We start from the raw sequence: 60,948 nt of genomic DNA, 5'->3' as shown, positions 1-60,948 counted from the left end.
TATATTTTTTTAGACCAGTACATGGATTTCGATCTAATTCAGAGTCCCTTATTGCAGAACCGAATTCAGAAAAAAAAAAAATACATTTAAATGTCTGTGGTGTTACAGTATTTTGGGCGTTTTGGTATTTTAGAATAACAGCAGTATTTTTTGTAAAACTTCAGTACAAACCATTTTTAGCTATGCAAGATTAAAAAGAGCATTTTGAGCCTTACACAAGGTGCCACAAGATATTGATAATCTCCAGATCTGCATCATTCATATTTATTGTCGTAACTAAGGTTATATGAGCCCCAGTGCAAACAAATGAATGTTTCTCAAGTTCAAACTTTACCTGCAACTAATGAAAACCTATTTTGCTGACAATTTTGACTACATCTCAACCAAATGCTTCAAGATTGTTTAATGTATTTAAAGTTATTTGTGAGTTAAGTAAATTAGTGAGTACAGTACTCACTAATATACTTTTTACTTGAATACTTTTACCTGAATATGGGTTAACTAAACTTCTGAGTGGGCTGTAAAAATGCTAAGTATAAAAATGGAGCAATGTACTGGCAACAAATTCTCTAGTTATTTACTGTACATTTACAATATACATAATTTGTTGTATCCACTATGGAAAGAACTAGTAATCTGAAATACAAAACCTTTTCATGATTAGAATAAAATGCAAACAAAAATAACAGAATTCATTAAGTTATATTTTTGAGGTTCTAAATGTCTAGAAAATGCAAGAAACACTTGGAAGCGTCGTCCCATCATTACACCATTGAGAGACATGCTAGACAGCATTGCACCAACCACTGGTGCTTGGCCAGTAATACCTAAAAATACTGCACAGTCTGACATTTAGCCATCTTTGACATTAAAATTAATTTTTAAAACCTCTCAAAAATCTGCTGTTTTGCCAATATTAGCTGGAATATGAATTCCCACTGCTTGCATACAGTGCATATTAGCATGTTTTGTAGCTAGCTAGGGGTTGTGAGATCTAAATTACATAGGGTTTCATAAAGCCAATAAGGAGTCACCATGGTCCCAACTCTGATTGTCCCCACTACTGCCATTATTTGCACCTGCACTCAGTTAGTTAATAATATAAATCACTCCCACAAAACTGAATTATATGATATGAAAGGTTTCCCCAGCTATAGTCTTATCTGAATCTCTCCTACTTTCCTCTATCACATGTGAACCTTGAACTCAGACTCAAATAATTGTTATTCCGACTAAAGCGCTGCTCAGTCAGTGAATCGCCAGCCTTAGCCTTCACCAGCGGGAGGTCGTCTGCGTGTGCTCGGCGGCTGTGAGCATTTCTAAAGCATAAATCAAGCCTGGGCTCCTACAGAACACTACAATTTGCAAGATGCAAATGAGCTTGTTGATTCATAAGCTGCCACATTTATCGTAAATATGAAAGAGGTAAATAAATCCGCTGAATTCGATTGCGTAAGCTGGTTTTAGCGTCTTTTGTGTGTTTATGTGCGTCAAGCTGTGAGCTATTCAAGCTGTTAAAAAAGCTTGTCTCGTGGGTTATTTTTAACCAGGATGTGTCTTATGAGATTCCCCTACAGTCATACAATATCCTACTTCTGTTTTCAGTATAGATGTAGAGGAAAACCCCCCAGGGAGCCCTCTGAAATCTAAAGAAACATGGTTCTTATGTAAAGTCTTAAGTTTTTAGTAATATGGCTTGTAATTAAATCTCTTTTTATATGATAATCAGGATTTATTAAAAAATATACACAAAATATAGAGTAATGTTTTATAGGACCCCTTAAGACCACATATGTTTCCAAGCCCAGTCAATTTTAATAGCTAATTTTAATAACTTAATAACTAATTTACCAGAACAACATTGTTTTTCTTAGAATGACTGTATAACTGATAGATGAAGCTAAAGCTAATATATATATATATATATATATATATATATATATATATATATATATATATATATATATATGAAAAGATTTGTCAACAAAACATGTTGCATGTATGTGTATTTCAGTCTCTTTGTAGCTTGGCCTCCCTGTTTTACCCCTTTGCCCCTCACATGTGTTAACTCTTGAAAGTTCTCAGGTTCTCCCAGTTCTCCCAGGTGTATATCCCTTGTGTTTGCTTGGCTTTGTCATTTTGCTGCTGTTTGGGCTGACTTTGTTTCTTGCTCCTCTGTCATTTCATGTTATTCCAATTATTTTTTTCATGATTGAAAATGTGTTTTTCCCAAATGCTCACCATTCAGCATTTTTAACTAAAACAAAACAAAATAAGATCAAATTTTTAAGTGAATTTGACGGTTTTATTTTTATTTTTAGGTCATTGCTACTGATATAAATCTAATTTTTAAAAATGTAGAAATTTTAAAACAAGTCACTAAACAAAAGCAAAATGTCAGGGTCAGCAGATTTCTTTCTTAAAGTCCATTACCCAAACAAAGCAAAGAAAAGAAATAAAACCATTAAAAGTAAACCAAATCAAAGAAATCACAATACAAAAACACACGGTTTTGATATGGCAAAAATACAGCAGATCTCAAAACTTCTTTTCCTTTTTAAAGCCCATTACCCCCAACAATCAGGGAGCAAAGAAAATCAAATTAAAGAAAACAAACGAAATAATTAGATTTTAGCTTAGTGTTTATTCTGTCTGCAAATTTATGTCTGCAAATGACCTGAAAAAACAACACCATTGTCATATGAAAGCTGTGATTGTCTTAAATATATTGAAATAGACTTTAAAATGACTTGTGTCGAACAGCAGATTGGACTCGAATTCCTTTTGTAAAGCCCAATTTAGATTCAGTTCTTGCTACGTTTTCTAAAAAAAAAAAAGAGGCTTGAAGACACTTCCCTCTCTTTTTATTCCTCCCACTGTGTACATATAGCAATTGTCTTTGTCTTTTCTTGACTTTATTGCTCACGCTGCTGTCAAAAATATTTTCTTTAGTTTTCTTTTACTTTTAGTCTCATGTTTGCTGATAGTCTCTCTTTTGTGTTTAGTAGACTAACTGAGCTTTGCCTGGTTGTTTGTTTGGTAAACTAGACACGCTAGCTTATTATTATGCAGATAAAATTAATATCTAATATTTAGTAATACACTAAAATTGGCTCAGTGCATTTAGGCAATATCATATCATATATAAGCTATGAACTTAGACTAAGCTGAGCCCCCTCTCACTTCTTGCACACTCACACACACATACTAGATACACACTCACGTACACATTTCTATTGATGCTCTAACCATGTGCCTACCGGCACCCCTATCGGGTTACTGCTGCTAAATACTGTATACATAAGAACTGGTCTCTTCTTCCTCAGCAGTGACTGCAGTGTTCATGTATGCTATAAGCTGACTGTGTATCGCTATACCTCTGAGTATTGAGTGCTTTGTCCTCTCTGGTTGCTCTATCTCATGTATGTTGTATTGATGATATTTATTGTATCGTTCTGATTTCATGTTGCACCATGAAGGTGCTGGAGTCATTTGGCTCCACTGTGTACTCGTACTCAGATGGAGTGACAATGAAAGCCTCTTGACTTGACTAATTAGCCCACTGGCTAGGTTATTGCTATGATACGGTCACTAACCCAACCGCTGGGCTCCAGAAAAAACACCAGAGCTCCCCCCATGAAGCCTTTTCAGGAACAATTACAAACATATTATATTATATACATATAATATTTTTAGATTTACTTTATATTAAACACCTTTCTTGATGTTTTTAATGTTTTTTTTAATACTAATATAAATATATTATAATATGTGGAGGTGTACTTGCCAATTCCTGAGAGCCACACTAGCAAACAGATTCTGTTCTAATCAGCCTCCTGGGGTACTGCTAATGAATGCTGTCAATTGGCCCATTGGCTAGGTTGTTGCAATGACCCAGTTACTAACCCAGTGGCTTGGCTACATCAAACAACCCAGCAGTTTTTCCACCTAGAGTGTGTTAAGGAATGCTGTACCAAATTAGGGTTTCAGGAAATGCTAAAAACAAGCTTAATATGCCAGCTTTTGCTGACCTTAAGCCTTTTTCATAAGTTAGTATTATTTTCCTTCCTTTTTTGGCTCTAATTTTTTTATTTATTTATTTTTTGCCATGTAGGCTGTGCCGGCTCTCTTCCGTACCGAGTGTTTCTTAATCATCTAGGGTTATTTACACATCTGTGTTCAGGTGTGCTGTTAAGAATTTGAATAATCGCTATAATCACTGACCTAATATTCATGCCGGCTAGCGTAAATCTGATGAAACTCCCAGAAGCCCCCGGTCTCCTCCAGGCATCTCTCTCATTTCCCACATTCTCCAGGCCGCATCCTTATTAGGGCCGCCACATGCTCGAGCGAGTTGAAAATAATGAGGATTAAGAGATGAAAGAGCCCCCAAAAATAATGGCGCTTTATCAGCAGCGGGATATGATTTTGTGCCACTCGCACACTTTCGCTTGTTTAACACAGATTAATGAGAGACTCTGTCCAAAGCACTATTTAATTGTGGGCAATCAGGATCACAATCATGACACCTTGCTGCTATTTCCTTGCACTTGCCGTGGCTCTGCTTTAGACACACTAAAGAACCTCAAGCAACAACATTTCAGGTTGCTTCAGGTGAAGCTTCTTCCAAGACCGGTGAAGCTCCACCACATCTTTTGAACATGCACATGCTTGGAGGTGAACACTAACTGCCAATTGTGTTGCCAATTGGAGGCATGTCATGTAGGCTCAGATTGGTTCAGAGCTCCAATATAATTGGACTAAAGTTGATTCTGTAGAATATGATGTGTGTCACCTTTTTAATGCATTAACTTTTATCAACAGTCTAATCAACCACTGCTCAGCTCATTTACCCTGTAGATGCATGAAATTTGAACATTTAAGGAACCTTTGAGGGGTGTAATGGTTGTACACCACTTTAAGGGTTCTTCCTAGAACATGTATGTTAGGTGGAGTTTTTTAAACATGCTCTTCACACTCAAAGTCCATTTGATCAAAGAGGTCCACTTACCAATTCCTAGAGGTCCACTTACCACGTATGTCAAAAAATGGTTCTTCTCTGGTATGAATCCTAGAGGTCCACTGACCAAGCGTCCATAGAAAAATTAGTAAAGGAATCGACTAATGGGAAAAGTGTCAACAGAAATATTGCAGTTTGGTTGGATAAATGGCATCTTCATTCAGTTAAATGCTGATTCACAGGTGTTTGTTGAGGCAAACGTGGTACGAATGTGACTGGCCATGTTCTGGAAGACCATTTGCTCCATTGACCATCTTTGTCCAGAAAGTTGACTTAAGGTGACTGTGACCTCCTTGAAGAGCAAGCCTTTCTTTGAGCTCAATCAATTCAGCTTGCAGAGAGGCAATGTTGGTTTGTGGGCAGAACTTCTGCACCTCCAATAAGACATCTGTAACATTTTTGTATTACATTTCTGTGAAGTAGTGGGTTTTTTCAATGCACAGTAGGACTTTCTTTTCCAGGGGTCTTCCAATTTTTAATCCGTCTCTGGAGAAATTCATCATTATTCCCTTGGCTTGATCAAAAAATTCTGGGAAGTGGACCATGCCCTCTTCTATATCAGTTCTGAACATCTCCAGGTTCCTCTGGAATGCATGCACTGCTGACATGAGGTCACAGAGCAAATTACTTATTCCTAGGAGTTTGACATTTAAGTCAGTGAGGTGAGATCTGATAGTACCTTAGCTAAAAATGAAATGGCTTCAGCTTTCTCGCATTGGATCGCAAGAACCTGAACGAGTTTAGATGGACTGCAAAAGTTTTCTTCTCTCCTAGGATGTCGGTCTATAATAAAAAAGCATTTAGGTCTAGGTATGATATTGTATTTTGATCTGACAACAAATTATCTATCTATCTATCCATCTATCTATCCATCTAACCAGACCAAACTATTGTCTATTGAGCAATTATAGGAACCCACATAAAGCGAAAAGGACCCAGTCTAACATGTTATTTAGGGTTTAAGTACATATCTACCTTTATGCCATATCTCTTCAGGAGTCGGTTTGCCTCTAAGGGTGGCACAAGTGCACTTTTACCAGGTTGTTGATGGATTTGGCAGAAACATATTTCTCCCTTGAGGAACAATTGATTTCTTTGCTAACTTCCCTTTGCTTCACTATTGATTGGGGCAGTTTAGCTTGAGGGCATCTCAATAGGAACTTTATGGCACAGCCTTTCTCCAGAGAATGTTTTATTTAGACATAGTCTCTCACAATAAACATTAATGCTGCTTAAGAGTCTTGGTGGCTTTTTAATGCACCTTTTGGAGATTGATATATGAAATTATTCGGGAAAAGAATGGTGCTCATTTTCTAGCCAGCCTTAAAAACAAAACTATGACGCATCATAGCTTGATATTCTATAACTTAATTGACAACATGAAGATGAAGTGGAGAACGTGAATGAGTTTTTACATATTTTGAATGTTGGTTTGAGGTTTGAGGTTCCTTGCCTTTTATTTTTAGTCTACTAACCCAATCTTGTCCTCAGTCGCTCTGTAAAAACATCTGTAACTTTATAGGTCTTTGATTAATTGTTGTTGGACCTTTTCTCATAATGCTTAGTTTGTCCTAGATGATCAAGAGCAAGAATATTTGCACTGATATTTCCTCTTATGTAAGCCTTTGCTTGAGTAGAAAATGCACTGGGTAATTTTTCATGAGTCATGAAAAAGAGTAATAAGACTGATACTGGTCCTACCTTTGACTGTTCATTGTAAACCATACAGTTTTATGAGAAAACCATTGAGCCTAATGATGAAAGGTTAGAACGAGCTGTAAAGTTTGCTATGCAAATAGAAATAAAGACAAAGGAAGATATTGTTGTCTTGGTGTAATTCTGGCCACCTGTCAGAAAATTTCAGAAAAGTTGGAAGTAGACATCAGTCTAAATACAGACACATACCTTGTACATTAACATGTACAAAACATTAATTTACCTTAAATGTAAAAGATTAAAAAAAAAGATTTTCTCTTTAAACCGTGTCCCAACCATCAGCAGCCATGGACTCCTCTCAGCAGCTGCCTAGCACTCTGAACATTAAAATAACTGGTGCTCACATAAAAAGAAGACTTTAAGAAGACAGCAAGGCATTCTCAGGTAGCAGTTTCCTCCATTTCTTAATGTGGTTAAGAAATGTCAGTTCAGAAATGGTGGTGGTCAAGTTGCGGCCTGGAAGGCCAAGACAACATTATGGAAACACGTCCTATGGACTGATTAAGTATAAAATGGAAATTTTGGCAGCTATGAACAAATATGTTTGAAGGATAAAGAAAAGGGTGCAGCATTCCTCTACAACTGTTAAGCCCAGAGGTGGTGCAAAGCTGTGGGCTTGTGTTGCAGCCAGTGACACAGGGAAAGCATCACTGGTAGAGGGAAGAATGGATACAATTTCTCAATTACCAGCAAATTCTGGAAGCAAACAATTAATTTTTAATTACCCAACCCATACGTAAACCCCCCACCCCATCGCACGCAATGCCCCCAACACCAGTCAGGACGGACTAGCACACGCCCCCCCACACACACTTTTCGAGCTTCCGCCGATGCAACCTTGCTGGGCAACTGACGCGCCTGGAAGCAAGCACCATATACCCTGTTTTGATGCACCAACCTGCAGATTCCAGTGACGGCCAGCACCACACTGAAGCGATGTGTGGTGAGAGTGCCATCTACCCACCCTGAGGAGAGCAAGGTCCACAGTGCTCTCTCAGGGCCTCGGCTGACGATAGCTAGCAGCATGACCAGGATTCGAACCAACGATCCTCTGATCATAGTGAACATAGCCTCTGTTCGCTGGACCACCTGGGACCAAATACATAATCAGACAAACTGGAGGTGGAAAAGAGAAGGTTGTGATTTATTAGATTAAATAAAGCCTCATATATCCGAGCATGGGATCTCTGGAATGGTTTATTTAATTTAATTGTGTTTAATTGAAGCCCTTTTTTGTGAGAGAGATCAGGTAAATTCAGACCTATTTTCCCCCAGTTACTTCATACTATAGCCCTTCTGTCTGATCTCTAAGCATTTATGTAAAAAAAAAGGTGTTATCCACAGATGCATCCACACCTATGTGGTGACCTAAGTTCAAGCTGGAGCACACACTCTGTCGCACACCATCACGTCACCAGCGCCCTGCAACATAAGGTTTTCTAGCAGGGGGTTATGCTCAAAATCAGCGGAAAACACAGGTGCTGTCAGAGGGCACCCCAAAACAGCCAAGTCAGGCTTCCTTTTCTGGATGATTCATCCAGTTCCAGTCCACTATGTAAAAGATGACCAGATGTACCCATTTTTGGAAGTATTTCACCTTCTTTTTTTATAAAATTGTAATCCTCAATTTTGCATTTGTACCTGCTATTAAATGAACCATTGACTTGGTTTGTCTCGATTGGACTGGTCGTATGTGGGGGTTTTTTTAGTGTTTCCATTACCTTGAGCATTGTCCAAAGGCTGGAATACTGTTGGGCCTCATTCACCAACGTCTTAATTTAAGAATTTTCAAAAATTTGTTTCTGAGAAAATTCAAAAACAAACAAAATGTCTACGTCCGAGTCATGATGTGTTTTTTTAACCACACAGCTCTGCTCTGAGCAGTGGGTTTGAAGAAGAAATATCTTCTTGAGAAGATTGGAAAATGAAGCCTACGGTTTGTACAAGAGGCAGGGATTCAACCATTCAGACTCAGCCTTAAATGACTCATGACTCTCAAGATTAAGACTCTTCAAATGTAGTTAATTTTTAAACCTTTTTACCGATACCGAAGATTTATGGCTATAAGTGGGTTATAATATTGGTTCTCGTCATGTGTAAATCGAGCAACCGCTCCCATCTCAGTCATTTATGCCTGTTGTGAATTGGCCATATAAATTTTATACTGAAGGGCTTTAGTCGCAAATTGCCTTGCTTTCTAACTTGCATAAAAATCTGCTAGACAAAATAAAGTCTAAAGTCTTGATGTGGCCATTCGGATATCCTTACGCAAGACTTCCATGCTTCCTTTAAAGTGATGTTGAAAGCCCTTGGGACCATACAAATGTGTTGGTACCCCTTGGTTAATGAAAGAAAAACCCATAATGGTCACAGAAATAACTTGAATCTGGAAAAAGTAATAATAAATAGAAATTCTATGAAAATGAACAAATGGAAATCTGACATTGATTTTAAACCCTGCTTCAACAGAATTATTCAAAACAATAAGCTTATAAAACAGGATGGACAGAAATGAAGGTACCCTTAACTAAATATTTTGTTGTATAAACTTTTGAGGCAATCCTCTTAGCCATTGTTGGATGTTTTTAGCTGTGTGTTTTGGGTCATTATCCTGTTGCAAGACCCATGCCTTGCGACTGAGACCAAGCTTTCTGACACTGGGCAGCAAATTTCTCTGTTGAATCCCTTGATAGTCTTAAGATTTCATTGTACCCTGCACAGATTCAAGACACCCTGTGCCAAATGCAGCAAAGCAGCCCCAGAACATAACAGAGCCTCCTCCATGTTTCACAGTAGGGACAGTGTTCTTTTCTTGATATGTTTCATTTTTCCATCTGAGAACATAGAGCTGATGTGCCTTGGCATAATGTTTCATCTGTTCATAGGACATTCTTTTAGAAGCTTTGGGGCTTGTCAACATGTAGTTTGGCAAATTCCAGTCTGGCTTTTTTATGATTTGTTTTCAACAACAGTGGTTTCAACAGTGGTTGGTGTGGCGCAACAGATAACACAGCTAACTACCACACCATGTGGGAGACTGGGGTTTGATTCCCGGTCTGGGTGACTATGCTGCGCTACACCAATAAGAGTCCTTGGGCAAGATTCCTAACACTAGGTTGGCCCACCTCTGTAATACGAATAACCTTGTAAGTCGCTCTGGATAAGAGCATCAGCTAAATACCATAAATGTAAATGTAAGTGTAAACAATGGTATCCTCCTTGGTCGTCTCTCATGAAATCCACTTTAGCTCAAACAATGATGGATGGTGCGATCTGACAGCTTAAAGTTCACCTTTAATCTCTTTAGAAGTTTTTCTTGTCTCTTTTGCTACCATTTGTATTATCCGTTCTTTAATTTGTAATCAATTTTCCTTCTGTGGCCACGTCCAGGGGGGTTGGCTACAGTCCCATGGATCTTAAATTTCTGAATAATTTGTGCAACTGTAGTCACAGGAATGTCAAGCTGCTTGGAGATGGTCTTATAACCTTTACCTTTAACATGCTTGTCTCTAATTTTCTTTCTAATCTCCTGAGACTACTCTTTCCTTCGCTTCCTCTGGTCCATGTTGAGTGGGGTACACACTGTCACCATACAGCACAGTGACTACCTGCAGGCCTATATATAGGCCCACTGACTGATTACAAGATTGTAGACACATGTAATGCTAATTAGTAGACACATCTTGATTTAACATGTCCCTTTGCACGGTTCTAGTTCTGTCTGCATGTGACTAAACCTTTCTGAAAGCTTCAAGAAGTTCTGGAGAGAGCGAGGAAAAGAGGCCTGTGCCATAGGCGACTCAGCTTTATTGGAATGCAAGGCCGGTGAGAAAAAGTGTCATGTGGATTTTACCCTGCCTTAATCCTTGCACTGATCTGTGCCAGGCGGAGGCACACCTGGAGTTTACCCGATTCTGCTGCGTTAATGTTTAAATATGGAGACTGTCTGTGGCTCCCCTGGCTGTGTAAGAATCAAGTGGTCTAATGAGAAGTGAGAGCAGTTCTCTTTGATTTCTGCCTGTCTGATTCCCCGCTGCACTCCAGGTCTCGTCCTCTTCTTCTTCACTCCTTTCTACTGCCTGCTGACTGTCAACACTGCTGCAGTCACTTACCTGAGACAGTTCACGCTGGTAGAGCCCGAATAGTGCTGGGATGCTATTTGTGGGCGGGGGGGAAGTGAAAGATACTGGCTTGCTGGTTGGTTGTACTTGCTATGCTACTTGACTGCCTAATCCGGTGCAAACGTCATATAATGGTAGGTGCAGGTTTACAATAGCTGAACATGGGCCACCTGTTGCTGCATAATCTAAGGCTTGAAAATCCTCTTCCAGACAAAGCACTGGAGCCTTCAAAGGTTCACACTTTTGTGTATTGGTGTGCATTCAGGTGCATTCTGGTAAGACCTGAACTAAAGTGCAGTGGCACTGGGCTCAGTACGTATCCCACAGTTGGTGCTACTGGTGATGTTCTACCTCACTGTTTCCTAAATATCACAGAAGAATGCAAACATCATTAGAACATTAGCAATCTACATACTTAAGCAAAGTGCAAGTGTAGATTTTTGGGCAGGCCAGAAACCAGCAATGGTCCTACTGTGGTCTCTTTCCACTGAAGTACAGCTGACAAATTCTGCTGCAGTAGATCAACCTGGCCCCAGAGTTTACGCATAGTTCACATATTTACGGTCAGAACTTTGGGAAGACCTTTTGGGATTCCAAAAGCTTAATGTTGGCCTGCTTTATCCATGCCACAACTAGCTTTGGTGTATGTCTGGGCTCAGGCTCACGGTCCTGTTGGAACACCTAATTGTTCCCCAAAAGTCTTTGTCTTCTGACCTTGCTTTAATCTCAGTCTTTCTTTTATTGGTTATTTATTTCCTTGTCAGCTTAATTTGGCTTTGACATGCCTGTCACAATATCTTGTATCTTCTTTAGCTCCTCAGACCACCTGATGAAATATGAAATCCACTTTCCGTCTGTTCAGGTGGATGCAGATGATTTCAGGCTTTAGAAGAGGAGGAGTGTCCAGTTAAAGCATCTAATTGTGTCCAAGTTTCAGTCGTCTAGCTAATTAGTTGTGGATATGCTGGAGAATTCTGAGGATGTCCTCCTTCTTCTTGTGCAATCTAGCATTTCCAATGGCATCAAGATAGACCCAGAGCACGATGCTGCTAATACCATAATACCATAATAATACCAAAATACCATAATGGGATTCTTGGGGTGGAATGCCAGCCCTCTTAATATTTGTGTTTCATCTGACCATTCTCCAGACCTTTTTCTAGGCCTTGATGAGTGACCAAGATGAGTGTACTCAAACGGACCACAGCTGAACCTCTTAAACCTGGCAACTACATGGAACAAATACACAGATGATATTATGGCCCATATCTTCAGAATCCAGAGAGGTGCAAGTGTAAAATCTTTCTGGAACTCCTTAAACGACATAGCCCAAAGCTGGCTCTTAAATTTCCACTCCTATAGACTTTATTGCAACTGCTTGATGATTAACAGTAATGTGACCACAATATCCATTTTATTAGAACCTTTGTACCTTGTGCCTTGTACATTTTGTTCTCTGGCCCCTTTTTTAAGTTCTTTATGAGGATCATGGTCTCTGCTAGGCTGAGAGTAGGTCCACTATCCAAAACTATGCAGTCAAGCATGGTTCTGTGGTCAGAAACTCCCTACTGGTGAAGGTGTAGGAATAACCCCTTTCTTCTTTCCTGCTTTCTCTTTCCCATGTATTGAAATGACCTGCTCCAACGGATCCATCCTGGTACTGCCAGACCGGACTCTCCAATCCCCTCCTGCCTGCTGTAAAGCTGTCTTGCTCTGGGTCCTCATATTGATTCTTTCTCCCCTCACTGCATGGCACTGATGCCAGATCTAGGTTACTTAACCTAGGCATGTCCCCACAGCCTCTAATCACCATAAAAAGTAACTGTTTATCTACTTCATTAATGTTCAACTGAGTACCGGCCATGGTGACACTTAGTGAGTTGCCTGTGGCCTCACAACCACCTGCAAGTGCTTTGTAGAGCAGGGTATAGTTGAAACAGCCAGTCTAATGCACTCAGTAAGGGGACATCTGGTATCACACTAAGTTATGTAGATCCAAAAAAGACCACCTTTCATCAAGGGCGCATGATGAAAGGCCTGGGAATATCTCACAATTCACCAAGTCCCCAAAAGTCCTTGTCTCTCCTTGTTTTTTCTGGGTTAATTATTTCCATGTCCACTCCATTTGGCATTTCAAATACCTGTTGCAATTTTGCTGACGGATCCTCATTCTCCTTGGAAAAGGCTTTGAGATGGACGTCACAATGTCTTGTATCTTCTTAAGCTCCTCAGACCACCGTTCAGGTGGATGCAGAAGTTTCCAGGCTTATGAGAGTCCTTCTTTGAGAGGTTTAGCATTTTGTTCACATTCTGTAAGTGAGTTAGGTCCTATAGAGGACATTAGGTCTGTCAGAAAGACAGCTCGAGCAGCCATGTGTCCTATGCAAGCTCCCTGTATTCTTCGTTCCATGAAAGTCATAAGTTGGATTAAACCTTTGATGAGGTTTTTGAAAGTAAAAATACTAATTACACTCTACGAAATAAAAGTGCTAGGTTCTTTGAGCACTGCCATAGAAGAACCACTTTTGGTTCCATAAAGAACCATGCCTGACCTGGCTCTCCACTACCCTCCTGTCTGCTGTACTGCTCTGGGACCTTGCGTTGATTCATCCTCACCTCACTGCAAAAAAAAAAAACGCTATAGAAATACATTTTATTTTTTGTCATAGACCATTTTGTAAATGGCCATTCAATAGATAAAGAACTTTTGCAACTTGAGAGAAGGTGTTCTGAACATATTTATGACATATTTATGGAACCAAAAGTGGTTCTTCTATGCCATCCCACAAAGAACCATTTGCAGCATGTTTATTTTTAAGAGTGTAGAATAAACTAAATGCTGAAAAAGCATACACTGTTTGGCTAACATGAATATTAGCGGATATCTGACCCAGCAGACCCAGGCAGAGGGTTGGGTACTTTCCAGAAGTGCTCAGAGGCTTCACAGTATTCCTGGAGAGTCCAAGCCCAGGGTCCACATCCCAGGAAGGTGAGTGATTGCGATGCCAGATGCTCCTAATTTCACCAAACACCACAGAGGCTCAACTGGGGTGAAATAATATTCTTAACCTTGAAACCCAGGTCTTTAGATCTTCTCTGTGTCTCTCTTGAAAGTGATGAATTTAATGCTTAGTTGGTTAATGTTAGCTGTAAGTAACTAGTTAAAATATATGATGTAATATTAAAATGGCAAAAATCATTTTTCCATTTATACATTTCTATTAACTTGATTTATATTTATGTAGAATTTCCAATCTTCACAATCCTGCCGATACACTGGTGGAAATGTTTTTTGAGTTCATTAGCTATAGAATAAAAAGCTACATAATTAAAAGCAGAATTGTGAAGCCTGAATTATCCGGGGCGAGCGTGGTCCTGAACGTTAGGGCTCAGCACTGTATATATAAAATACCTGGCTAAGCCAATAGGTGTCCTTTACCTTGGGCATGTGCATTGTGGTGTAATGGTGCTCCAAGTTACCACGTTTGTGGCAAATGGTTTCGTCCTTAGCTGTTGCGAACCAACTGTTGTTGAAAACTGGACATCTTTGCATCTTCCTCAGTTTCCCTTTCCCAGGCATTGTTTTTGCTGAGGCATCTGAGACAAGTAAGTTAAAACCTGCTTAATGATGCAGCTGTTTGCTAGAACGTGAGCTCTGAAGCAGCCATAAGGTTTATAGAAAGAGACAAAACACAGAGCCCCAAGAGCAATGGTGTAGATGGCTGCTGTGCAAACCCTATGTATTGTGAACTATCTATCTTTGTGGGAACCATATCTTCCCCCACAGCAAAGAAAAGATCTATATATCTGTATATACATTCTTGCGCTCTACAGTTCTGCAGTTATGGTTAGGTTAGGACCCTAAAGATTTTAAAGATCATAAAATTGCATGTCATAGTGGCCTCAATATTATTCAAAACAAATGTGTGTAAAATGCAGAATTTTTTAGTGTTTTATACAGCTAAAACAATCTGGGCTCAATTTGACTCCAAAGAACACGGATGCGTACAACATGTGTACAGGACATAGAAAACATATTATCATGTTCATGTTATTTTTGCTCAGTTGTCCCCATTAACCTAGTGAGAAGTCATTAAATATGAAGCAAGAAAAAAGATGTCAATCATCTTTTTTCTTTAAGACGATAAACATCGAATGGGGTCAAATTGACCCCAAAGATAATAGGAGGGTTAAACTTTGAAAACTAAAGCTGAAGAATATCCAAAAGTTAGGCAGGGGTTGTGTAGAGCACAAATCACTAGGGTATGAGATCTTTGTGGGTTCAATGCTCTACTGCGAGATTTCCTGCCTTGTCACTCAGTAGGTTTGGTGGGAAATAAGGATGCCATGTGGTGGGATGGCCTCAACTGTCCTGTCACTGTGGTTGACAGCTCCATGATTCTACACTGCCAGGAGGGAAGGCTGTTCCGTACCCAGTTTTGCTTCCTGCGGGACAGGGTTGAGGAGGAGGTCTTTAAATAAAAGATTTCCTCAAGGGACAGCAGGGTCTGTTCACAGCCCTGGCAGTGGCAGGGAAAAGTTTCCATGGAGAGAAAAGCAGCTTAACTTCAGACTCTAATCAATTGCGTAAGAGAGGAAGGAAGAAGGATGGTAAACAGGGTTGGGCTCTCATCACTGATGTTGGGAGCAAGCTTAAAACTGCATTTATCCCATCTGTGGTACTGAACACACACACACACACTACACACTAGTGACTAGGGGCAGTAGACATACACATATGGAGTGGTGGGCAACCGCCTCAGGGAGTGTTCGGGGAGCAATTAATGATCCGGTGTCTCAGGCTCAAAGCCGTAAATATTGAGGGAGGCGAGAGTGTTGTTCCTTCACTATCCCTGACCACACCTCTATCCAGGCCAGGGAATCAAGCTAATGACCTTCTGTCCCAAGCAATTTTTGAAACCTGTAGGCTGTATGAATTTGATATTGATTAATATAATAATTGAGAAGGATACTTTAAGACACACTAAATGTTGAACAAGATGAAAGTATAGACTATAGAGCTAGCCGTAAGTCAGGTGAGTGCAGATGGTGAAGGACAAGGTGACCTCTTGTTCCATTCTTTGAGGCTGTAAACAAACCTGGGCCAACTGGGGCCACCCCCAGATCTCCCAGAACTCCTGAGGGCAGTCCAGGCCTGCTTATAACCCATGGCATGATTCTTGTCTGTATGAAAGTTCTCGTGTGTAAGCGCTTAGTTCTCAAAGCCCGACCCAAAAGTCTCCTCTTTTATTTATTTTATACGTTATCATCATTCCTAACCTTTTAATTCCCCCTCGTTTATTCCAAAGCCTTTTCTTCCGTTCACGCAGAGAATGCCATTGATAAGCAGATCCTATCTTCCATCTTCCTGTGAAAACACACAGGGCTGTCATGTGCTTTATAAATGTCACTGGATGGGGATGTTGATGGAGTTAACAGATCACCGAGCCATTCATCACCAGCCTGCTGTTACAGATCACTGAAGGGAATGCCACTACAGGACCCATCATCATGCAGTGCCGTTTCCGTTCACGAGACACGAGTAGGGAGTATGGCTGCATTGAGACATGTTTTAAGGTGTCAACAGCTAACAGATGTTTGTCTGACCAGCATCACACTAGGAGTGATGTGGGGAATAGGAAGTGCTCAACCACCATCAACAGCTTGCCATACTGGGATGCTGGGCTTGCAACCACATTGCAACCAATTGTTTGTCTTGCATGGTTTGTGGATCCCAAGGGGTGGCATTGACTTTTAGCTACCTTACGTGCCAGTAGTTAGCTCTAGTGTCATGTACGGTTTCTTTCTTCAGAGGATTTTGAGGGGAATGTGCAAAACAGTTGAGGATTAGTGTTGAGGTGGACTTGAGGCCTCCAGACTTTTTTAAACGTGTCACTCTTGGCACTGCCCATGAGTTTACATGTCGTCTTAACACAGTGGTTAAATATTTGCCCATGTCTGCAACTTGATGGAAAGCAGACAGAATAATGAGTGGATTGAGCTTTATTAGTAAATGTCGCTTGGGCATTTATTGGGCCACTGAACAGAAACTTGCCACTAAGGGACTTGCTCCTGCTCTAGCAACTGGGCAAAAACCTTAGCACAATTGCTGTGCTTGAAGCATCTGTTCCAAAACCAGACACAAATTATATCTTATATCTTATGATATAGAGTGAAGAACATAGAGTTCAGGGTGTGGGCCATCTCCCAAAATAAAGCTGATTTACCCAACTGGAATTGTAATAATGTATTGCATGTGCTGCTCAGGTAAACTCCTTTAAACCCAGATCATTATATAGTTATTGCTGGAATGGAAAATGGTCTCCACAAACAAGCATTTGCTAAAAAAACGGAGCTCCCATTGCTGACAGCAATACTTCAGAGAACTGTATGAGGTGGCTCATAAACATCAAATCGAAACCATTTCTGAATCTGAACATTTGAACAAATGGAGATGATCTAAAACAAAGTGGGTCATAATGGAGGATCTGCTAGCGGCTGAGGATCCAGCTGAGAGGCCAGACTGCATGCTTCTTTATTTTTTTTTACTGACCATTGATTTTCAATTCAAATACCTTCTCAGAGATGCAAAATACACAAATGCAAAAGATAGGATCTCAGAGAAGGGAGCCAGTACCAAGGCTGATTTGTCATTGTGTGTGTGTGAACATGTAAACTTAAATATATACCATTTCCTTTTGTTTATATATTAAATGACAAATGCTGGCAAGCCAATGGCTTTATTAGTTGTGTCAGGTGTGCTTGAGATAAATCACAGATCAAATACCTGGACTGTCTCGGGGTTCGTTCACTATCATATTTGACAGCATGTTAGAAATACGGTGAAGTCAAGAGAGTTGTCCAAAAGATTGCTATTATTATCAAGAGTAGGGATGCACCGATCCGATACTAGGATCGGATATCGGTCCTGATTCTTCCAAAATTAGCTAGATCGGCTAATCGGATCGGATAATTATTTTGATCCAAGGGACTGTTCCATTTTTACAAAACCCAATTCTCGCACTCGCTTTATAACTCAGGATCAGAGTAACTTACAGATGTGATACACATGTCATAGCAAACAGCAAGTGTAGTGCCCTTATCCAGTCATCATCTCTCAGCGAGTAATCCAGCTCGTCTTCCGTATAAGGAGAACGGCTGCTAGCTCCTCTTTAGTCTCACAGACTTCAAATTTCAGAATATAAAAAAGTCCTGAGCCCAGGGTCCAGCACAATTATATGGTTATATGGTTATATTATATTTATATTTTAGTGAACAATAAACAGGAATTGGGTTTATTTATATCTTTGTATTTGGGTTTATTTATAAACATTTGTTATAGTTTGTTTTACAACGTTAGTAAAGTAATGAGCAAGTAAATTCTGATGCCTGAAGTCTCTCTTACATAGTGAGATATATGATTTATAAATTCAATAATAATATCGTATCAATATCGGGTATAGGCCAATACACAAAGTTTATTTATCGGTATCCTTTTGCCAACCCTGTAATGCAGTCTTTTCAGGGTTTTTTGCCATTAGTTTAGCCTTCATTCGGTTAAATCCATTGTTATACAGATCCAGGTTGGGTTAAGAACAGCCTTTTCTTGCCCCTGAAAGTCAATCAGTTGAGAGACGTGATTCTTCTTCTTTCACAGGGAACAATTGATTTGGACAAACTTAATTGTTTGGCTCTGTTTCGGGCTGATTCGTTCTGGATTTCCACCTCCTGGAGTCGACACGTCTTTGGTCCTTCTAAGGTCTCCAGGCATAAAGACCGCAGATAGCACCAACTCTAGGTCTTTTCCTGGGTGTTGCTAAGCATGACTTTGTGAAGCAATACTGCACAAATGCTCAAGAAACCGCTGAACAGACAAAAAAAAACAGCAACTTTCCTTCTCTAAAGAACCTTTCCATTGATTTTTTTTAAATCATTGGGAAATTATTTGAAAAAAGAAACCTGGTTCAGCCCAGAATCATTTCAGAAGTTTTTAAGGAACTTTATTTTTAAGTTATTTAAAAAAAGACAACACCATTTTTCCTTCGTCCAGGTTATTTAGACACCCATGCAGAAAAAACCTTGAGATCAATTTGTGAAGGCAAGCAACTGCCAAAATCCCCTACGAGTGCACTCATGAAGGTGGAGCCGTGCGACACCCTGGCAACTGTGGCCGAGGAACAGGTTTAGGCATTGTGAATAGTATCTCTTTGCACTGTACATATTACCAATCCAACACCAGCCCAGTAATCGCATGATAAAGTGACACATATGCAGCGGATATTGTCTTAGAAATTCCCAACAAATTCATGAACAATAAATGAGATTATGACAATTAATATTAGCCCTTAAACTAAAGTTCTAGATATTTGATAAATTTTTACAGCTGTAATGATGCACAGTCATCCCCATATACTGTTACACGTAAGACTTAATATCCCAACCAATCACCTTGCACGGCCTCTCTGCTGCTTTCAGAGGCTTTCAGACGTCTTGTCTTTCCCATCCTTCCTCCCCACCGCCTCAAGGTTGGTCCTGGTTGCAGGGGGTGGGGAGTGTAGGCTCCACCCTTGCCATCCATGGACAGCAGGATCTGGGTGAGTCCAGATTTTGCAAACGCTGGGCCGATGATGATGCCTTTGCTAAAGACTAACTTGCATTTACTGAATTATTAAATTATTCAATTTTCTTGAGATTAACATTTTCCCTTTTGCATGCTCCTCTCCGGAGTCTATCTGGTAAAACTCTGCTTTTACTTTATTGGAAGTCCAACTGCAGGAGAATGAAGCTTCATAACTGTGTTAAAGGTGGAAAAAATTTCCTTTGCATTCGTGGTTTAAGAGTATGTTGGTACAAAATTACTTACTTCATAAAAATCTGATGTTATCTTCAATAAAGTGACACAAGATGTTTATAAATATTCAAGTGGTACATCATTCAGTTGCTGTTGCATAAAAAAACTAAATAGATTTTGGACAATTTTCACTTTTTGACATGTAATGTAAATTTGCCCGGTGTTCTTTAGATTTCATTTCAATTCCATGATAAATAGACCAATAGAAATGCTTCAAAATAAAAAAAAAGTGTTTTACATTGACTTCCATTGAAAGTAAAGTAAAATTTACATTTTTGTCTGACAGAGATGATAAGTTGTGATAAGTTGGTGCAGGTAATTCCATTGTTAACCATGGAATACTTTTTTGGTCTTTTTAAAAATTCAAATGTAATGTTATGGCTTATTTTATCACAAGTACAACTTTATTTACATTATAATGTCTCAGTATTGCAAAAAAGGGGCTTCTTAAAAAATGGTTTAAATTTATTTGAATTTGAATTTGTCTTATGAAAAAAACCAATTGTAGATATCGTGAGCTTGCTTGTACTCTTTGTGTATTCCGATGTATTCACAGGCATGGCAAATATATGTGATGAACTCTTGATTCCAAATGGTTAGATGACGATTTGCAGAGACATGTTTTCTCCAGTCAAAGTAGTGTCTGTAGGCCTCGTCATCCTTGTCTAGTCGAAGAAGATGCTGTGCCAAGAGCTCTGCACTGGGGAAGTCGTTTACATGAATGAATGAATCTCCTGGTGCAAACTGTTCATAGTTTTCTCTCGGGGGTCCCAACACGACAGGTACAGTCCCCACTGCAAGTGGGCCGTTTAACTTCTCAGTGATGTAGTCTTTGTGGATGGAATTCTCAAAGGACAGGTAGAACTTACAGCTGGCCATGGTAGGGAAGTAGTCTTCACTCTTCATGCGTGATCCAGACAGGCTTCCGAAGATCTTCACATTGATGTGTTTCTTAAGCTCCTCATAGTACTTCATCCTGGTCCCTGTTCCGGTACTGGGGTTGTTGTTGGACACAAACCAACACAACAGCTTGTCCTTCTTAGGAAGCTCAAACTCCTTGTTTGGGGTTTTGCTGACAGTGAGGGGATATCGCACAGAGATGTCTGCGCTGCGCCTGTAACTAAGGGTGAGGTTGAAGAGGTTCTCCAAACCTGGAATTTTGGGGGTATTAGTTGGCGATTCGACATGAAACCAAATCCATCTCTGGAAAGGAGGACGAGGAGATGGAGGAAGGTTAGATAGATCCCATTTGATAGCTTTGTGGAAGATGAGGACCGCGTCCGCCTGGTTGTACAGATTACGGTCGTCCGTCAAGTGACAGCCATCGATGTTGTAGATGGTTTTACAGTCGCTGAAGTCAAACCTGTAGTTTTCAGGCCAGACCCACAGCAGCAGGATGGGTTTTTCTTGCTGAGCAGGTGGAGGGTGAGTGCTTTTGTTGTCATTCGAGCTTTCTATGATTAAACTTTGTTCTGGTATTGAGGCAAAGGTAAAAGATTCACAGTTTTTTGAATACTGGAAGAACAGCAAACATGTGACAAATCCAGCAAGCCAGCATGTGACTATCACGACACCATGATGCATTCTTGCTGAAGCAAACATTGCTGATTCTGGAAAAAAACAAAAAAAAACTAAAAAGGATTATTTAAGTCTTTTTCATATTCATCCAAGTCAAAATTATAAGCAAGAAGCGAAAAATGAGCACACCAAGACATTTCAGCTGTCCAATAAATTTTATCAAAGACCTGAATTAGGTTGTTAGGGCTATGGCATGTTCACAATCACAGTTAGGAGAGACCAGGTGATGCAAAAGGTCAAAGCTTTATAAATCACTACTAAGGTCAAATTTGGACATCTTGGCCACAGTGAGCGAAGGTTGCAGAATTTCATGAAAAGAACACCCTTCCAACTGTTAAGCTTGGGGGTGGAGCATTAATGCGTTGGGCCTGTGTTGCAGCCAGTGACATGGGGAACAGTTCGCTCATAGAGGGAAGAGTGGATTCAGTTAAATACGAGCAAATTCTGAAAACAAGCAAGCAAACAAACAAACAAACAGAAACCAACATGAAAGACAAGATCATGATCCTAAACACACCTAGAGGTGAAAGCTGGATGTTTTAACCATGGCCCTTACAAAGCGCAAGATTCTATCAGAAATAGAAGAATGACTTCCTTGTAAAAGCTTCCACGAAAAGAATGGAGGTACTGTTACTAAAGTTCCCTTCTTACTGCAAAATTTGTCATGATGCTCAAAATGTATCTTTTCATATATTAGATTATTACCTGAGTGGGTGCATAACTGCAGGAAAGGTAATTCAGTACACCTGGCTTACTTGTGGGTACATGTGCTGTCAGATTAGCTCAGGTATATGAATAATTCTGCTATAGGAACTATGCAAATATAAGAAAAATGTATGAGTGACTGTCATCACATAAATGGTAAAACAGGGTGGTAATTCTGGTTTATGAATGGTTCCCACATTTTGAATTTTTTTAAAGGGCAGTGCAAGCTGGTATCAGTTACAGAACACAGGCTTGTATTTCCTGACAAGAACAAAAACAAGGGCTGCAAAAATACCAAAAAAAGAAACTGGTGAGAAACTGGTGTGAAGAATGTAAAACTGCTAGATTCGATGATGTGAATCAGTTGAAATCTTTTAGGTTAATGTTAAGGTTAGGGTTAAGATTGGGGTTAGGATAAGCTGTAGGGTTACATTCAGCAGACAGTCATTTACATTCAGCTTAGAGGGTTTTTTTTGTAGCAGTTTGTAACATAATCTGTAAAGTGCAGCATAAAAGGCTATCTTAACTGGCTGAACACATTTTTAATTTTCAATTTTTCAGTAAAAAAACAAAACAAAAAAAAACAGGATAAAGTTAAAAAAATTCAACAGACAAGAGTTAAAAGTGACTGTCACGCCCGCGCCGCCATGCCCGCCCCAGGGGCGGTCTCGGTCCGCGGCTCACAGGCAATCTAGAACTCCCCCTTCAAAGTCTTGTCATGTTCATGTCATGTTTAGTTATGTTCTGGACTTGTTGAAAAGGACTCTTGTGTTGACACCCATCGTTGCCATCTTGGTTTTAGGTTGTGTTTGTCATGTGTCTGTTCATTGTTTGGTTTATGTGTTACACCTGTGGGCTGGTGTATTTAAGGAGGGCTAGTGTCAGCTGCCGGTTGCCGAGAATTACTTTTAGTGCACCTCATGCACCCAGGTTATTGAGTTCATGGTAGAGACTCAGGATTCATCGGTCTAGTCTGTAGAGTCCATCCTCGTACAGAGGACTCTTTCAACCTAGCTAGCTTAGCAGGGAAAGCTAACTAGCTAGGCAGCTCTCGTCTCAGGGTCCTTTAGGGAGCTACTGCAGGTCTGCGGCGATCTCTCGCCAAGCTTCATAGGTTTAGCGAGCTGGGGTCCTGGAGCTCCAGGAGTGAGCAACTCTCCAGCTCGTTTCAGCAGGTAGCTCTCCTCACCGTCGGACCGGATCAGTCGTCTAGGTTTGGCGGCTGACTCCTCACGCTCTCAAGTCTAGTAAGTTCAATGCGCCTGACTAGCGCTACTCTTTATGTCCTAGTTTTTAGGTTTCCCAAGCTCGGCTTGGAAGTTTATGTTTCTGAGTAGCGGTATTGGCTCAGCCCCGGCAGCTAGCACAGCCCTAGTGCCTCACCAGCCCCAGGTGTGTTCTTTTGGTTTGCCCAGTATTGGTTGTCACGGCTGTTGTTTATGTTCCTCCTTATCCCTGGTAATCATTGCTGCATTTCTGTTTTGTTTACGGTTTATTGCCATCAATAAACTCTCTCACCTTGGTCCATCCCCTGCGAGTGTTCTCCCGTCATTGTCAGACCGTGTGGATCATGACAGTGACAACCAGGAAGTAAACCCCCCTTGGAAAATAACTGCTGTGTGACATCGGAAAGCCATTGTTTTCCACGTGTAAATAACTTTAGTTTTTGTTAAAAAAAAGTTGAATTAGTAGAATTAAACTTTTTCCACTAAGACAAAATCATTGCCAAGTGTGAGGCTGTCATAAGGTTGAGAAAATAGAATGAGAAACTATTAAAAAAATACAAATATATATACATATACTACCTTATATACATTTACTATCTTATATACCATTACTCTTGAATTACTCTAATACCTTTAATCTTAAAGAGTAAAGGTAAGGGAAAAGGGCTCATCTAACAATGATTTTTTTTGTAAAGACACTTTTGTAAATCTGGCACGTGAATCTACAGAATTCTGTTCAGATGTTTTCTGCAACCTAGCTTCCAACAAAGTTCTAACAACCTTAAACGGATATATAAAAAATGTAGGGGCTACCTTAAGGACTGGTTGTAGAGCCACTGCTGTAGAGTCAACCAAACTAGTTCCTCTAAAATGGATTCTCAAGTAAGACGTGTATTAGTTAAAATACAGTGTTTGATGTTTCTGTTTTTCTGAACAATCTCTAATCTCTCTTTAAAGTTCACATAAAAACATACATAAACTATGTAAATCTATCAAACACAACCATAGTCCTAGTTGACATTTTCATCCATTGTGACGTTCCACAGCTTCAATATTAATGATAAAACCCAGAGTGTGAAAAACTGTAGTCAGCAAGATAGAACCAGGTGGAAACAAACCCTCCAGACTTTTTAACAGTGCAGTGAAAATCCTTTGAGCATTTCAATTTGAGACATCAGAGCTTCAAATAAGGTGGATAAATGAATAAGGCAACATTTTCTGTCTGCCTACCTGGTGCTACAGTCTCAACACACACACACTCTAAACAGATTCTGAGAAGTCCAAAAATTTTTCATATGATTTGCCTCAACAACGTTAAGAAGGTGTTTGTAAAAGGATAACTTGACCTGTGCCTTGATGACAATCGACAACGAACTATCCTGAAGCCATAAAATATTTTCTGGTCAAACACAGCCTTGAGGTTCACAGAGGTTCCACCGTAGAAGGTGCCAAAGTACATTTAGCTGCTGTAAAATGTTTTTCAGAGAAACCTACCTTAAATCCTTTACTCATGAATTCCCTCTGAACGGAGTGTACAAAGCAAAGCTGCCCAGAGGAATCAGCTGTAAAAAAAAAAACACTCGGCTCATATTCAGTTACACCTGGCTCCACCTACTGAGGCTGTACACGGTTGACTGTTCAGACTGCTCTCAGGTGTCGACGCCAAACCTCAGGGGTTCAAGTATGGAAGGTATTGGATTACTACTGTTGAAACAAGGAAATCTAAAGTGGGGAGGAGCACATTTAAGAATGCATGTGCATACTGAATTGTGTAGCTTGCCCTCATTTGAATATTTGTACTTTGTACTTAGTAGTGGCACTGTCCCTATTTAAAAAGCAAGTGTATGTCATGGACTGTAAATGTGATCTAAGATAATAATGTTCACACACCTCCATGTGGTGAAAAAAATTTGCTTTGCTAGTCAGCTGGGTAGTTTCTTTTGTAATGTCTACAAAGGGATGGCTCAAATTTCCCCTGGTTTCAGATTCATAAAGGGACAGTTCAACTGAAATGGTTAATGTCATTAATAAAATATGGTCAATAATACAGGGGACGTCGGCTTTATGACAATTTTTTTTAAGAATGGTGGTAAATGGAACCAGTTGTTGTCATGACTACTAAAAAAATATATATATATTTTTATTATTATTACTCAAATCCTCTAGTGAACATTGCACATACATCATTTGTCCAAATGTTTGTGGACACACCTTCTAAAGAACTCATACAGGGGAAGTCGGCTTAATGGCAATGTTGTTGACAATGACAAGGAACCAGTTGTTGCCATGACTACACCACACACAAAAAATAAAATTAAATAATAATTAATATATATATTTAAATGATTACTCAGATCCTCTAGTGAACATTGCACATACATCATTTGTCCAAATGTTTGTGGACATGCCTTCTAAAGAACTCATTCAGCTGCTTTAAGTCACACCCAGTTTGTTTAGTCCCTGTAGAGAAGTGCTGCCAATAGAATAGGACTCCCTAGAGCAGATCAACATTAACCTATTGGCACCATACTGCCTAATGCCAGGCGGGGGCTAGAGGGGTATAAAGCCCCCCAGCATTGAGCTGTGGAGCCGTGGAAGAACTGTGTTCTCTGGAATGATGGATGGTGGAGCTCCCATCCAGTACTTTTATGGATGAACCTGGGAGTTGGGAATGATGTGGGGTGGTGATCATCATCCAACACCCAACACTCTTGTTGCTGAATGCAATCTTCAGATCCTCACAGCAGCGCTCCTCTTCCTCTGAAATCTAGTAAAAAGCCTTCTTCCCTGGACAGTAGAGACTGCTACTCTAACATAAGCAGAAGAAGCTATTTTGTAATAGCATTGATTTTAAAAATGGCAATAAAAGAGGTGTCCCAATACTTTATTTAATTTATCTGAATAGTTTTCTTTGGGGATTGTTTGTCCTATAACGCCCTGCATATATCCCTCTAACATAAATGAAGTTAGGGATACTTTGAGAGATATTTTCACATTTTCACATATTTCAATTCTTTACACATCTGTAAACAATTATGCTTCTTGACTATCTCATTTTGAAGACATTCTGAGCTATAGACACCATTCCCAACCCAGCCTATTGTAAAAACTCAACAGCCCTGTAAATTGTACTATGACCTTTGATCAGTTTGGTCTTCTGATCAACACATGTGATGTATCTATGTGTTATTTAAATAGGCATATCTGAGCATTTTTAATGCCAACCAAAGTTACACACTTACTATTTTTTTCATCAAAAACAACATAAAATAATTCTATATATACACTATGTACACTCTAAAAAACACAGAAAAAAAGGGAAAGTCAAGCAGCCTAAAAATGTAAAAATAAATAATTGCATAATTGTATTTATTTTATGTTTTAAGCAAACTTAATGTAGTTTAGTCAAAAGTTGTCCTAACTCAAATTTTTAGGTCTTACATCCCAGTTTAGTTGGCAGCACATATTAAGTTGATACTCAAATTCTGTAAATAAAATTCTTGGTTACTTTTTCATTTTAAATTGACCTAACTTTATGACTTTTACAGTGTAGCAAGCTTAACACTTTATAATAACCTACCCCAATAACAAACCACTTAAGCATTATGAAATAGTTATAACAACCTAATTATAATATTATAATAATATATGATAACGTTATTATAATAGTTGGGAATAGATAGTTATTTAATTATTTAATACTTATTTTAATATATGTTGATACACATACGTTGATACAAGTAGCTATCTGTGATTACTCTGAATGGTTTGTATGCAACAATTTAAACACTTAAGCATACAACCTTTAGCATCAAAATATTTAACTTTAAGCACTAGTTTTACAATGTACAATTATATATATACACACACACACACATACACTACATTACCAAAAGTATTTGCTTTTACCTTGGGATATGAACTTGAGTGACATCCCATTTTTAATCCTTAGGGTTTAATAGGATGTCGGACCACCCTTTGCAGTCAAGTACTTCTACACCAATACTCATCCTTGTCTTTGATAATAATTAGAAAGTTCAGAATAAGAAAGTTATTAATGGGTACTTCTGTATACAAATACAATACATGCAATCCTTTATTTAGTGATATTTAAGTGTCACACAAACATCATATCTCCAAAAAAACATGAACAAAAAAAATGCAACAAAAAAAAAAACACAACATGTTGGCATTTATTTTGTTTAAATAAAAATAAATAAATATATGTCTTTTTTTTTCTTCACATAATCACCAGTGTTAAGTTTAAGTTGAAAATTAGTTTAAAATGCATCCACTGAGCCATTTGTTTCAACATTTCAAGCCAGTCTTGTGGAACAGACTATGATGGCAGGTGTTATTTCAATTACTAGCATGGCAACAGGTTTAAGCAGCTCTGTGTTGAATCTGTGTTCATGGCAACAAAGGAAGGCGGAGTCTGCTGGCTCCCTGCTAAGAAGGAGGACCTGACACCACTTGTCTCCCTGGGTCACCGGTTATGTGAGCGCAGAGTCTGGAATTTTTTCCTACTTTTGTCTCCTCAGATGACATGCAAAACCAGTGGCTTGGGTGATGGACCAGATGCTCCAACACTGAAGTGGTCTACAACACCAGCAGTTCAAGAGAAATCTCCAAGCATTAAGCATGCGATATTGACCTACCAGAAAATGCTAGGTGTTAATAGACCTATTGGGCTCACTTTCTTATATGAAAATTTCCCTGACAAAATTTCCCAGGCCTGACCCAGCTTTTAAACACTGCCATGGCATTATGTTTGCTAGGAGATTATGTGACCACTTCCCAGATGCAATCTTCCAAGGCAATATCCCCTGGTCCTGCTCTCCAGGTATGAGGCAACGGACAGATAAGCCTACATCTCAAGACTGTAGGCGGACCTCTGCTCAATGCTTCAATTAGATCAGGCCCACAGTTCAGTCTATCACCCTTGTAGATTGACCAAACCCTAGGAAAGATGCCCCAAAGGATGAAATGAAAGCAGTAACCTGACTGGGAACTCTTATTTCCTTACATTGCGATTGCCCAGGCCTCAACTGAGGATATATAAATGACCTGTACAGTTTCACGTATCCTAAAGCCAGAGATTGTGTCCTGCTTCTTGTCTCCTTGAATACCTGCAGGTCATTGGCAACTTTGTGGTTTTCTTACATTGTAATGAAGAAAGTGAACCCTCTAAGGTGTCACTTGGGGCAGCCAGGGTGATGATATTTCATAGTAATTTGAACAGAACCTCAGCCCTTGTTGTCAGCTCTTACAAATGTCAATGACCCTCCAGCCTAGACTTAAACTTGTTGTAGGAGGATGGCCTCAGTGCACTCAATACTTGATAAGCTTACAAGTTCTTGGGATCCATTCTAGACCTCAGTTGAACCCATCCAGCACCATCTTTATATATATATATAAAGGTCTACAGAGAAGCCCACAAAGATGAAGAAGTTATAAAATGCAGAAAATTATAAGTCAATTAAAGTCACTGAGCTTACACTTGGTCCTGTCCCCTAAAGCGAGTATTGAGTATTACCACCTTGATAATGACGATAAAATTGAAGTGATCAACTTTCAATTTTAAGGATAACTGACTTAATAAACTCCCCAGACAAAAAAAATAAATCACAGTGCAGATGATGTTGCACAAGGATGATGGGGCTATAAATACATGCGAGTTGTGCAACTGGACTCATACTGAGAAGAGTGCAGTAACTATCTTGTTGGATGTGTGGAAAATAAGTCATCTGCCATGATCTGCCATCAGTCCCTGTCTGTTAGTTTCGTACACTTGAACACACCTGCAAATGTAGCTACTTCCTTTATACTGTGGCCTTCAGCACTGCACTTACTTAGCTCAGTCTATGAATACCATTGCACACCCCAAAGTGTTTATAGTCCGTGCATCCTTGTGCATTGCCATCTGCAGGAGCCTACTACCACCTTGCTATCAGAAGGTGACTCATTTTTTGTGGCGTTTATATTTTTTAAGACTGGCTGTGTACACATTACAACAAGCCAATAAATATTAGATTTTAACTGGTGGAACTCCATCTGTTGGTGGAGGTTTTCATTATTTAATTATTAGTCATTTACATTATTAAAACTTTTATTTTTTAATGTTGGTTTATATTAATGTTCAATCTCATTTACACCTTACGAAAGTGACTTAGGACAACTGGAGAAAATATTCTTCATGGACTATGTTTTCATCTTACAGTAAAGTGAATACCTTATATAGAACAAAACAAAGAAAAGGAAGCAACTGGGCTTTAACTGAAGAGATGAATGAGCTGACTATTGTCTCCCATGAGACAGATCAATGTTGGCCTTTTTATTTGTTCTATAACCGCTTATTAATAGTTTGTAAGGTGGTTAATCAATAAAAATCAATAACGAAATTTAACTTAAATTTTAAAAAGTTTTAAAAGTGCATCAAACAGAGGTTATTGCACTGTATAACAGTAAGATCAATATAATCAAGAGAAATACCACTTGAAAAGATCATGCACTTCTTTATATTCTCTTTGCCTTGCGATATAATCACAGGCTTGACAGATAGGCAATATAAACTCCTCGTTCCAAACAGAATAATGAGGAATCGTAGAGATGTGTTTTCTCCAGTCAAAGTAGTGTCTGTAGGCCTCGTCATCCTTGTCCAGACGAAAAAGGTGCTGAGCCAAGAGCTCTGCACTGGGGAAGTCGTTTACATGAATGAATGAATCTCCTGGTGCAAACTGTTCATAGTTTTCTCTTGAGGTCCCCAACACAATAGGTACGGTCCCCACTGCAAGTGGGCCGTTGAACTTCTCAGTGATGTAGTCCTTGTGGATGGAATTCTCAAAGGACAGGTAGAACTTACAGCTGGCCATGGTAGGGTAGTAGTCTTCATCCTTCAAGCGTGATCCAGCCATGTTTCCAAAGATGCTCACATTGATGTGTTTTCTGAGATCCTCGTAGTACTTGATCCTGGCCCAAGCTCCGGTACCGGGGTTGGTGTTTGACACAAACCAGCAGACCAGCTTGTCCTTCTTGGGAATCACAATATTCTCATATTTGCGTTTTCTGACAGTCAGGTCATATCGCACAGAGATGTCAGAATCCCGTCTGTATGTTAGCGTCAGGTTGAAGAGGTTCTCCAGACCAGCTTTTTTCCGAGTGTTAGTTGGCGATTCGAGGTTAAACCAAATCCATCTCTGGAAGGAAGGACGAGGAGTCTGGGGAAGGCTCGACAGGTCATTTTTAATACTCTTGTGGTAGATGAGAACCGCATCTGAAAGGGTGTACAGATTTCTGTCGTCCGTCAGGTTACAGCTGTCAGTGCCAAACCTGTTTTTACACTCGATTGGGTCAAATTTGAAATTGTCGGTTTCAGGCCACGCCCACACCAGCAGGATGGGTTTTTCTGGCTGAGAGACCTCTTGGAGAGAGGAACTGTTGGTCTTTGGGTAGAAATGAGGTGTCAGATGAGAAGGAACACTTTGAAATAAACAGTCTGGCAAGGTGTACTGGAAAAATAGCAGGCATGTCCCAAATCCCCCGAGCCAGCTAGTGATTATCACCAAGAACTGCTGCATTCTCCAAAAGGACATCAGGGTGATACCTGAAGACAAAAAAAAACAACACCACAAGTTGGTTGTAATGTGTATGGTTATGATTATGATATTCCTTCTGTCACATTTGCTTTTATAGCTAATTAGGATCTAGGTCAGTGTTGGGAAACTGCTAGCCGAAGATTAGCACAGTTTGATGATCACCCTGTTCTGACACCCCAGCTAACATGTCCACATGTCCACATAAAACCTTCACTCTCCTAATGCAAGACCATTGTTCTATGTATTAAAGACAAGTTCAATAGAGCTTTTGCTAGCTCGGACCCTGTCTTCCACTTGATGATTTGGGAGAAGACTATAAGGAGGAGGGGTGGAGTTTGGGTGGCTTCTGCTTTGTGATAGGAAGCTAGTCTTCCCTCTGATATGGGGAGCCTGGAATGATGGATGATTGGGTTAAAATGGAGTTGACTGGGTGGTGGAGGGTCGCACAGACTTGTCAATCAAGACACGTGAAGCAGGTAGAGATGGCATTTATCGGTAGAGATCGGATTTATCGTAGATTAGGAAGGATGGGCTCCAGACTTTTTAACAGTGCAGTGAAAATCCTTTGAGCATTTCAATTTGAGACATCAGAGCTTCAAATAAGGTGGATAAATGAATAAGGCAACATTTTCTGTCTGCCTACCTGGTGCTACAGTCTCAACACACACACACTCTAAACAGATTCTGAGAAGTCCAAAAATTTTTCATATGATTTGCCTCAACAACGTTAAGAAGGTGTTTGTAAAAGGATAACTTGACCTGTGCCTTGATGACAATCGACAACGAACTATCCTGAAGCCATAAAATATTTTCTGGTCAAACACAGCCTTGAGGTTCACAGAGGTTCCACCGTAGAAGGTGCCAAAGTACATTTAGCTGCTGTAAAATGTTTTTCAGAGAAACCTACCTTAAATCCTTTACTCATGAATTCCCTCTGAACGGAGTGTACAAAGCAAAGCTGCCCAGAGGAATCAGCTGTAAAAAAAAAAACACTCGGCTCATATTCAGTTACACCTGGCTCCACCTACTGAGGCTGTACACGGTTGACTGTTCAGACTGCTCTCAGGTGTCGACGCCAAACCTCAGGGGTTCAAGTATGGAAGGTATTGGATTACTACTGTTGAAACAAGGAAATCTAAAGTGGGGAGGAGCACATTTAAGAATGCATGTGCATACTGAATTGTGTAGCTTGCCCTCATTTGAATATTTGTACTTTGTACTTAGTAGTGGCACTGTCCCTATTTAAAAAGCAAGTGTATGTCATGGACTGTAAATGTGATCTAAGATAATAATGTTCACACACCTCCATGTGGTGAAAAAAATTTGCTTTGCTAGTCAGCTGGGTAGTTTCTTTTGTAATGTCTACAAAGGGATGGCTCAAATTTCCCCTGGTTTCAGATTCATAAAGGGACAGTTCAACTGAAATGGTTAATGTCATTAATAAAATATGGTCAATAATACAGGGGACGTCGGCTTTATGACAATTTTTTTTAAGAATGGTGGTAAATGGAACCAGTTGTTGTCATGACTACTAAAAAAATATATATATATTTTTATTATTATTACTCAAATCCTCTAGTGAACATTGCACATACATCATTTGTCCAAATGTTTGTGGACACACCTTCTAAAGAACTCATACAGGGGAAGTCGGCTTAATGGCAATGTTGTTGACAATGACAAGGAACCAGTTGTTGCCATGACTACACCACACACAAAAAATAAAATTAAATAATAATTAATATATATATTTAAATGATTACTCAGATCCTCTAGTGAACATTGCACATACATCATTTGTCCAAATGTTTGTGGACATGCCTTCTAAAGAACTCATTCAGCTGCTTTAAGTCACACCCAGTTTGTTTAGTCCCTGTAGAGAAGTGCTGCCAATAGAATAGGACTCCCTAGAGCAGATCAACATTAACCTATTGGCACCATACTGCCTAATGCCAGGCGGGGGCTAGAGGGGTATAAAGCCCCCCAGCATTGAGCTGTGGAGCCGTGGAAGAACTGTGTTCTCTGGAATGATGGATGGTGGAGCTCCCATCCAGTACTTTTATGGATGAACCTGGGAGTTGGGAATGATGTGGGGTGGTGATCATCATCCAACACCCAACACTCTTGTTGCTGAATGCAATCTTCAGATCCTCACAGCAGCGCTCCTCTTCCTCTGAAATCTAGTAAAAAGCCTTCTTCCCTGGACAGTAGAGACTGCTACTCTAACATAAGCAGAAGAAGCTATTTTGTAATAGCATTGATTTTAAAAATGGCAATAAAAGAGGTGTCCCAATACTTTATTTAATTTATCTGAATAGTTTTCTTTGGGGATTGTTTGTCCTATAACGCCCTGCATATATCCCTCTAACATAAATGAAGTTAGGGATACTTTGAGAGATATTTTCACATTTTCACATATTTCAATTCTTTACACATCTGTAAACAATTATGCTTCTTGACTATCTCATTTTGAAGACATTCTGAGCTATAGACACCATTCCCAACCCAGCCTATTGTAAAAACTCAACAGCCCTGTAAATTGTACTATGACCTTTGATCAGTTTGGTCTTCTGATCAACACATGTGATGTATCTATGTGTTATTTAAATAGGCATATCTGAGCATTTTTAATGCCAACCAAAGTTACACACTTACTATTTTTTTCATCAAAAACAACATAAAATAATTCTATATATACACTATGTACACTCTAAAAAACACAGAAAAAAAGGGAAAGTCAAGCAGCCTAAAAATGTAAAAATAAATAATTGCATAATTGTATTTATTTTATGTTTTAAGCAAACTTAATGTAGTTTAGTCAAAAGTTGTCCTAACTCAAATTTTTAGGTCTTACATCCCAGTTTAGTTGGCAGCACATATTAAGTTGATACTCAAATTCTGTAAATAAAATTCTTGGTTACTTTTTCATTTTAAATTGACCTAACATTATGACTTTTACAGTGTAGCAAGCTTAACACTTTATAATAACCTACCCCAATAACAAACCACTTAAGCATTATGAAATAGTTATAACAACCTAATTATAATATTATAATAATATATGATAACGTTATTATAATAGTTGGGAATAGATAGTTATTTAATTATTTAATACTCATATGTTGATACACATATGTTGATACAAGTAGCTATCTGTGATTACTCTGAATGGTTTTTATGCAACAATTTAAACACTTAAGCATACAACCTTTAGCATCAAAATATTTAACTTTAAGCACTAGTTTTACAATGTACAATTATGTATATATATATATATATATATATATATATATATATATATATATATATATATATATATACACACACATACACTATATTACCAAAAGTATTTGCTTTTGCCTTGGGATATGAACTTGAGTGACATCCCATTTTTAATCCTTAGGGTTTAATAGGATGTCGGACCACCCTTTGCAGTCAAGTACTTCTACACCAATACTCATCCATGTCTTTGATAATAATTAGAAAGTTCAGAATAAGAAAGTTATTAATGGGTACTTCTGTATACAAATACAATAAATGCAATCCTTTATTTAGTGATATATAAGTGTAACACAAACATCATATCTCCAAAAAAACATGAACAAAAAAAATGCAACAAAAAAACCCCACAACATTTTGGCATTTATTTTGTTTAAATAAAAATAAATAAATATATAAGTCTTTTTTTTTCTTCCCATAATCACCAGTGTTAAGTTTAAGTTGAAAATTAGTTTAAAATGCATCCACTGAGCCATTTGTTTACATTTCAACATTTCAAGCCAGTCTTGTGGAACAGACTATGATGGCAGGTGTTATTTCAATTACTAGCATGGCAACAGGTTTAAGCAGCTCTGTGTTGAATCTGTGTTCATGGCAACAAAGGAAGGCGGAGTCTGCTGGCTCCCTGCTAAGAAGGAGGACCTGACACCACTTGTCTCCCTGGGTCACCGGTTATGTGAGCGCAGAGTCTGGAGTTTTTTCCTACTTCTGTCTCCTCAGATGACATGCAAAACCAGTGGCTTGGGTGATAGACCAGATGCTCCAACACTGAAGTGGTCTACAACACCAGCAGTTCAAGAGAAATCTCCAAGCATTAAGCATGCGATATTGACCTACCAGAAAATGCTAGGTGTTAATAGACCTATTGGGCTCACTTTCTTATATGAAAATATCCCTGACAAAATTTCCCAGGCCTGACCCAGCTTTTAAATACTGCCATGGCATTATGTTTGCTAGGAGATTATGTGACCACTTCCCAAAGGCAATATTCCAAGGCAATATCCCCTGGTCCTGCTCTCCAGGTATGAGGCAACGGACAGATAAGCCTACATCTCAAGACTGTAGGTGGACCTCTGCTCAATGCTTCAATTAGATCAGGCCCACAGTTCAGTCTATCACCCTTGTAGATTGACCAAACCCTAGGAAAGATGCCCCAAAGGATGAAATGAGAGCAGTAACCTGACTGGGAACTCTTATTTCCTTACATTGCGATTGCCCAGGCCTCAACTGAGGATATATAAATGACCTGTTCAGTTTCACGTATCCTAAAGCCAGAGATTGTGTCCTGCTTCTTGTCTCCTTGAATACCTGCAGGTCATTGGCAACTTTGTGGTTTTCTTACATTGTAATGAAGAAAGTGAACCCTCAAAGGTGTCACTTGGGGCAGCCAGGGTGATGATATTTCATAGTAAATTGAACAGAACCTCAGCCCTTGTTGTCAGCTCTTACAAATGTCAATGACCCTCCAGCCTAGACTTAAACTTGTTGTAGGAGGATGGCCTCAGTGCACTCAATACTTGATAAGCTTACAAGTTCTTGGGATCCATTCTAGACCTCAGTTGAACCCATCCAGCACCATCTTTATATATATATATAAAGGTCTACAGAGAAGCCCACAAAGATGAAGAAGTTATAAAATGCAGAAAATTATAAGTCAATTAAAGTCACTGAGCTTACACTTGGTCCTGTCCCCTAAAGCGAGTATTGAGTATTACCACCTTGATAATGACGATAAAATTGAAGTGATCAACTTTCAATTTTAAGGATAACTGACTTAATAAACTCCCCAGACAAAAAAAATAAATCACAGTGCAGATGATGTTGCACAAGGATGATGGGGCTATAAATACATGCGAGTTGTGCAACTGGACTCATACTTTGAGAAGAGTGCAGTAACTATCTTGTTGGATGTGTGGAAAATAAGTCATCTGCCATGATCTGCCATCAGTCCCTGTCTGTTAGTTTCGTACACTTGAACACACCTGCAAATGTAGCTACTTCCTTTATACTGTGGCCTTCAGCACTGCACTTACTTAGCTCAGTCTATGAATACCATTGCACACCCCAAAGTGTTTATAGTCCGTGCATCCTTGTGCATTGCCATCTGCAGGAGCCTACTACCACCTTGCTATCAGAAGGTGACTCATTTTTTGTGGCGTTTATATTTTTTAAGACTGGCTGTGTACACATTACAACAAGCCAATAAATATTAGATTTTAACTGGTGGAACTCCATCTGTTGGTGGAGGTTTTCATTATTTAATTATTAGTCATTTACATTATTAAAACTTTTATTTTTTAATGTATTTAATGTAATTATATTAATGTTCAATCTCATTTACACCTTACGAAAGTGACTTAGGACAACTGGAGAAAATATTCTTCATGGACTATGTGTTCATCTTACAGTAAAGTGAATACCTTATATAGAACAAAACAAAGAAAAGGAAGCAACTGGGCTTTAACTGAAGAGATGAATGAGCTGACTATTGTCTCCCATGAGACAGATCAATGTTGGCCTTTTTATTTGTTCTATAACCGCTTATTAATAGTTTGTAAGGTGGTTAATCAATAAAAATCAATAACGAAATTTAACTTAAATTTTAAAAAGTTTTAAAAGTGCATCAAACAGAGGTTATTGCACTGTATAACAGTAAGATCAATATAATCAAGAGAAATACCACTTGAAAAGATCATGCACTTCTTTATATTCTCTATGCCTTGCGATATAATCACAGGCTTGACAGATAGGCAATATAAACTCCTCGTTCCAAACAGAATAATGAGGAATCGTAGAGATGTGTTTTCTCCAGTCAAAGTAGTGTCTGTAGGCCTCGTCATCCTTGTCCAGACGAAAAAGGTGCTGAGCCAAGAGCTCTGCACTGGGGAAGTCGTTTACATGAATGAATGAATCTCCTGGTGCAAACTGTTCATAGTTTTCTCTTGAGGTCCCCAACACAATAGGTACGGTCCCCACTGCAAGTGGGCCGTTGAACTTCTCAGTGATGTAGTCCTTGTGGATGGAATTCTCAAAGGACAGGTAGAACTTACAGCTGGCCATGGTAGGGTAGTAGTCTTCATCCTTCAAGCGTGATCCAGCCATGTTTCCAAAGATGCTCACATTGATGTGTTTTCTGAGATCCTCGTAGTACTTGATCCTGGCCCAAGCTCCGGTACCGGGGTTGGTGTTTGACACAAACCAGCAGACCAGCTTGTCCTTCTTGGGAATCACAATATTCTCATATTTGCGTTTTCTGACAGTCAGGTCATATCGCACAGAGATGTCAGAATCCCGTCTGTATGTTAGCGTCAGGTTGAAGAGGTTCTCCAGACCAGCTTTTTTCCGGGTGTTAGTTGGCGATTCGAGGTTAAACCAAATCCATCTCTGGAAGGAAGGACGAGGAGTCTGGGGAAGGCTCGACAGGTCATTTTTAATACTCTTGTGGTAGATGAGAACCGCATCTGAAAGGGTGTACAGATTTCTGTCGTCCGTCAGGTTACAGCTGTCAATGCCAAACCTGTTTTTACACTCGATTGGGTCAAATTTGAAATTGTCGGTTTCAGGCCACGCCCACACCAGCAGGATGGGTTTTTCTGGCTGAGAGACCTCTTGGAGAGAGGAACTGTTGGTCTTTGGGTAGAAATGAGGTGTCAGATGAGAAGGAACACTTTGAAATAAACAGTCTGGCAAGGTGTACTGGAAAAATAGCAGGCATGTCCCAAATCCCCCGAGCCAGCTAGTGATTATCACCAAGAACTGCTGCATTCTCCAAAAGGACATCAGGGTGATACCTGAAGACAAAAAAAAACAACACCACAAGTTGGTTGTAATGTGTATGGTTGTGATTATGATATTCCTTCTGTCACATTTGCTTTTATAGCTAATTAGGATCTAGGTCAGTGTTGGGAAACTGCGAGCCGAAGATTAGCACAGTTTGATGATCACCCTGTTCTGACACCCCAGCTAACATGTCCATGTGGACCTGTATACGTAGGTAGCCCAACTGGGAACCAGAGTTCCACGTTGGTCACACAAAAATGGATGCCCACCAGGTCAGTGATGGAACCAGGAGTGGTTAAACATGGGCCTAATTTGGGTTGTACACTGCATTTGGGACCTAGACAGGACCCAAGTGAGATTAAGGTGGGTTGTAACAATGGGGCCCATTTGGGAAGCCTTACTGGGTCCCAGTAAAAACACACATAAAACCTTCACTCTCCTAATGCAAGACCATTGTTCTATGTATTAAAGACAAGTTCAATAGAGCTTTTGCTAGCTCGGACCCTGTCTTCCACTTGATGATTTGGGAGAAGACTATAAGGAGGAGGGGTGGAGTTTGGGTGGCTTCTGCTTTGTGATAGGAAGCTAGTCTTCCCTCTGATATGGGGAGCCTGGAATGATGGATGATTGGGTTAAAATGGAGTTGACTGGGTGGTGGAGGGTCGCACAGACTTGTCAATCAAGACACGTGAAGCAGGTAGAGATGGCATTTATCGGACAGTAGATTAGGAAGGATGGGCTTCAGGCATGTTCTTCCTCCCCAAATTGTGTTATTTCTTCACTTCATTTTGTGACTTCATGCCAGCTGGCCATTCGGTCTACAGTATTTTAAGTTGCTTAGGCATTTTCTAAGAGACTGTCATACCAACTCTTTGAATGCTTAGATATTTACTGTCTGGAAATGCCTAACCAATCATGATATTTAAAAGCTAAATGGGTGCGATGTCCATATTTTTGCAGTTCACCTTAGGATGCTCCCAAGAAGAAATCTCTTTTGTAGCTGTTACTAGACCAGTGGTAATTTAGTTAGAACTCAAATAAAGTCTATTTTACATAAAACTGAAAACACTAAGATGTATTACTCAGTAACTAGAAACAAATGAGGCTATTCTTTGTTTATAGAAGTTTAGAAGTATAGTTATAGAAGTATATAAGTATAGAAGATATAGTATAGTTATAGAAGTATAGAAGAACACTTTTGGCACACTGACGTGTCTTAGCCCTATTTAAAGGGTTATTTCTGATTGAACAGACCAAAAGAAATGCACCTTAAAAACTTGGATGAAATTTTTTTACATTGACCTCCATTGAAAGTTTGAAAGGTTTCTGCCTTCTCCTGTAAAGTTGCCGTTTCAGAGATGCATGTTTTTTATTGTACAGCGACAATGTATTTCCCATAATCCTCTGCTGTTTTGAAATATGGAATCTGTAATCTGAAGTAATTGTGAATGAGTTTAGATTGCACTTGTAGTATATTCATTGGCTATGCAGATGTTCATAGGCCTGAAGGAATGGTATGGAGTTGAGGAGTGATATGGTAAGCCACACAGGGTAGATGTAGAAAAGAAAGGGGGCCCCGTTTCTTGACCAAATATACATGAATTGAACAAACATAAGATGCTGTTTAGATTTGGACATCCCTTTGGGTGAACATGACATTGATTTAAACGTGGTCCAGATGTGGCTGTGGACCACGTATGTAATGGTGGGGGCTAATGACTGTTCCTTATGGATGAAATGCAAACATTCCATATATGGCAACAATCCAACAGAATATGACATGAAGTAGGGTATAAAAACTCAAGGTATTCCTAAGTCGGAGAGAGAGAGACCGAGGGGCACTCAGAATTGGCAGACTCTCTCCACACTGTTCTTTTGATTGAAATAAAATATTTCATTGTTACAACTAAAGACGGTGGTTACAGAATCTCCTTTTTTAAGAGCAAGTCCATCTCCAGAGGAAGACGATCCGAGACGACACACTGCTGTTGGTTTCATCATTTCTCAGCAATGTGTGTTGTTTCAGGAATCTGGGCTGGCCCTATATTGTCATTGAGCCAACCTCACTTGGCTTTATAACATAAAGCAATATAAAAGTAATGTACATTAGTCCAAGTTACTAGATTTAACTGTCGAGAATTTGTACAATTATTACTCCTAATATTAATTAGTCCAAGTAATAGTGTCCGAATATTAGTCAAATTTACTTCATTCACTTGTTAACTACATCTACAGACAAACTTTAATAAACAAAGGCAGCGTAACACAAGATGGGGTATACCAACAAGATGGGACATATCAAGGTAGCAGCACACTAAGGGATAAAACTAACAAAACAAACTTGATCATTCAGACTGGACTGTAACAAAACAACAAATCTGGGACTGGGAAGAGACTGGAGCTTGGGTATACGATGGACAAACAGGACTAAAACAAAACAGGGCAGGACAAACAGCTGAGCCTAGGGTGAAGGGGACAGGGGCAGGATGAGAACTGAAAACCACAGGCAGGGCTTGGGTGTACAAAAACGGGAGGATAACGGAAAACTGAGAAGCAACGCTTCGGATACTGACAGGGAGAAACAAAACTCCAGACAATGATAAATAGCAAAACCAGAGAAGCAGGGCAACAAGGGCAAACAAGAGACTGGGACCAACAGGGAATTAGGGCAAAGTACCAACAGCACAGCTAACAAGACACCAAACAGAGACAATGCAAGCAGGTTTGCCCAAGACCAAACAGAGCACAAGCGACGTGGCACTGAAGGAATATCCTTGAGCTGGCTATGAAAACCTCTGGACCTAGAAAGATACACAGAGTTCATGACTGCACAGAGCTTTTGTAGCCACAGTCGAGAGGGGACATGACTGCATGCATTCCCAAAAGGGCTGGTGGGCAGAGCCCTGGTATTGCCAGGGATCCAGAGGAGGAGTATGAGAACTAGGACCTGACAATCTCATAATGTGTGCACTATTTGTGCTAGGTTCATGGTGGGATTTATTTTCAGTGCAGTTCATTTTGGGTATTAAATTTAAGGCAATTGCTTTTCTCAAACCATCTCACCAGTTCTGACAAATATTCAACCTGGTCCTTAAAAGTCAATTACGTACCTTAAAAGCTCACTACATGCATTTTCCCAGGAAAAACAAGGATATGTGTGTCTTTTACTAACCACAAGTTTTTTATGATAAGAAAATAATCGAATAAAGCAAAGCAATATTGTACAGTTCCAGTTTTAGTTCCATAACTAAAAGTACTGAAGAAATACTCTGAAGGCTACAACCCTAAGAACAATATTTTTTTATTTGCTGACAGTCTACAAACATGCCCACACTAAAAAGCTGAGCAACGATTCCACCTGTGGGGTTACTGAACTTTATCTCCTTTGGAGCAGATGGAGCCGAAGTCAGGAACAGGCGTACTTTTGAATGTTAACCTGACGTTAAAGTCGAGGTGACGAATGAAAGTCATATTAGTGCAGGTGTTGCTGCACAGTAGAATAGCACACCACCGCTATAGATTATGCAAAATCTTTCAGAAGGTCTTTTGCAGGCAAAAGTCAACAATGTTGGTTTGCCTTTCTAGCCATCTAAATGATTTGGGGTCATTTTTTGTTGTTAATTATTCTGCTTTGTGGACATTTATTATTTGTACTGGACAGCTGCTTAGATTTGCATATGGATGCTGATTGTTGGAAAAAGAAGTCACAGTGTTTAAACAGCTTTACATACAGTGTTTACAATGCAACCTTATTCCTGCGTTATCAGGACAGGGACATTAAACTAATGGAGAATTATGAAAATGCACCATCCATTTCACCATGTTATTTACATCTAACACAGAACCAGCCCATTCCATGAGAACAGTTGGGAATGTTAGTCACAGTGACGGCTTGATGGCCACAGTATCCAGTATCCACAATCACAGTAAAAGCATCATCCTATTCAGGACAACTGGAATCCGATACTCAACATAGTGCTTTTCAAACATTATAGGCTTTAAATAGACTTCACCTCAACAGGAACTAGGTCATCAGGCTTTCATTCCATTTACTGACCAATTACTAGTTGGCCAGAAATCACAATTGTATCTTGTTTACTATGTTTCCTAACTATACTTCAAACAGCAATTGGGAATTTTGATAGGGATTGACAAACCAGACAACTAGCCTAGCCATTGATCTATAGGTTAATGCACAGGTGCCTTAGCTTGGTCCCCTTGGCCTGCACATTTTCAATAGGTTCGGAACACGGGCCAACTCAACTCAGTTATTGAGCGAAGTAGATTTCTGGATGTGGAAAAGAAGAAGAGTCAAATGCTATTGTCTAGCACAGTGTTTCCCAACCCTGGTCCTGGAGGCACATTTTAGTGATTTCCCTTCTCCCTGAGTCACACCTGATTCAGCTAATCAGCTTAACACGACTAGCAAGACCTTTCAGAGTTAAAGGGGTGGTGTTAAAGCAGAAAACCACTAAAAGGTGCAGGGCAAGGTCCGCCAGGGCCATGTTTGGGAAACACTGGGCTAGCAAACTGGAACTTGCCTTGCACACGAAGGGTTGGCATGCAATTGCTGACAATGACTATACTTTTTACTCTATGCAAAGGTTTTTGTTTTGTTTTGTTTTTTGCAAAGCTTTCTGTTTTGCCCAAGGAAAAAAAGTGGTTATTGGATTTTGGATGTTGTGTAGTTATTCACTAGTTATTCAGTTTTCTAGATGGTATTATTCCATAATTAGTCATTTAGGTACAAACAATTTAAACAGCACTTTGCCAGTCCCACTCATTTTTGGATTTGGGCCCCATTAAAAGATAATACACTGGGTTCAACATCTCTAACAATCCTGCCAAAATAAAAAAAGGCCCCTGTTAGAAACAGGCCCTAAGAAACTCCAACAAGCCCCTTCCAAGCAGCAACCCTGGTCCCAGTCCACACTAACTACACTTCACTTTACCTTGAATCATAATCTTTAAAATATTTCAAATTTATTTTTTTATAAAATATTTTTTTTATTAATTCCATTTATTTTTTAAGTAAATTTTGAATCCAATTAACAGCTCAAGCTTGAAACATCCATTTGGACTGAAAAACCGCAGCCACATTTGCCTTAGTGGTTAATATTAAACATCCTGGCCTGAGTACACCTTAACATTTACTCCACTGAACCCATTTACTATAGTTGTGAATGTTTAGTTATGTTTAGCTAAATGCTACTCCAAGTCTGGACTTCAGGTTGTGTTGGAAATTCCATATTTACGAGATGAGTGCATATAACGCAAACACTGTGTTGTATTTACTAGAGGGAAATTTAAATTTTTGGATTGGCCTGACTTTCCGAGTTGAAGGATTGTCAGTTTTAAAAAAAAGACCATCTGACCTTATAGCATTATACTATGATCATCATAGCCTGCAAAACTGCTGCATGGGAGCTGACCACCCTGTTCAATCTGGTCTGCCAATAAAAAATGTAGAATCTGACCCAAACACCTATCCAGAACTACAGGTATTAGAGACACTACATGGCTGCCTGTCTAAATACCAACATTACTTAAGAAGAACTGGAAGGTTCCCAGTGGATGCTAGAAGACCATATCCAGTCTTGGTCTTCTTTGGTATTCTTCTTAGCTGTACCTTTATCTAAGGGTACGTTTATGTCCCCATTAAGTAGCAATAATGTCTCCTGCGACATTAGCGATACGTTCTTGCAATTCCAAAAGTTTGTTCAAGCATATTTAACTATGTAAACAAGCAAGTAAGCAATATTTATGTACGTATCCGAGCGCTATGCTAATCAGAATTATGCTAAAAGTGTACTTAACCTGTACTGCCAAGTAAACAGAAATGACCCAAGCAATTTTGGTCTATACTTGTACTTAATTCTTTGCCTTACATGCTTAGAGAATATATACATTTTAAAAAATTTTTTGCTATGAAGGTTTTCATTTACTTTTTTTTACGTTATTAAAAAAAAAATAGTACATGGATGAAACTGAACCTGAACTTTTATACACTGGACAATTCGTCCAACGTGTGAGGGTATGGCGATTCATACTGGAGGATAATATAAGCCATTACCATTGTTACGTGCCAGACGGGTCCATCTTTTTTTGTTTGTTTGTTTCTCTCTCTGTCTTTTCCTTTTCTTCTCTGTACTTTATTCTACACAGGACAAAAGACCGCTGCACCAGTGAACATTCCATTGGAGAGAACGTGTCGATCCGTGGGGGTAGGCGTATTGGTTTTAGTGTGAGGCTGTTAAATGTCTGCGAGTTTGGCTCTCAGACCTGCTATCTGAGTTTTTAATCAAAACCTGTTGGTTACAGCTCTCATTTTGCTGATTCTCACAAAGTGCTGATACTCACAAAGGATCTTACGATAAATACTAATTTGTTTCTATTTCTTTCTCAGATGATATATATATATAGTTAATATAGATAGATAGATAGATAGATAGGTTGGCTGTTGATGGATTCTGAGAGTTTTTCCAATTCATACATAGTTTTTTAATAGATTTCTCCACACCTTAAAAATGTAAAATACCTCCGAAAAATATTTTTTATAATCATATAAAAAACCTTACAAAAAATTACAGAAATTATCTATACATTAACACATTATTTTAATTATAATTAGCATTTATTTCTTTTTTTTCACAGGAAAATACCATATTATTCTGACTGGTGTTTTTTGGCTTTCTTAAATTACTATAAAATAAATGTAAAATGCCAATAATTACCTGCAATTAAACATGCAAATAATAATAAAAAGGTTTATTTTCCATGCTAAGTTTTTGTTCCATGTTTTTATGTAATTTTAGGATCAGTTTCATGAGTTTTATATTTATGTGTTCACTATAAAAATTGGTCAAATGACCACCAGCAATGGCTAGCAAGCATGAAATGTGAATTTAAAGTTGAATATTTTAATTGAAATTCAGTGGAAAAACAATAGGTTTACAGAAACTTTCCTTTAATATTTCTGCAGAGAAATGTTGTTATTTTATTTATTTTTCCTGAATTATTACAATTAAGTAACTTCAAAAAGTGACAAAATGAAATGTTCTACAGCAAACATATACAGCTTTCCCACTGGCTCCTGACACCATCTGTTTACATACAGGGCATGTCCTCCAGTCACTGTTTCCCCGGGGCTATCTTCTCTTAGGCGGCCATTTGTGTATGCCTTTTAAGTCAATGGTTGACTGCCTGGCTTCAGTGCTGGCGCCTGTAAAAACAAGTTACCCTTTTTACTGTGTTGCTGAGTGTGACTCTGTGCTGGCTGTGTGCAGCTTGAGCAAACATAACCGCGCTTTTGGCCAAGCTCAATTAGATCATGGATTACGATGAGTTTCAGTTCTGTTGGCTAGAGCTTTACATAAAAGTCTGTAACTGGAGGGTAGAGTGCAATGTTGTGGGAGCAACTCAGGAGACTTTGTGATGATGTTCAACTACTTTGGCAGAATTGTTAGAATTGTGGGGCCCAGTGTAATGTCTTTTCAGGGGGCCCTAATCCCTGACTCCATCCCTGAATCCTTGATTTCCATTCCATATGACTGAGACTGGGACATGGTGTCAGTGTGTGAGTATGAGTTGTTTACTGAAGAAAAAGGGCATGACTTCTTTGGCATTAGGGTGTTTGACTCACCATCTGTTGCCAAGAGCAAACTCATCCATGAACTATGTTATGATTCTGTGATTTTCCAACTAAGTGTAATGTGAGAATGGGCTGATCTGACCAGGCATGTGTCTTAAACTGAATGCGGAGAGTTAGTGTGGCTGAAAACTGGTGTAGAAAAATGATTTATCAGTATTTGGGATTTAAGTATTTGCTAATTTAGATTATTTTAAATAGGTTTCCTGTAGGAGGCACATCTGCTTTGACTTGAATTAAACTGCTATGTCTATGTCAGTACGTACATTTGTGTGTACAAGTACTTGCACTGGTGTTGGGGAAAGAAGAAGGAATGCAGAGTAAGAACGAGCATGGTGGCAAAAAAGAAAAACAAGAAAAACACTACAGGTACAGACAGAAAAGTAGGGCATTGCTCTGTGGTTTTTGGCTACGGGGTAGTGAGAATAGAGTGCGATGTGTTGAACATACATAAATATATACATGCATACATACAGCTGAGCATTTTTAATTCTCCTACTCAGTTAAATCCATGCAACATAGAGAAAACCAGAACTAAACATTGTCAAGAATTCAGTAAACAAGAGCTAGAAGTGACGCAGGAGGAAGAAGCCAACTAGACAAAGAATCCTGCTCTGAGAAAGACTTTGGTGTGGCATCAGAAAGCCATTTATTTGTTAATTAGACTTTTAATTCTATTAATTCAACTGTTTAACAAACTGATACAATCATTTTAGAAGCTTACCTTCTGAACCTACCATATAGTTTAAGAGGAAGTTAATATCTTAATTTTGATTTCTTAATTTTATTTCCTAATTTCATATTTTAATATCTTCATTTGAAAAAACAAATCCAAGATTTTTTTTAAAGATACTTTTGTAAATCATGGGGTTTTATCAGATGTTTGTGTTAGCATGTTGTGGAGCCACTGCTATAGAGCCATACCAAACATAATTCTTCTAAAGCAACGTTCGAAGTACCTCCATTCGGAGGAAAATCTTAAGATTTACTTATTATATGCTAATTGTTGTCTTCATTTTTCTGGGCCATCTCTTATTTCTGCTTATTTCTCTTATTTCAAGTTCAACAGCTTCATTATATAATATTCATTATATCATTATAATAATGCAGTGAAAATCCCTGGAGCAGTTCCATTTAAAACAAGAGCAAATACAGACAACTCTGTGATCTCTGTGCCTACCTGGTGCCCTAGTCTTGAAACATCCTCTGGACAGATTCTGGGAAGTCCACACAAATGCTTGTAGCTTGTAGCTGGTTTTTGAACAGTTTGTCTTCCTAAAAACTGACTGATTATCCTGAAGCCATAAAACATTATCTGGTCGCAGCACTAATGTTCACTGAAGTTCCACCCTAGAAGGTTTCCAGAGCTGCCGTAAAGAGTTTTTCAGAGTAACCTACCTTTTAACCATTCACCCATGGATTCCCCTCTGAAAGGAATGTACAGTGCCAGGCTGCACAGAGAAGACGAGTGGTAGACCTCCCCTTTGGGTAATAATCAGTTAGTTGTGACTCCACCTACTAAAGTCCGCTGTCTGCTTTCAGATGTGTTTTTCATGTCAAACTTCAGGGCTCCAAGCATGGAAAGTGTTTGGTTCCTGCAGTTGAAGCTCAAGTCTGAAGTGGACAAGTGGGAATGGGTATGTGTGAACTGAATTGCTGTATTTTGGCCTTTGTATAAGACAGTAGCGGTGGCACTGTCCTTATCCAAAGCTAGTGTACTTCATGGACTGTAAAGGTGATCTAAACTAGAAACAAACGTTTGTTTGTTTGTATCCAGGTGAAAAACATGCTTCGGTAGTCTACACGGCTTGGGTAGTTCCCTAGTAACGTCTACAATAGGGTGGTCCAAATGCCGCCTGGTTTCAGATTCATTACGGGACAATGGTTAATGTCATAAATAATGAAGGCAAAGACTTAATATTGTTTAAACACTAAAGATGACTTCTGCTGAACATTTAAACCCCAACCAATGTCACACACTTATTATTTCTACATTTGAAACAACTTAAAATATGGGGCAAAAAATGCATTTTAGCACCTTTGAGCGGACAGGAGCTAAACAGCTCTACTTCACTGTTAAACAATATTTTGCTAGTTGGAACCATGCCTTCAGCTTGTGATGATTTAGGAAATGACTGGAAGAGAGGGGGAGAACTCTGAGAACTTTTGGGCTGAAGTTCGGGTGGCTTCTGCATTGTGGTAGGACAGTCCTTTTCATTTTAGTTTAGTCATTTTAGTTGTTGTGTGACCTTGCTCTTTCGAAAAGACTACAGTATGTGCATGTGCAGTAAACCACACTATGAAGATACGCCACCTTAAAAAAATGATAAAGTAACTCATTATGTAACTTTATTTTAATAAACACAGTTTAGATTAGTCAAAGGTTCCAAGTCACATTTCTTCTACATTTCTAAGTTCTACGTTTTATAGTTCTACATATTTAATTGACACTCCAAAACTCAAAAAAGTATACTATACCATACCTACAATAACTAACCACTTAAACAAGTTTAAACAAATTTATTTATTAGCTATTTATTGTATTTATTAGTATAGTAATGGTCAATTAATTTGATAATCATAACCTTTTGTACTAGTAGTTATCTGTAAGTGTTCTTAATGTTTTTTATGTACATATATGTAATGTAAAGTATAACTTATTACAGTGTAAATAAGTGAACAAATTCTTAAAACAACCCAAGTCTTCACAGCCCTCCACTTGTCAAAATGATGACTGTCTTCCTGCTACCTGAGTAAAAAGGCATGTACAAACCTATTCAGAACCCATGCCCACCAGCACCCCACCTAGCCCACATTCCACTGACGTGAGCATGTTGGTACAAAAAATCATCTTAAATACTGGGACTACTGCTTATTAGAGTTTTTGTGGCTTCATACCAGCTGGCCATTCACACAGTTTTACACCTGCATGGGCCAATCCCTATCCAGTTGCCAATGTAACAGACTAAACTCAATTATTATAAGTTGATATAACTTATCAGTTGATATCAGCTCCTTCCTTCACAATTTGTAATTTGGCACACCCAACTGCAATCCCTCCTTTTAGCCAATCATTAATCTCAGCTTTGCAACCCATTTTCCACACCTTCAATGAGACACTCACTGCACTATACCTGTAACTATTCTCAAAGAATGAGTTCTATCACACACCCTGCAGGTGTTTATAGCCTGATCATCCTCATGCAATGCCATCTGCCAGATCTTGAAGTTACTGAAGTGACTGTTGGTCTGGGCAGCTTATTTATTTATTTATTAATGTATTTATAGCCTTCTCCTTGTGGACATTCCTTATTTTTAATAATGTGCTGGACAGCTGATTGTTGGGAAAATTAGTCACAGCATTTGCAAAGTTTTGCAATTTGCATCACATTGCACCTGCATGCAAAGTTTAAATGCTCTTCACAAACCACACTACATTAACGACACCAACTCAGCCTTCACTGGCTTCTCTTACTCATGTGTTATCAGAACAATGGGTATTAAAATAATGTTCATGAAAATAAAAAAATGCAGTTTTACTAAATTCATGATTTGACCTTGTTTAAAATGTTCCCTCACTATAATTCCCAGCATCCATTGCAAATATATTTCATACCGGCGTTGGAAATTCCTGTAGCAATTGACAAGAACATCTGGCAACTAGCCTAGCCACTAATCTAGAGGTTATTATACAGTTTGCTTAGCTTGGTCCCATTGGCCTTCCCATGCTACTAAACCATCTAAGAAGACGAATGAAGAGGCAAATGCTATTGGCCAGCAAACTGGATAATGAACTTGCCCTGCACATCAGACACTGGTATCATCGCTGATGATGACTATTCTTTTGTTTCTATGCAAACGTTCATGTTTGAATCCAGTTCACAGCTCAAGCTTGAAATGTCCCTGTACAGCAGAAATGCCCAATTTTATCCACACAGGGCTGATGTGATTCCAGTTATTTCAGTCTAACAAAGCAGAAGCCCCAAACTGAGCCTGACTAAATAAATTAATTACAAAGTGGAATCAGCTGTCATTCACCTTATTTAGATGGGACAACTGCAGCCACATCAGCCGTTGTGGATAATATTGAACATCCTGTGAACCCATTCACCATGATTTTGAATGTTTAGTTATGTTTGGACTTTAAGTTGCCTTTAAGTTGTCCTGGAATTTTTATATTCATGAAATGAGTGCACATTAACGGGAATGCAGTGTCGTATTTAGGGAAATTTTGATTTTTTTATTTTTTTGGAGAAAATACCTTAGCTGCAACACATGAACACTACCACAACACTAATAGTGTTTTTAAAACAATAAGCATATCACTGTCTTGCAAAAATGTTTTTATCATTTTAAATTGGCATTTGTCACAATAAATGGACCAATAGAAATTCTCCAAAATTACTTTAAAAAGGGACAAAATGAATGAAATATTTTTACACTGACTTTTATTAAAAGTTTAAAAGATTTCTTCTTCATGTATATTTCATATATATATATTTCATGTTATTTCTGAACACTTCAAAACCCTTAACCAAAAATTATGTTGTACTTGGGAGCTCCAAAGTCTCAAGTACGAAATTCTGAGCAGGACCTGAATGCAGCATCACCATTCAAGTCTGTCTTCAGTCCAGTAAATCACTCTAGAGGTTCACTCATGTTCTTTAAACCTATATATTCATATATGTTCCAATGTGTAGAATGACACAAATGAGTCCACTCTTAAATCTGAGAACCATCACTAATCTGTCAATAAGACATTTTTCAGGTTATGCTATGGTGTAGTGAAGGTGAAAAGTGACACATTTGCATAGAAAGAGCGGATAAGCCATCACATGTGATTGAATTGACAGCACCTTATTTGCAGAGCAAAATTCTTATTTAGTTTGCTGGCATATCACTCTGGTTATTTGTCATGGAAAAAGTTATTCATTATACTTATAAAAATGTTCTGCTCCTCACCCAGAACTGTTGGCATGAACATCACCATAATTAGATTCAAGGAGTGCCACAGTGATGCCATAGCTCAGATTAATTGCTGTAGTGTTTACTGGTTTTCTAAGAGCAAATAAGGTCACATTTCCCAGCTGTCTAGGTGGTCCTCCACACTCAACAGGTCCTCTGGGTCTATTGCGAGACAAGTCCACACAAATGTGCAATTATTTCAGCCTCTAGCTATGGCTTCTAAATCGTTCTTAAACAGAATTGGTCTATTTTAGCCACACATTTTTGTTCAGCCAGCCCAGACCAATCCTCCAGGTTTCATTTTCTGAGCACATATTGACTTTTTTTGCTTGTAGATGGCATGAACTAATTTCATGCTTTGGTTGGTTCCTTTTCATAAGGTCTGCCTCAGAGGAGTATTAACAAGAAATGCATCAAACTGACTACTATGGATTGTTTAACGGCAAAAAATGACCCGACTGCATCTTTAAAATGCCCACCCACTAGGTATTCTAAGACCATACAGCCTTATAGGATTATATTATGAATATAAGAGGTAATAAACATAGCACTGAAGGCTACCAGCATCTACAATCAGGTTGGCATCTAGATACAATTCTTTTAGAGCCAAAAAACCTCAATGACAATGTAGGAAGATCACGATCAGCATTCCACCATTGTATGCCATTGGTATCAAAGATCAGTAAGTCTTTACAGCATGAAACCCAGCGCTATATATATAACACAATTACTAGTTACATTTACTAGTATGTACTGTGTACGATTATGATAATAGAACTGTAAAGTAAAGTATATCGTTGTTCATAGTAATTAATCAGAAAGTATCTCCTATTTTAATTAGAAATCAGAAAGTATGTCCTGTTCTCTCTGTACTATAGGTGGGCAGTGAGGGAGTCCTCCAAGACACCTTTGAATATTATAAAGGAGTTAAAATCTTCAGCTGCTGAGATGGTAGGTATAAATCTCCACTATAGTTTGTCCAAAGGTTAACTGGAAGAAGGTTCTTTGGTGTGATGAGCAGTATGTAATGGCTCAAACCAGTCAGACGTACGTTATGTTACCTGTAGTCTAATTGGTCTAATTGTACTTGCGTTTTTAGCTTTTTAACTGTTCTGATAACTCTTCAAACTGTGTAAGACTGTAAAAGTAAACTTTACCCAGATTTCATGCTTTTTACTGCAACTTTCAACGCGTTACTGCAACTTTCCATGCACAAAAATCAGGCATCTGTCAGTTCTGCTGTGAAGCATCCAAATAGACTTGTCATCCACCATATGGCTTGTCTAAAATCTTTGCAGGGGAAATATAGCATTCATTTCAGTGGTTGCACAGTCACTCAAGAAAAGGACAGGATTGAAGGCCTTCTGGTTCCAGCTCTGTATGTCAGACAGTCACTGTATCAATCAGACCTTGTACTTTAAAAAAAAAGGGCTAACCAAAGGGGGCGACTCAGTAGAACCAGTTTTGGTTTTCTTGTGTAATGAACCTCCACAAAGTGTTTGGATTAGAAGAACCTCCCTATTATGTCGAAAGAACCATAAACTCTCAAAACTAAAAGTACCTAAACTGTTAGATGAAGGTTTCGAGAAAAAAATCTTAGGTTAGAATTAGTTCTTTAGTCTCAGTACTCAGTAACTACTCAGACTTCTGTATAAAATGGTGGGGCTATTCTTTGGTATTGGAAGTTTGCTGGTCGGACAGGGTTAAACACAGTCAGTGTTTAATCTCTGGGTCCTAAACATCAAATTTAAACCTGTACTGGAATCATCAATGAGTAGAATTCATGTTATCATGTAAGACTGCAGATGTTGACAGAATTCTTGAGCACAAGCTGTAGCCTATAAATGAAACCTACAAAGGCTAGCAAACACCTGAGGCTAGAGCTAATCACAACAAGCATGAGCCAGCAAGCTCTTAGGAAAAAAGCACTATTAAGCTATTTGCATATTGTTTCATAAACAACATGTATTTGGCATGAGGACCTTTACTAGAGATGGCAAAAGGCAGCCCATATTTAGCAAAACTGTTGGAGTAGGATTAGCTACCCCTTCCATAAATCAAATCCATTAGAAGATAAAATGTGGAAGCAGAAGTACATCAGTAGCCTCCTTTTAGACCAGCATGGAATAATCTGTGGAGCCCAATGACTTTAAGTTTTCATATTCTCTGAGAGGGCAATCTTCTTGTTCTCTGTTAGACTGCTTAGTAGAAGTGGCCTAATGATGATTGCCTACATTACCCCTAAGTACATTCCCACATACTTCTCAAACCCCGTGATGTGGTTTGGAGCTGTGTTTTGCAGGGAATGCCTGTTGGCAGCACATAGATAATAATAACAGTCCCCAAGAAACAGCAAATTAAGTATTATCAAATAGTTTGTTTGTGGATTTTAGTAATTATAGAATTGTTACACAGATATATGTTATTCATATTTCCATTTAATTTATTAGTCGTTGATTAGTTACTAAAATATATTTTTAATATAGGAACTTAATCATAATAATTAGGCATGTCCTGGTCTGATCTATTGGATCTGTATCAGGGACAATCCAGGTATATTTAAATGGATTAGGTATCAGCTATAGCTACCAGCTATCTCAATCCTTTGTTTTTACCACTGTGCCCTCTGGTGCTGTGTAGATGCTTTGACTGCCTTTGAGACACCATTCCTCCAGATTTCTTTTTGTTTACTGAAACACTACTTTGGTTCCTTAAAGAATTACGCTTGAATATGACATTTGGGAGGGTGCAAAAGCATCTAAAGTTTAAGGAACCTTGACTTACCAATTTAAGAGGGTTTTAAGTAGTGTTTGAAGGGGTTATTTCATGACAATGTGAAAAGAACTTTTTTTGGTGCCTGCATTTTTAAGAGCTTTACTCTACTTTAAAACTAAAGAAATGAAGGAGGTCTCACCTGATCAATAACATCTACTGATTTTTGACAATTTTTGATTTCCCTCCAAAATGTTCCTTTAGGGTAATCATATGACGAAGTACCAACGTTCAAGAGTTGAAAATCAAGAAGAAAATCCAGACAAATCCAACTTAAGAAGCTCAATTAACAGTTGTCACCATGTCTTCTTCATTAAGCGCTCTTCAGATATCACATATGATGCTGTCCGTTCCTATTCCACAGCCGCAAAGGAAGAAGCACTTGTGCCGTGGGGCAAGCGCCGCTGGAAGCCTCCAACAAAAGAAGCGAAAGCAGAGTGATTAATGGTCTCTTATACAGAGCAGCTGGAGCAATGGTGGCCAATAGCCTTAGAGCTGCCTGCAGTAAGTCTGCGCTGCAACCCTGCCATCAAGATTTCTGGAAAACAGTCAAGATGTACCTCACTGCTGGCTGAAATGCCTGATGGTCATTGTTTCTGTTTTGAGCTCTGATGAGCTTCAGAGATGTTGCAGAAAGCTACAGAGATCAGAGTGTGATCTCATTTGTGGTGTCTCTTGAGTTTAAACCGGCCTCTGTTCTGTAAATCTGGTGTAACGGTAAACTGTCCATGAATCAATTACCACCTTTCACCAAATGTATTCAGTCAGGGAAGCTTGAGAAATGCTGTCTTACAGTCTCTGATCTTCTGATCTGCTTCTTCTTGGTCAGGGTCGCAGTGGGTCCAAAGCCTACCTGGAATCTTTGGACACAAAGAAGGAATACCCATCATGTTTTGCCTCAGTTGGAACATAAAGGACATATCAAGACCTCTAGGCCAATCATTAGTCTTGTTATTCAGCCCTTATGCCAGTCAGAAATCCTGGGTTAAGTTCGTCACCACTGATGGGTCCAATCTATATTTCCATGGACCACCCAGATTGCTAAATGTAAATAAAATAAACACCTTTTAGCTTGTTTTTTTGTGCAGCATTTTCTGAGCATTTTGCTAAGGTGCAGCCCCAGTCCACATTCAGGCTTTTAGAAGGTGTGAAGTGTTTCTTTTAAATTAGATGCATTCCTGAAGCATGTGGTGAGACCTCTTGACTCGCTACATGGCATGCTAAGATTTTCTTCTGTGGGGCAAGAGGCCTTACATTGAAGAAAACACATGACAAACAAAAGAACACATAAGAGCAGGATGGAACTGAGAGGACTGCTTAAAAAGATTAGCAAAGAGCAAGAGTAGAAGCTCTCAAAGGAACATTAGAGCGTGATTGTGGAGAGGGAATTTATTCACATGCATGAAAATGATGTGTTTGCCTCAGTGAAGAAGACAGCAGGGGCTTGGTTCTCATTCACACATTAGCAGGCAAAAAAGCACACAAAGCTTGCCTAATTAGACTCCGGTGCATTCGGAAACACAGTCAAAGCCAATTCCTCGGAAAGTGGCAGCAGAAGTGGTGAGCGCTCTGCTCCGTTTATCAGCATCATGGCAGTTGTGCGTGCACAGCAAGTGAAGACTGTGGCTTCACTGGGGCAGCTGTAGGCCTCATTTACGTCAAACAAGGCCAGGATTTATGAATCCACTATTAGAAAGAGACGGGGCAAAATGGTATCAGTAGAAGACTTGCAAAGAGAAGCCACTGCCAACCAAGAGAAACACAAAGGTTCATCTCATTACCTTGATGATTCCCCCAAGCTTTTGGAATAATGCCCAGTGGGCTCTTGCATAGACATTACATTTTAAGCCCTGTGAACACTCTTCAACTTTGCATACTTTTGGGCCGTAAACAGTCGGAAATTACCCTACAGTGGGGGATTCGGGTAGTAGATGTGTGAATAATTGCTACAGCATTGGATTAACTCCGCAGGTTAGTAGAACTATCAGTCATCCTGGACCATTATAGCACAGCACAGGTGCCCTTAATAATCATAATAATAAAATTAAAAGTACAACCTTTATTTACAAGGTACACAGTACATTATGATTATTACAATGACTCTTACATGGACTCTTAACTGCCACTACTAATATTACCACCATATCCCATCATTATTCTCCTTGCTTTGACCATCACTGCTATGATTATATTAGTTATATTATATTAGGAGTATATGATTATTTTGCCCACCTGATCAGTTGAACAGTCTTATGCGGCGATATGGTGACTTTTATCAATAATTTTTCAAAAGTTCTGACCAGCTCTAAAGGGAGTTTTTCCTTGCTACTGTTGCCTTTGGCTTGCTCACTGGGGGTTTTAGGATCTCTAGTCCTACTGATTACTGATTCCTGTAAAGCTGCTTTATGATCCTAGTTGTAAAAAACGCTAAACAAGAAAATTTGGTTTGATGATTTGATCTGATACACAGTAGTCCAAAAATAGTCGGAAATTACCCTACAGTGGGGGATTCGGGTAGTAGATGTGTGAATAATTGCTACAGCATTGGATTAACCCTGCAGGTTAGTAGAACTATCGGTCATCCTGGACCATCATAGCACAGCACAGGTGCCCTAAATAATCAGAATAATAAAATTAAAAGTACAACCTTTATTTACATGGTACATTATGATTATTACAATGATAAATGTCTTAATAATTACCATATGAATAGCAGTGTCTTGCTACAGCACTTGTTGAACCCAGCAAGAAAGAATCACTGGTTAGTAGAGCTGTCGGTTATCCTGGACCATCATAGCGCAGGATAGTCAAACTTATTCATAATAAATAAATAATAAAATAAAACATAATGTGTGTATATACATTTGCTATATGAAGAGAGAGAGAGAGAGAGAGAGAGAGAGATTTATACATCATGATAAATATTTATTTATTTTTTCCACCTCTGGGTCATATACGCTTGGCGGCAGCCTTTTAGAAAATGGTCCAGCGCGCAAACGTCTGTGATGTGTCGCCATGTACTTCGGATTGTCTAGGAGCCTTGAAGTTTGGCACACAAGTTGGCGAGCTCCTGGCTACGAAAGAACTGAGGCCACCCGATCCACCCAGGCACTACTTCAGAGATGTTGTCCTCTTCAGATCAGATTGCTCATATAGCCCCTCCAGAATTCAATTTCATCTTGATTGAGCATTTTGTCCTGGCTTCCAGCCGCTGTAAACACAGGGATGACACAATACATTCACTATTTCAACTGGGGGAAAAAATAACATTTGCTACTGTCGTTTCCTTGTTATTTGCAAGGGAAGCTACAATGACCTTATGAGGCATAATGCATACCCAAATCAGGATATTCCCTAATGAGAGCATCTCTATTTATTACAGCAAATATCTAAGCACAGCAAAGCCAGTCGGACGGTATTAGGAAATGGTTCCCTAATAAAAAAAAGTTAAATTAAATAGACAGAATTTCCTTTTTTCCAAAAGTGCTATATAAATAGATTTGAATTTAATTGAATTGAACTTAATTAGTAGCAGTAATTGAATCACCCCTCTGTATTATTTATATATTTAATGAGTTTATATATTTAGGAATAGAGTTAAATCTATTGAAATAAAACCTTTCCATCTTCCTTCTCTTGCAACTCTAAGCTCTTTATTGTCATAGCTTGAGGCTCCAGTGCTGGCTCTGGTATCTGAAATCCCTCCTCATTGTCTCAAAATCGGTCTTGCCGGCAGCTGAAATAATTAAATAATTAGGTTAAAAATAAAAATACAATAAAAACAGGAAATGCAGTAAACCACTGGAGTCCCCTGCACCCGTGTCAGACCAGCTGCCCACTGTTTTGCCACTGCTACCTGCCTAACGCCTAATGTTAAAAGCTACATGGACTCTTAACTGCCACTACTAATATTACCACCATTCCCCATCATTATTCTCCTTGCTCTAACCATCACTGCTATGATTATATTAGTTATATTATTTTAGGAGTATGTGATTATTTTGCCCACCTGATCAGTTGAACAGTCTTATGCGGCGATATGGTGACTTTTATCAATAATTTTTCAAAAGTTCTGACCAGAGGAGGACGGGTTCGTCCAAAGGTCTCCTCCGGCTCTAAAGGGAGTTTTTCCTTGCTACTGTTGCCTTTGGCTTGCTCACTGGGAGTTTTAGGATTTTATGATTTGTTAATCTCTAGTCCTACTGATTACTGATTCCTATAAAGCTGCTTTATGATGCTAGTTGTAAAAAAACGCCAAACAAATAAATTTGGTTTGATGATTTGATCTGATACACTGTAGTCCACGATAAAGAATATATAACAGCATCTGTTAAACCTGGCAATAGTAGTAGTGTGATATATTGTTGGGTGCTTTGCTGTTTCAGGACCTTGGTAGTTTTTCAACGTGCCATAATTCTGACATTTTCTGCCTTATTTTAAGATGTCTGAGACCACAAAGTCATTTTCTGGGTATATATGAACATGCCAAACTAAAGAACCATCTAGCCCCCCAAGGTAATCTCACTATAAATGGTTTGTGGCCCTGGTTAGAGACGGCCCTATTGTTTTAGAAAGGTCCATTACTCGTGGAGTCATTTGTAAGTGCAGTTTTTAGAAAGCACCTGTTTCATGAACTCTTATGAGGAACTCTACAGGCAGCTCATTTTAGTGCACCCCTGCTAAATCATGAGCAGTTGATAGGAGATGTCATGAGTCAGTTGGTTTCCTTTGCCGTTACTAAGCTCTTTTGAAGCGTGATCAGGCTGAATAATCATTGCAGCATTAGGCATATTCAGCAGTGATAAGCATTGCATTAGTGTGGTTTTATCATTTTTGCTGCAACTGATGGGCTTTCACACACAAACGCATGCCAGATCCAATCTGGGAGGCGTCGGATCCAGTTCCAGCTTGTTTTGGCACAAACGACATCCTCGTAATTTCTTGGACAGGCATGTAAAAGAATGCTAATTGTGCACTTAACCTCTTGTAATCTCTGTGTATTGTGCATTTATGCATTTATGCATCAGCAGAGACTCCTCCTTCTGGCAGTGCCAAAACTCAAGGGCCTGTTTGCACTACCTTAAAAATATGTGCTTCCAAGTTCTAAGCATGTTTTTTATACTTTGTGGGTCTGTGTCTTGACTCTGGTTTGTTATCTGACCTCAGCTTGTGGCCATTTTTTTGGTTACCAAAAAAATGCAACCTTCTCTTGCAACTCTAAGCTCTTTATTGTCATAGCTTGAGGCTCCAGTGCTGGCTTTAATATCTGAAATCCCTCCTCATTGTCTTAAAATCGGTCTTGCCGGCAGCTGAAATAATTAAATAAGTAGATAAAAAATTAAAATACAATAAAAACAGAAAATGCAGTAAACCACTGGAGTCCCCTGCACCTGTGCATGCGTCAAATCAGCTGCCACCCGCTGGACTGACCACCAGGCTGCCCTGTCACCTGCGCCAGACCAGCTGCCCACTCTTCTGCCACTGATACCTGCCTAATGTTAAAAGCTACATGGACTCTTAACTATCTGCCACTACTGATATATTACCACCATTCCCCACCATTACTCTCAGTGCTCTGACCATCACTGCTATGATTATATTATTATATTATATTAGGAGTATATGATTATTTTGCCCACCTGATCAGTTGAACAGTCTCAACTCTGTCTCAACTCTGTAACCATTGCAGATTCATATTGCTTTACAGTGGTGATGGAAACCAAGTATTGCTAAGTCTGCAACACAAATAGACCTGTAACTAATGTACCTACTTGTGTCTTCTGAGTATTAATGTGTAATGTTGACAATTAATTATGTTGCATTAAACTGTTTAGGTTTGATTTACCACCACTGTAAACAATTCTGATCATTTGGTTTCTATAGAACGAAGCAAATGACTTATGTTTTCTGTAATGACAGAATTATTCATATTCCAGAAGAAATTTGTTGTAACTCAGTGTGACGACTAAATGCCTCAAACAGCAGACATCCCAAGGGCTTGAAACACAGTTAAGGCTCAGCCCAGCCTTCATTAGCCAATGTTCAGTCACTGCATGAAGACAGCAGTGGCCTCACCACTGCAGGAAAGCTACAAAAGCATTTCCACTGGCTTTTACCTGGAAAACTGTGACCAAATATAAAATCGCAAATAAGGATGTTTGAGAATGTGATGCCATAAATCAACAATGTGATGTTTTGTCATATAATGGATCTCATAGGATCACACTTGGTAGTTGTGATGATGCTCTGCCAAACCCCACGAGGAGATACGACACAGATAACACACATACATAGTCCTCAGGCGATGGACAATGCGATTGACTCATCACAGTGGTTTGGGCAATATTAAACTTGGTCAGTTTACTGGACCCAGATTAAGGCTTCCCCTGGACTTCAGGCATTCTGAATAGGCATTGAAATGGAAGGAAAATGTAGGCCAGGACAAGGCTTACTTCCTGACCCTTAGAGTTAAAAGATCCATATTCTACTTTATTCTAACTATCTATTAGGCCATCTCTGAAGATTCATCTATCACCACAGGTCAGGAAAAAAGGACCAATGGGACATCCAAGAAGAAGAAGATGAGAGATGAGGTGAGTAGTTTATGGTTTCAGGGACAAACCTTAATATTGCATGTCTGAATAGTGAGCATGCATGATAATTTACCCTGGGTGGGCAAAGCAATGAAACAGTGGCCTCCAGTGGTCAGTGCTGAACAGAACCAAACCTATCTTGTCCTTTTAAGGGACAGCATTATTTCCAATTAGAACAATGCAGAAGAAGAAGCAATCCAATCTCAAGTGTCTTATGCAGCGCTGAAGTGGTTAAGCACTGTAATCTAGTTTTCTGAAATTGAGTTCTGGTATGGTGGTCAGGTTTTATTGTCTAACACATTTATACACAGCCACACAGACACAAGCTGAAACTCTGATTTGCTTCAAGCTTCTACCTCCACCGCTCAGACTCTGAGTGCGAGATGCAGAGAAGCCTGACCTTCCTTGACAGGTCTCACATTGTCCTGGTGGGTGTGATGAGAAGATGACGCCTACCTTATCTGACTCTGCACTCTGAGTTCCAACAGTTTCTTGTTACCCTTGGAGGTGTTTTTAGATCTCCAGGCTTGTCAGGAAGTCTGCAAGAAGGTTTTGAATGTGATGCTTAAGGAAACCCTAATGCAGATGCAGCAATTTGTTTGATATTGTCAATAAACATCAAATTCTGTGTTGAGCTGGACAAGCGCAAGTGTCCAACAGTATGCCAGGTGAGGTATTGTGTCTCTGATCTGAACTACATCTTCAGTATTAACTGCATGGCCTGTCTATTCAATTGCAGTGTTTACAGATCATGTTCACTGGCCTTTTTTTTGCTCTAGTCCTTTATCAGTGGTCAGTAACCTCAGCAATGCCACTATGCTGCCATCATTTAACACCCCATGTAATATATGCTCAACTGTGGCCAGAAACTGACCACAATGTGCAGCAATAGATGGGATACAGGCTGTAATCATATGCCTGTAAAGTTGTAAAGTGGCCAGGGAATGGAGAGCCTGTACTGAAGAACAGGATGTTCTACAATCTAGTAAAACTAAACCTCTTGGTCGGAAATTCTGGTCTGTGTCCAAAATGTCCTCTGATTTAGAGGAAGATAAAAAAGAGAGTGAGTGATATTGTCCTTGAATTACTGCCTCTCAGA

The 60,948-nt window shown here is 39.1% G+C and overlaps 3 protein-coding genes across 3 annotated transcripts; all 3 read right to left on the bottom strand.

The window, feature by feature from the left end:
- Window positions 1-18,945: 18,945 nt before the first annotated feature.
- LOC140553974 (4-galactosyl-N-acetylglucosaminide 3-alpha-L-fucosyltransferase 9-like) lies at window positions 18,946-24,769 on the bottom strand. Its single transcript, XM_072676770.1, has 2 exons — window positions 24,712-24,769; window positions 18,946-21,318 (listed from the first exon to the last, which is right to left on the bottom strand). Exon 2 carries the CDS (start codon window positions 21,308-21,310, stop codon window positions 20,195-20,197), a length of 1,116 nt encoding a protein of 371 aa, XP_072532871.1. The 5' UTR covers window positions 21,311-21,318; window positions 24,712-24,769; the 3' UTR covers window positions 18,946-20,194.
- A 2,639-nt stretch (window positions 24,770-27,408) lies between these two features.
- LOC140553973 (4-galactosyl-N-acetylglucosaminide 3-alpha-L-fucosyltransferase 9-like) lies at window positions 27,409-31,771 on the bottom strand. Its single transcript, XM_072676769.1, has 2 exons — window positions 31,720-31,771; window positions 27,409-30,820 (listed from the first exon to the last, which is right to left on the bottom strand). The coding sequence occupies exon 2, from the start codon at window positions 30,807-30,809 to the stop codon at window positions 29,697-29,699; it is 1,113 nt and encodes a 370-aa protein (XP_072532870.1). The 5' UTR covers window positions 30,810-30,820; window positions 31,720-31,771; the 3' UTR covers window positions 27,409-29,696.
- A 4,750-nt stretch (window positions 31,772-36,521) lies between these two features.
- LOC140553971 (4-galactosyl-N-acetylglucosaminide 3-alpha-L-fucosyltransferase 9-like) lies at window positions 36,522-37,856 on the bottom strand. The gene has a single exon (XM_072676768.1). The coding sequence runs from the start codon at window positions 37,854-37,856 to the stop codon at window positions 36,759-36,761; it is 1,098 nt and encodes a 365-aa protein (XP_072532869.1). The 3' UTR covers window positions 36,522-36,758.
- Window positions 37,857-60,948: the final 23,092 nt, after the last annotated feature.

The sequence above is a fragment of the Salminus brasiliensis genome, chromosome 4, assembly GCF_030463535.1.
Source record: "Salminus brasiliensis chromosome 4, fSalBra1.hap2, whole genome shotgun sequence".
NCBI classification, from domain to species: domain Eukaryota; kingdom Metazoa; phylum Chordata; class Actinopteri; order Characiformes; family Bryconidae; genus Salminus; species Salminus brasiliensis.
Note: the sequence above shows the minus strand (reverse complement) of the source record. Positions and strands in the feature narration are given on the sequence as shown.

Excerpts from the sequence above, each read along its gene's own strand:
- LOC140553974 (XM_072676770.1), bottom strand. The coding sequence starts at position 21,310 with ATGTTTGCTTCAGCAAGAATGCATCATGGTGTCGTGATAGTCACATGC.
- LOC140553971 (XM_072676768.1), bottom strand. The coding sequence starts at position 37,856 with ATGCAGCAGTTCTTGGTGATAATCACTAGCTGGCTCGGGGGATTTGGG.
- LOC140553973 (XM_072676769.1), bottom strand. The coding sequence starts at position 30,809 with ATGTCCTTTTGGAGAATGCAGCAGTTCTTGGTGATAATCACTAGCTGG.